Genomic DNA, 55,322 nt, shown 5'->3' with positions numbered 1-55,322 from the left:
CTTTCTCTGTATGGCTTATTTCACTTAGCATCACACTCTCCAGTTCCATACACGTTGCTACAAAGAGCCATATTCCATTCTTTCTCATTGCCACATAGTACTCCATTGTGTATATAAACCACAATTTCTTTATCCATTCATCAGTTGATGGACATTTAGGCTCTTTCCATAATTTGGCTATTGTTGAGAGTGCTGCTATAAACATTGGGTACAAGTACCCCTATGCATCAGTACTCCTGTATCCCTTGGGTAAATTCCTAGCAGTGCTATTGCTGGGTCATAGGGTAGGTCTATTTTTAATTTTCTGAGGAACTCCACACTGTTTTCCAGAGTGGCTACACCAATTTGCATTCCCACCAACAGTGCAAGAGGGTTCCCGTTTCTCCACATCCTCTCCAGCATCTATAGTCTCCTGATTTGTTCATTTTGGCCACTCTGACTGGCGTGAGGTGATATCTGAGTGTGGTTTTGATTTGTATTTCCCTGATAAGGAGCGACGTTGAACATCTTTTCATGTGCCTGTTGGCCATCCAGATGTCTTCTTTAGAGAAGTGTCTATTCATGTTTTCTGCCCATTTTAGAGAAGAATTATTCTAATGAGCAGGTACAAGGACAAGTACATAACTAGAATGATCAGTTCATTTCTTGCAAACTACTTTCTAGAGGTCAAGATTCATTGCTTAATGACCATTTTCACAATTTTGACCAATTGTATGCACTTTATACTCTTGTCTTCATGCAGTTTCACTGACTGCCATAGAATCAAGAGCTGAGCAGGAAGGCAACATCCACCTAGAAGCATGTGCCCACCTACCTGGGTACACTCCCAGGTGCAGGGTCCTTCACTCCCGCCACGGACCACAAGTCTGTCCCAGTTGTACCCTACAACTCTCCCTCCCCTCAAAGTTGTGGGAAACCAAAAGGAAAATTAGTTCACGTGAACAACTTTCCCTCATTCTTCTTCCATTTCCATTCAATAAAAATCAACTTTAAATAATCTTTCTGAGGGGCGCCTTGGTGGCTCAGTCAGTTAAGCATCCAACTCTTGATCCTCAGCTCAGGTCTTGATCTCAGGGTCATGAGTTCAAGCCCCACATGGGGCTCTGCACTGGGCATGAAGCCTACTTAAAAAAAAATCCAGGGCACCTGAGTGGCTCAGTTGGGTAAGTGACCCACTCTTGATTCTGGCTCAGGTCATGATCTCATGGTTCCTGAGTTCAAGCCCCACATCAGGCTCTGTGCTGGCAGTGCAGACCCTGCTTGGGATTCTCTACCTCTCTCTCTGTCTCTCTGCCCCCCCACCACTTGTTCTCTCACTCTCTCTCTTGCAAAATAAATAAACTAAAAAAATAAAAATAAAAAGATCTTTTTAAAAAATCTATCTTAAAGTGGATTTAACTTTAAAAGAACAGAAAGGCAAAATAGCTGTAGCCTCCTCTGGACGTCCACAATGCAGTGATCATTTTCCAGGTTACTGTATGTCACTTGACAGGCCTGTCGCCCTACTGGGGCATGGACCCTTCTCTTCACCTTTTTTCCCCCAGCACCACACAAGGGTCAGATTCTGAATATGCTTGGTGAACCCATGTGCAGTAAAGGAAAGAAGTGCCTGCAGGACCAGTGTACCCTCAGTCTGAGAACATTCTTTAATCAGGCTGCGTCACTGAAAAGCCTGACTACCCTAGGCACCATCTGAAATGCATCCCTGTCACTGATGCTCATATCCTTTTGCATCACTTAACTGATGGTGAGTGATATCCACAGCCCTGCATTTGGGGATTACGGTTGCCATGGAAAACTGTTTTCTTAACATCACAATGGCACATGACTACACTAACTGCATACCCTGAGCTGAGGGCTTTTCATCTCACTGCTTGTGGAGATGCTGCGATGAACACTTTTTGGTAATTTTAACCTAATGCCTAGAAATACAAAAAAAAAATTTTAACAATTTATAATGACTTTGTTAAACTTTTTTTAAGTTTATTTATTTATTTTGAGAGAGAGAGAGAGAGAGAGAGAGGGAGGGAGGGAGAGAGAGAGAATCCCAAGCAGGCTCTGCCCTATGCGGGTCTCGAACTCACAAACAGTGAGATCAAGACCTGAGCTGAAACCAAGAGTCAGATGCTTAACTGACTGAGCCACCCAGGTACCCCAACTTTGTTAAACTTTGATCAGGTTCATTATCAGGGAGAGGAAAAAAAACAGAGACTAAAAGAAATACAAAGGAACGTTCATAGGAAATATCAAAACTACATATCCTTGCTTGAGTATGGAAGATAATTTTAAAGTTCATTTGTAAAATAAATCTATTTCTTTTCATCTTCAGGGCATGCTCAAATTCTTGCACTAAATGAGAAAACTCCCTGAAGTCCCTGACTGATTAAAAGAATGTTAACAAAGCAATAACCTGTTTCATGGTCCATAGGGACTGGCGTAGAATAAGGCAGGACAGGATCCAATTGACTGAATCCAGGAAGGGAAAGTGTTAACCTCAGCCTCAGAACCTCCCTGTGCTACTGAGAACATCAGAGATAATCAAATAGTCACCTGAGAAAATAACCCTGCCAGGAAAATAAAGTCTTCTGATGCATCCACTGACATGGACAGTGCTTCATTCAGAAATCAAGTAAATAAAATTCCTCGAAGATATAAATCAAAAAAGGGCCTGAAATTAAAGGTTCATTCAGGAAAGGCTAATTGGGCCATCTTTTCAGTTGAAGATACGTGGGTTATTTTACTTTATGATCTGTTGAGCAGTACTATATTAAAAAAAAAAAGTGTGCTACCACATTTAACTGTCTCCTCTAACAGGAAAAGACTGAATAGGGAATAGCAATGGTCAAATGAACTGTATGAAGTTATTCTTTATTGACTACAGACTTCCCTTAATTTAAATACACTTTCAGGTTTTCTTATTCCAATAACCCCCTTGTTCTGGCAAGACCATGCGGGCCTTATGTTCAGTCCTGAACAAGTGTACAAAGACCAGCAGGTCAGGGAGTGGCAGACCCCTAATATTTGCCCCACCATCTCAGTGGCCAGGCTATGGATGGAGCTACAAATCAGTAAAAAAAAATGGCTCTCTTCCATTCTATTCAGCCTGCCTCTGTCAATTTCAGAAGAACCAGTTCAAACAAGAATCTTCACCTAAATATTTAGTCACATTAAGCACTTTGATCAAATAGATTGTGCTTCTTCCTCATTTTATGCCTGATGGATAAGCTTACCAAAAACATCTTATAAATAGACTCATGTTTTTTTTTTAATTTCCCTTTCATTGCCAACTTTCTGTCCTCCCCAGACAGAAAATGCTGAGCCCTCTGACTTAAAACTGCTCATTTTTCCCAAACTACCAACATGACTTTGGATGGCCACACGTCATCCCCCACCTTCCAGACCCAACCCCTCCTTTGCTCTTACAAGGTCAAAACTTTGAGGGAATTAGGTGTTTGAAAATATTTGATGCCTGAGTCCTGCCCCTATAGAGGGGGTAGGGATGGACACTTGGGTTTTTTAATATCCTCCCCTGCCCCAGCCCCACAATCACAGACACACCCCCCAGTGACTCCAACGTTCTGCAGGTGTTGGGAGCCATTGCCTCTGTGTACTCCAGCCCAGCTCCCCTCTGGGTTATTTTTCTTTCTCCTGAGTGCTTCTTGCCACCCAGGCTGCTGTGCCACAGTTTTGAATGATAGTAATAATCCTGGAGATGTGGTGTTCCTCTAACTCCCAGATCCTCCCACCCACCAGCAATGGTCTTTGATCCTCTCCCCCACGGATTATCCAGCAAACCACTGCCTCTTCCTTGCCGACCACCCAGGGACACATGTGTGGAAATTAGCCTCAGGTAGACTGCCCCAGAGACCACAAAACCTCCCCTCCAAAAGTGATATCAGGGGCATCCAGGGAGGGCAAGCAAATTAAAAAAAAAAAAAAAAAGCCAGCATTTCCAACCACACCTGAAATCCTCTGCCTTGCTTCCTGGTCAGAGTTTAGTAATTGAAAGTGATTTAATTCCTCCACCAAAACGGAGGTGAGCAGAAGAGGAGAGGACTTGGGTTAAGTGCAGAATCACCACTTCACAGGGTGTAGAATTATTTATAGCACTTTACACAAAAGCATATCTGAGAACCATAAATGGTGGCATACCTCTGCCTTCTTGGGGTTCTGCCACCAGAAAAGCAAGCACCTGAGCATTTCAAAAACTGTGCAGCGAGGTTCCTAAGAAAGTGCAACAGTGTGTGTGTTTGTGTGTGTGTGTGTGTGTGTGCATGCGCGCGCACCTACGCGTGAGAGACACAGAAAGAGAATAACCAATTTGAAATCCAGGTATAAATGGGATTATAGCTCCTTGATATTCATTTGATTAAAACGAGTCTTACTAAGTTTCCTCTTTTATATAAACTACACAAGACTCAACCTTGGAATGTTTTCACATGAAGTTTACAGTGTTTTTTCATCACCTAATAAAACTCTTCTATTTCTTCCTGCCGCAGACAGTTTTACAAGCATTCATTTCACATGGTGTTCTCAGTGTGCTTTTTAATTTTTATTTTAGGTTCACTTTTATCACTCCATCTCCTGTCTCCTGCTCTGAGTAAGCAATCTACGTTTTTGTGCAGCCTCTGGCCACAGGCTGGCTCATGGAGGTGTGTCTGCTGGCAGAGGCTCCCAGGAGCTCAGTGCTCCTCAGGTGAGGTGATGTGTGGTCCCGCGGGTTGTTAGGGAAGTTCAGCGATCTGAACTTAGATTCGCGGAGCAAAATATTTTACCTCCTCGTGGTTTGCCTTTCCATATCTTGCCCCTCACGGCAAATTTGCTAAGCACACTACAAAGTGGCTTTAAAAAGCTGTCTCTGAAAAGCAATGAGAAGCTGCAAAGCTCTTAAAAAGTCTCTGAATTTGGGATATGTAATCCCAATTCAGTAGCTATAAACTAAGCAGCCATGACTATCCCCAAACATTTCGTCTAGTCCGTCCCACTCAAAGTAGGTCCACGCACAACAGCAACATGGGAGCTTTTCAGAAATGGAGCTGCTCAGCCCCTCCCTCCATTTATCCAATTAGAACCTGTGCTTCACCACTCCCCAGGTGATTTCCATGCACGTTCAAATTTGAAAAGCGTTGGCCCAGGTAGCATCCTTAATGACTTGGTGGCATCCTTGATGACTTGGAAGAAATATTTCACAAAATATTCTTCATGGCCGCTTGTATTTGAATCTTGCCTCCATCCACCAAAAGACAATGTCATACTTGGTTAAGCTCTCGAGGGAGGATCATGGAGACAGCAGGAAGGAGCCAACAAACACTCAGCTGGTCTTGAGGGCAGTGGCCAGCAGAAGTCCAGGACTGTGTAGAATATCAGTGGGCTTTGGGGCGCCCGGGTGGCTCAGTCGGTTAAGCCTCCAACTTCAGCTCAGGTCATGATCTCACAGTTCATGAGTTCAATTCCCTCCTCAGGCTCTCTGCTGTCAACACTGCTTCAGATCCTCTGTCCCCCTCACACTCTGCCCTCCCCCACTTGTGCTGTCTCTCTCAAAAATAAACATTAAAAAATATTTTTAAAAAAAGAATATCAGCTTTGAAGAAGGTCCAGAATATTGACACTGACCCAGGAGTCCTGGCAGGGACTCAGAAGAGTATGCAAGGTTTGATATCATGTGTCTAGAATGTTCCACTAACCTCTGGAGTCTCTGCCAAACTTATGCCTCACAGAAAAGCAGCATTAAGGTGTAAAGGTTCTGTTATGGGCTGTTTGTGTCCCTCCTAAATTCATATATTGAAGCCCTAACTTCCGGTAGCATAGTGTTAGGAGGCGGGGCCTTTAGGTAATAATTAGGTATAGATGATGTCATGAGGGTAGAATCTCTATGATTAAACCAGTGTCTTTAGAAGGAGAGGATGAGACTAGGGCCTTCCTCTGTCTCTCTGCCATGGGAGGATACAGGAAGAATGCAGCTGTCTGCAAGACAGGGAGAGGGTTCTCATCAGAACGAGACCATGCTGGCATCCTGATCTCACACTTGCAGCCTCTAAAACTGTGAGAAAGAAATTGCTGTGTAAGTCACACAGTCTGCAGTATTTTGTTACAACCACCTGAACTAAGAAAGGTACAAAGGTAAACTCTAGAGAATCAGGAATATATTCTGATCAGCTCCAAAATGAGAAGAACACAGTAAGAATTATTAATAGAAGTGCTAATAACTTGGTTGCTGTAAAGGGGACTATCAACTTTGAAAGGAACGTAAGTAATTTTATTTAGCCCTGTTCTTGCAAAAGAAAGATAGTACATAACCTCTGATACCATCTTAAACCCTCAATTTATGCAGAACATAAACACCTTACTGAACTCTTCATGTTTTATCTCATTCTTTTGTTTTATTATGTACATATAGGAGAATATTCAGCTGGCACACTGGTACCATACCAGTTATTAAAATAGGGAAATACTTCCATACTGGTTGGTAAATAGGGGGTGTCCTGAGACCTCCAGGAGCCCCCTCTCCCAACTCATGACATAACCACCCTCAGGACCCTCATAAGATGCAATAACTTGAGGGTCAATATTTGGCATGGCAGAGACCTTCAGTTCTCCATCCATCCATTCCAGTGCAGTCTGATCTGAAAGGTAAGTGACCATGGACTCCCAGGTATGAAATTCAGTTCTACACCAATGAACATGAATATAAAATGAGAGCACTTGACCATAATAGTAGACTCATAGCCATGTAATTTTTAATATTGGATTAAAAACTTTTAAAATTATCTGTGCTACCCCTGAAAGCTAATTATTAGTAGGAATTGAAAATGTGCCTTGACACTCAAGGATAAAGCAATAGCTGATGAGTCAAAAGGAGGTAGGGGAGTCTCTGCCAACAACAGCTTTGCCCACCTTAGACCTTGGGACAGTGGTCCTGAAGTTTACAAATCTCCTGCCCCAGAGATTCTTAGTCAATAGGTCTGGGCTGGAGCCCAAGACCATTTTTCATAAGCTTTGGATGTCGTTCTATTGTAAGTGCAGGGTTCATACTTTCAGAAATGTATGAAATTCTTGTTATTCAAGCCCCTACCTTAAGAAGTTTCCCTTTGTGAATTCTTCCTTGAAACACTCTGGTCCCACATCCTTCTACCAAAAGAAGAGTCTATCTTTCTTCCACCTTTATTAACCATGCATCCATCAGGTATTTATCATACTGTGTTGGCATTATTTGTTTGCAAGCCTGACTCTGCCTGGATATCTTGGTATCTCTGGCATCTAACTCAGCATATGGCAAACACTAATTGATACACTGGTTGATTAGAAAGTAGGGGTAGGACTAATTGATACACTGGTTGATTAGAAAGTAGGGGTAGGGGCTGATGCTGGGCAATATTTACTGAGCATCTCAACCAATTATATAAAATGTTTCCTTAAGGGGTGCTATAGCACACCCTTTATGATATCTTCCTCAGTATCAGACTTTGTTGTCTCACCCTCAGGCTCCTGTGGCACCTAGAAGTTCCCACTTTCATGTAGAGAAACTTGTTGGCCTGAACCTCTAGGAGAAAGCTTAGAGTCTTCTTAAACCTTTGAGTAAAGTTTTAAAGGTTTGTGTTACCAGTAACATCTAAGACTCCACCCTCAGTGTAGGTTATTGAGGTAATTTACCATTTGATTACCTTCTCAATAAATATCTTATACCTAATAAAAATCAGAACATGTACTATAAACATTCATTTCTTAAAGCATATATTTAAGATCCATTATTCATAAAACTACAACTATAACTTTTTAAATATGCTTTAACACATTAGCACACAGAGACACTTGAATACTTTTTTTAAAAAAAGATTTTATTATTTTTAAGTAATCTCTACAAGCAACGTGGGGCTCGAACTTAACAACCCTGATCAAGAATGGTACACTGTACTGACTGAGCCAGCCAAGTGCCCCCAAGAGACACTTAATGAATACTTTTGATGCTAGAAATGAAAAAAAGTTAGATATTGTTATTGCCACATTTTACTTCATTATGATTATGGAACTTAATTTTGCCACAAGACAAGAGTAAGCAGTAGCTATTTCCTTTGACATGTCTGATTGAACTTCTTTGTATATCACCTAACTCAACATTAAAATAGGTGTTACATAAATGCCTTTGCATTTTACAACTGAAGCCTTCGCAATATTTCTAATGGTGATTAAGTAGCGGGTCTAATTATACATCACATCCATTACTCTAATGTTCCTTTAGCTCTAAAGCTCTATGATGCCACAGAATCGAGAACAAAGCTTGGCACAGTTAAAGAGCACACTCTGAAGCTTCACATGCTGGCAAGAGACTGCTTCTCAGGTGCTTTTCCAAGTAGCTTCACTCTCAGCATCTATTTTCTGTTGTGATGATGATTTAGCAATAGCCAGTGTCTTTATGGCAGATCATGGAAAAAAAAGTAATGTGTGTTCGGTTTGTGCTGTTTATTTAGGTCTCCAATTCTCCAATTCTCTCCCAAAGCAGGTGAGGGCTTTGCTTCAACCACAGTAGTCATGGTCAACATGGAAGGAGTTCTCTTGGGGATTTTATCAACAAACTTTCCAATTTGCCTTACGAACAAGGAGAAGGCAGTGTGATGGGAGTAGTGCCCCAGTTCTACTGTGTCTTCTTAAGCACTGCTCCGAGGTAGTAACAAGGGATGTGGGGGATGGGTTTGTAAGACAAGCCCCTCCAGTTCCCTTTCAAATTCATGGTCTCAGGCAGCTTTGGTAGTGAACCTCCCTCCCTGTTTAAATAGGGACCTTCATTTACTGATTCATATAAGAACGATATTCTTATTCTCAAAGGCAAGAGATTGCTATTTCAATAAACAAAGGCAAAACAAAGCAAAAAAAAAAAGGCAGGTTTTTTTTTGTTGTGGAAATCAGTTATCTATTAGCCATGATGGCTAATGGCAGGATGGAAAGGAATCTGAAAGACCACCTTAGATTTTACATCACAGATTTAAATTATATTTTAGAAAGAAATTAATGGAACGAGTTTGCCTCACAATCCAGTGGGCTGGATACATAACTGTTTTGTATTCCCAGTCACACAATTCACCACACACACACAAAAAGACAATATTCTAAGTGTTCCAAATAAGACAACAAAATAGAAAACTTACTAAATCATAAAATCCATTTTGAATTTGGCGAGACCTTAAAGAGCATTGTGGTATGTGTTATGGATACCTAACTCACAATGAGAGACAGGAAGTCATGAAGGGAGAGCTGTCACACACACCCTACTCATTGCAGCTTACATAGTCCAGCAGGAAGAAGGAAGATTTCCTCTCAACCTGGCAACTGCCCTCACCTGCAGCCAATAAGAGGCCACCTCCACTTGTAAACTTTCTCCTCTCTATAAAAGGACACTCTCCTCCTGTGTTCTCTGTACTTACAATGAACTTGGAAAAACCACTCTCCAAACTGGAAATGAATCTCTCTCTGTCCTGATTGATATTGGCGCTACACTTTAGATGTTCAACCTCACTACCATTATTTTTTTCATGTTCTTTTATTTATTTTTATTTATATTTTATTTATTTTTTTTAATTTTTTTTTAACCTTTATTTATTTTTGAGACAGAGACAGAGCATGAACGGGGGAGGGTCAGAGAGAGAGGGAGACACAGAATCAGAAGCAGGCTCCAGGCTCTGAGCCATCAGCCCAGAGCCCGACGCGGGGCTCGAACTCACGGACCACGAGATCGTGACCTGAGCTGAAGTCAGACGCTTAACCGTCTGAGCCACCCAGGTGCCCCATATTTTTATTTATATTTTAGTTAGTTAATATACAGGGCAATATTGGCTTCAGAAGTAAAATTCGGTGATTCACAACCTCACCACTATTAAACAGCCCCTACCTCAGAGTACTAAAACAGTTCAAATAGTGAAGGTCTCCAATAAACCTCAACAGGTTTCCTTTTGCTTAGACCCTCAAAGATATACCACCTTTTCTCCTTAGTTCCTCCACCATATTGATTTATTTGGGCCAAGATTTTTTTAAAAATATATCATGCTAGAAGTTCTTTCTCCTGAAAAGGAGAAATAGTTCTAGAATTTTGGAGCAGCAACCAAAATAGCCAACTAGGTAAATCCCATGACCCTCAGTATCTTTTATTTGCTCTGACCCTGATGGCCCTTAGAACTAATTCCAAGAACAGTAACCATTTGTCCCCTTTGGATGAGCTACCACCCTCCTTATGGGTAAATCCTCAGCTGATATTGACAGAATCCAGTGTACCTCCTACTAAGATCCAAATAGATCCCTCAAAAGCTCTCCCCATAATTCATTAATAAAGAGGCCTATAAATAAAGAGGCCCCTCAAGACATTAAGCAATAATAAAAGACCATAAGGGTCAGAGCCCCATTATCCCCTGTACCTATCCCTGCAACACTTGTATTTTACCTGTGAAGAAACCAAAGGGCCATAGATAGAGGCTTGTCCAGGGCTTCCAAGCTATAAACATTATTATAATCCCTCACCATTCTATTGTCCCCAACTCTCACACTTTATTAACCCCCAACCCTACTGAGAGCAATTTTTTTTTTCATGACTGATTTATGTAGTGCTTTCTTTAGTGTTGCAGTAGATAAAGCTAGTCAATATCTTCTTGCTTTTACTTGGGAAGGATAGCAAAGCTACTGAGCAGTAATGCCAGGGTTTCACAGAAAGCCCTTCTTATTTCTCACAAACATTAAAGGCTGATATCAAGTTCCCTGGAGGCTCCACTTTAATACAATATGTGGATGACTTCTCTGCTTCTCTTTCCAAGCCTCCTCACAAGAAGATAGCATCTATGTGCTAAAACTCCTAGCCAAAAAGGGATATAACATCTCTAAGGAGACATTACAATTTGTTCAAACTCAAGTTCAATATTTAGGACATCTAATCTCAGAACAAGGACTTCATTTGGATCCAGACAATTTTCATGGCATCCTGAACTTCCCAAAGCCTCAAACCAAATGTCAACTGTGAGGTTTTCTTGAATTGACAGATTATTATTGCAACTGTATCCCAAACTTCTCCTTATGGCCCAACATTTATACACCTGACCCTATCATCTAGGAAGATCCAGATGACATAACTTTCCAATGTCAAAAGAAAGTTTAATAAAGCCCCTTGCTCTTGAACATCCAAATTATCAGCTCTCTTTCTTCCTTTTTGCATACAAAAAAGAAAGGAATGCCTGAAGCCTGGGCATATGCCCTCCCCATGCCTCCCAGCTTCACCTGCTACTTACTGTCTTTTTTTGTGAAGGCCACCGAGAAAACAGTCTTTGCATCCCCTTTAACCACTTCTGTGCTGTGAAAGCTCTCCTTACCTTTCGTCACACTCAGTTTCTTTCTATAGGCTATCTCACTTCCTATGAAATTCTACTGTGTACCGCCCCTTATGTTACTTTTGCTCACTGTAATAACCTTAACCCTGACACTCTTCTCACCTCCTCTACCAATTAAACCACCTACAACTGCTTAATACTGACAGATCACCTTCTTGCCCATATGATGACTTACAGGAAACTTCTTTGGATAACAGTTGACTTTTCATTGTTCACTGATGGTTCTTAGTTAAAAGATGAAAATGGCAAATACTGTGTTGGATATGCAACATCAACTCCTTCTGAAGTAACTGAAGCAGCACCCTTGCCTTTGGCTACTTCAGCCTAACAAGGAACTACAAGCACACACATGGGTCTATGTTCCAGCCAAAGGCAAAAGTGCCAGCATTTACACCAACAGTATATATGCCTTTGGAGTGGCTCCCAATTTTGGAATGTTATGGAAACAATGTGGCTTCTTTACTTCCAGGAAGATAAAATTAAAAGCAGCCCTTACATTCAGGAATTACTGGATGTCATACTCTTACCTGCTGCTTCGGCTATTATTAAAATCCTGGAGCATTATAAACTTGACTTTCTGGAAGCTAAAGGAAAACATCTCACTGACATTTCCATTTAAAAATGCTATCCTCAAAGGGTCTAGAAGTCAAATCTCTGTCATGGTGCAAAGGAACTCACCTCCAGAGGATAATCTGGAGAAACTGACTAGAGACACCCAACAGTAAAACAAGATTTGCAATCAAATGGTTGTTAGTATGATAAGAAGAGAAACTTCTGGTTTGGACCAAGTACAAACCTGGCCCTACCAGAAATTCTAAAGTTCCCACTATTGACCAACATGCATTGAACCACTGGTCTAAAGATAAAATGATGTTCATAAGTTAATAGTTGTAGGGAAATACCAACAAGACTACAAAAAGTACCTACTTTGCTTTCCCCACCTGCCAAAAATACAATCCAGGGAAACCTGTCGACACTATTCCTAGGCACTTTAAATTGCCTAATGGGTCATTTGAATTTTGGCAAATGGACTTTATTCAGCTACCCCCACCTCATGGATACAAATATGTCTTGGTAATGATTTGTATGTCTTCCCACTGGCCAAAGCCCTTCCATGTAGACTAGCTACTATTTTTCTTCGGTAGCTAAAATCCTATTAGAATACAACCATCCCTACCTGGGGAATGCCTCTTGAGCTCCATAGCAACTGAAGAACCCATTCTATTGGTCAAATATTATGGCAAGTCTGTGCCGTTTGGCCAGTTCTATAGCCTTTTCACTGTGTTTACCATCCTCAGTCTTCAAGGCTAGTCAAAGGAACCAAAATAAATTAAAAATTTTATGGAAACCCTCCAAATACCTTGGCCAAAAATGTTGCCATTGGGCCTTCTAAATCTCAGATCCACTCCCTTTAACTCATAAACTCTCACCCTTTGAGACAAATACTGGGTTCCTGATGCATCTAGCTTCTCCCTTTTCTGATCTGCACGTAATAAAGGAGACATATGTTACTGTTGCAAAGCTCTAATTACATCCCTTAAAAATAATCATACTCTAGTAGGGCAATCTTTTCACAGCGCACTCCCAGGAGACAAAGACATCAAACACCACACTCTGCAACCTAGGAATTTTGCTTATAGGAAGAGACATCTCAAAAAACCTCTTTTCAAGCACACTGGAAAGGCCCTTACCAAGTGTTACTAACCAATCCTCATGCCACCAAACTGCAAGGAGTTGACTCTTGGATCAATGTTCTTCATCTAAAGAAAGCCCCTGACTAGAACTACACATTCTCCTATGCCTTGCTTTGACCTCTCCCCATTATAACTCCCAATGCAACTAACTGTACCTATTCCACCCATACAGTTTCCCATTCTCCCTAATACCTCAGGTCTGTGTACGGTAGCAAAAGAACTTCCCTCTGTACAGCCATCAAGAATAAAGTCCACATAACAGAAGGGTTTCTCCTTAATTATTCCCCAAACACCACTGACCCTTGACTTGGAAGAACCAATCAAGTAATTCCAAGTAATGGCACTATTAGTAATCAGCCCCCAATATGAAATTTTATGTGCACCACCTGGTTTAACCGTTGTGTGTGGTGAATTGGCCTCTAAATGGGCCTGTGAATGTACTGGAAGATTTGATTCTAACTGTTCCTGTGGCCATCCACAATAAATTGGAAGCCTCCCATGGTCCTCCATTGGTCTTTTCCATTAAGCTTTTATCACCACCTCAAATGGGAATTCATAGGACATATACATGACTCTGTATTTGCCTCCTTTGGAAGGGCACTTATCCCTTCTGTGCATGTTCACGCCAATGAACAAATAATTAGAAATCTCTCTCTGGAATTGGGAAAACTTACTTATTCTACCACTATGGCAATAACAGGCCAACAATGATCACTTAGCTCATAAGTCAAAGTAGTTTTAAACAATTGCATAGCACTTGATTACCTACTTGCTGAACAGGGAGGCATTTGTGTGATAACAAACATGGCCTGTTGCACATGGATAAATTCCTTCAATTACATAATATTAGAGGAACAAGCACATTGGCCACAAAAAATTCCACCTGATGATCTATGGTGCTTTGATCTCTTTAGCTGGCTTGGGCTTCTGGTTTAGGACTATAATACAAGCTGGGGTCACTACTCTGCTCCTCATCTTATTTTGTGTAAACGTTGTTAAAGCTTTGTACCTGTTGCCTATTGAACCTTTGTAGTAACAAAGTACCCAATACGGTGATGCTGACTCAGTGCTTCCAGATGATCCCCAACACTTACAACTTTGATAAGATGTAGACCTTGGATGAGAAATGCCAGAAAGCTCTCCCTCCCCACCCTTGCTTGTTTTCCAAATATGGCCTCAGTGTCTTCCAGTCTATGTACTTTCCTTCCAGCATGGGATGTGACATCTGGAAAAGGTCCTTCCTGGCACCAAGGGACAAAAACGATTCCAATAAGGAATAGATGATCCAGAGAAAGATCTTTATCAAAAGGGGGAAATATGAAAATGTGTTAAGGAAAACCTAACTCAAAATTGGAGCCAGGAAGCCTGTAAGGGGGTAGTTCTCATGCTCATGGCACTTGTCACAGCTTGCAAAATCCAGCAAGATGAAGACTTCCTCTCCGCTGGCAATAGCAAGCTGCCCTCACCTCCAGCCAATGAAGGGTCACCACTTCAATTGCCTGCAACCAATGAAAAGTTGCCACTACTTTAAACTCATCTTTCTCCAATGAACTTTTGTTCAAAACAACCCCTTCCTAACTTCCTCCTTTCCTCTATGAAGAGACACTTTTCTCCTTTGTTCTCTGGACTTGTCTATGGTTTGCCAGTTTGCTTGTCCTGAATTGCAATTCTTCTGCTTTTCCCAAATAAACTAGATTTTCCTGGCTGAATCCTTTACCTTTCTCTTTTAAAAGATTGACAGCATGTAGCCCAGTCAGCTCAACTAGAGATGAGAAATGAGATTCTACCCAATTTCACCTAATTATAGGAGATTTTAATAACGTTAAAATGTTTCTGCTAAAAGGAAAAGTTGTTGATATTACTGGTGATTTTTTTTCCACAATACCTTCATCCTTAAAAATGTAGAGGTGGCTCAGTTGGCTAAGCGAGTCTGACTTTGGCTCTGTTCATGATCTCGCAGTTCGTGAGTTCAAACCCTGTGTCAGGCTCTGTGCTGGCAGCTGGGAGCCTGGAAACTGCTTCAGATTCTGCATCTTCTGCCCTCTCTGCCCCTCCCCCACTCGTGCTCTGTCTCTCGCTCTCTCTCTCTCTCTCTCTCTCCAAAATAAACATTAAAAAAAATTGGGCGGGGGTGGGGGGAACCCCTGAGTGGCTCAGTCAGTTAAGCGTCCGACTTCGGCCCAGGTCACGATCTCATGGTTCATGAGTCCAAACCTTGTGATGTGTTCTGTGCTGACAGTTCGAGCCTGGAGCCTGCTTTGGATTCTGTGTCCCCTCTCTCTTTCCTTCCCCCACTCATGCTCTGTCTTTCAAAAATGAATAAACCTTAAAAAAATTAAAATTTTTTTAAATGTAAAAGGACATTGTGGCACACAGTCTCAGTCTTTATTTTTTCTCATTAAAAATCTACCACCACCAGTAAATTTTTTGAATGTACACATAGTCTCAGCATTTCATTTGTTGTTGCATACCAGTTTTCTATGATGTTTAAAAGTAGTAGGCAACTATAGATTATGTTAGGTATTGGCATAAGCATTAATCTATGTTTTCTTATTGGACTGCTATCATGAGAAGTACATAGTTAGGTCAAGTAAGTTTTAAAGTGACTACTTTTGTCTGGAGGAAAAAAATCCCTGTCAAATAAGACATAATGATGGATGGGATTAAGAAAACTCTTCAGCCTTAGACTAGACATCCCCTGAGAATAGGGAGCGGCCATTCTTTACTTTCCTTGGCTTGTGAAGAGTCCCTCTTGGAATTCTGTGTGAGGGGAGAGGTGAGCACTATCATGCACACCATATATTTCCATAGGAAGCAAAAAACAATTGCAGACTTGCTCTTCTGCCTTCCTGGAGACTGTAGGCTAGACTACACCCAGATAACAATAAATAAATAAATGCCTATGATGAGGTGACAGCTGGTCTCTATGGCAGAAATGCATAATCAGTGTTGGAAAGTTCAAGTGTGGGTATTCCAAGAACAGGATTAAAGTCTGTTTTCAGTTAGGAACCTCATAAAAAAGTGTGCTCCATCTGTGTTTACTACATGCAGCTGCACCTCTTTCCAAGGGCGTAATGAACTTTTTCTTCTTTGTGAACACTGACTTACACTCAAATGTAACAACCTTAATTATCACTAGCAAAATACTTGTGTGAGACAACATAGACCAAAACATGTGTGCTCTTCCCCCATTTATTGAAAGGTATTGCATACTTCATATTCATGCGCCCAGCTATTTAATCAGATTCCAGAAAATAAATCTAAACTGTGAAATGAGAAACTGCTAAAAGAAAAAAAAATAGAAGTAACTTTTTCCAACTATTCTGATCATATCTCATTATGTTCATGTATTAAAATTTAGGCAATATTCTAAATATACTTGAATTTCACATTTAATGAGATCAGTTCAATTTGGCACTTAACAATCACTATAAAAATTTTCATTTTGATTTAGTTCGGTTACAAGCAATATAGTTTTCAAACTGACCTCATTACTGGTGGAATACATTTACACAAATATATAATATACCAGCAAAATCGGTCAACTCTGAACATGAAAAGTTCTTCACATGCTATTACTTTGCTGTTGTTCATTTTCTGTTCACTCCCACAAAATTACTCATATTGGCACCAATTTCTCCTATCTAACAGAGAAGTAGTGTTATTTAAAAATAAGTAAGTTCCAGGTAGATGTTATAATAGCATTAAGTACATTTTATGAATTTTACTTATAGAATCACCTCAAAATTTTCTCTACTAAAAGTTGTTACAATAAATGTCAGTCAGATTCAGTTTTTCCTTTGAATTTTAAAGAGAATTAACCAGAGGAGAATTACAACTCTATGAAAATCTACATTCTATAAAATGGAGACTCACCTGCAAAAAATCCTCAGTTCAAAATCCTAAAATGTGTATTTTTTTCAAGTGGTTAAATAACTAAGACTAGTTTATTATATAATAATGAAATAATTTTAATTAAATAGCATACCATTCATATACAGTTCATAATCATCCATATTTTTATTAAATATTGTTTCCATCAATAGTGATTTAACCAAATTAATGTCTGCAGAGTATACATAGCCTTTCCCCCAGATGATCTAATATCTTTATTAAAACTTAAAAATAGGAATTGTGATAGAATTAATCCTACCCTAATATCTAAATAATGTTTTATTTTTATAATTAACAATGTTAAAATAAGTTCCCTTCCTAAATTCAAGTTCTAATCAAACAACACCGGCTCCAAACTAGAACCTGAAAAAGTTGAGTGAATATATAAACATACTTGTGCTTAGAAATAATAGAAGTGTATGCTTACAATTGATATTGCTGAATGAAAACTCCATTTTTAAAATTTTGCCTTTAAGCATTATATTTTGCTACATTCTCCTTCAATGATTTTATGGATCATTTTTCAGACAATATGAAAGAGTTGACTTCTACTTATCATTTAACTTCAAAAACTTGCCATATAATGTAGGCTTCATTGTCATAAATTTTGGCTATGGGGAAAAAAAAAATCATGGCTCACCCTTCCATTTCCTCTGCTAACACAACAGAAGCAATTATCCAATCTCAAAAAGTATCCTTGCTTTGACTTAAGCCATTAGTCTCATTAGCCTTAGGGAGCTCAGGGGTAAATTGGCTACTCCTCACCCACTTAGGGATTCTGGCAGCTCTCAGCTTCTCACAGGGGTTGTTGTTTTGTTTATGCCCAGGACTATATGTTCCAGTCCACTTAATCTTTTGGCTTGTTACTTTGTACTCCAACTCATAACCGCAAGTTCTGATTTCCTCCCCACATGGTTCCCTCAGCGCTGCAGTCTTTATATTATAGGAAGGCCTGGGTTCACCTTCTGGCTTCTACACCTCTGTATACTTTCCTGCATAGCACATAACCTTGAAAACACTATCTGGTTTCTTTCTAAATGAGCAACTCTCATATGGCACTTTTAAAAATATCTTAAAACTTTAATATCTCTTGGTAAGCCATGTATCTATCAGGTTTCTGATGGTTCCTGTTCTCTTAGAAGAAAGATCCTTTGGTTTCTTCAGCTTAGACCTACTCCCATTAACCGTACTTATTATTTATGCATAATCAGAAACTGATATCTGTGTGACATTTTTTCCCACTTTGGCCATCATAACACTCTTACCAGTCTTTTCATCTACCGGTATATTTGACATCTAAAATAAAAGCTGCCCTAAGGAATAGCAGAGAGGTCCAGGCAGCCTAGCAGTTCTTACTTTACCCCAAGCCTATGGATCCACAGCCCACTTGAAACAGAGGTAAATTACACACTTGTAAGTCATGGGAACAAGGTTCAAAACTGAAACACATATTATAGGGCAGTGACCCTCTATGCTAGCTGCATAATAGAATTACCTGGAGAGTCTTTGAAAAATAGCAATACTGGTTTCTCATGCCAGACTAATTGTATCCAAAACTCTGGAGGGAGGCCCACACTTTGGTATTTTCTAAAGGCTTACAGTTGTCCGATTTAGCAAATGAAAACATAGGTGCCCAGTTAAATTTAAATTTCAGATAAAAAACAAATACTTTTTTTAGTATAAGTATGACCCATACAATATTCTTATACTAGAAAAAATCATTATTTATCTGAAATTCTATTTTAACTTGTACCTTGTGTATTTTCTCTGGCAACCTATGTGACTGCAATGAGCAGTCAAGAGTTGGGAACAATTGTCCTAGGGTTAGCTTGCTAGGGTGCTATCCCTCTAATTTGCCATGTTTGTCTTGGTGGAAAGTGAATTCTGTTGCCCCATTCAAGACTCATCTTTCAGATTTGGTTAACTATGGTTTAATTTACCACACTTTAGTAGTATGTGTTGCAGACATGCTAGGATTTGACAACAGAGAAATAAACAAGATACTGTCCTTGTCCTCAAAAGACCATTCCAGAGGTGAAATCAAACCTTCCATACTTGAACCTATATTTGATTAAAATAAGAAATAATTTTTTAAAAATTTTTACCTAAATAGTAATTGATTGTGTTGACATTTCTGTTTATAAGAAAAGCCCATTTGGAGCAAGACTTACAGGAAAACGATTCTTTAGAGTTATCAAAAGTACATTCTTAAAAATGAACTTTTAAACACTGGTTTAAAGTTTCCCTCATCTATAGGTTTTCTGGCACTGATAGCCAATTCCAGTGTTAAATGATGCCTCCCTTCTCCAGGCTGCTTTCAGCTTTGGTGCTGTTACAAGCTCTCAAGCCATGCAGTTCCTTAGAAGATTTGAAGCACACTTTTTAGTATTTTTTAAAATTGGTGTTTAAAATGTTGAACAGGATGAGATCAAGAGACAAAGAGCCAAGTATTTTGTAATAGCATCACAGCTGGAATCTTACAGCATGACAAATAATTTGTTACCGACAATGTCCAAGGTATGGAAATCTGCAAGCCTTTTATTTTCCAAATCAGAGTGGTAAATTTATTCTCATATCTTGCACTAACTCATCTCCAGGTGTGTGTTCTTGAGTGGGACAGATAGGCTGGACTTGCGGCCAGTCTGCTGGACTATGCGTAACTGCACACAAGCATGTACACGGGTCTAAGACAGGACCCATCACCCTCCATGTGAGCCACAGCAGAGAACATGCTGAAAGCCACAGGTCTACATTGGTATCGATCTGTTCATTCACACATATGGAGTATTGTTTTGTAATTAACCACAACTTCAGCCAGCTCTTCTGTTACCCAGTTTACATGCCTCTGAATTTCCCACAAGACATGGCAAGAAACTCAATTGCAGAAATTTATCTATATCATGGCATTCCCACACCAGCTAGTAACTCAGGAGAAAAAGGAATAAAACGAGTTTAGCATGACATTTTCTTGATGAATGCAAGTTACAGATTTTCATTAGTGTTTTGATATGTTGGCAAACCCCTACCTTTACCCCCAGATGGTACTATATACCAAATATTCTTAACTACCAGTTACTCCCAAATGTTTCGTTCATTTCTCTTCCATATGTCTCAGTATAGATGAAATAAAATGAGAGGGAAGAGTCTCTTTTTATTTTCAAACTGTGTGTTAGTATGATGCGGGAGGAAAATTTTCTGGTTGTCATGCATGAGATTTTCTGGGGGGGGGGGGCGCTCAGCCCCATGGAATGAACATAATTGGGTATGAATAAACTTTAACAGGGTGGTATGCTCTGAGAATCTATGAGGTGAAAAAATGCATCTGAGACAGGCATTCAACATGTAACATTATCCACTAATTAAAAACAGTTTTTAAGTAATGCTTAAAGTTGAGTATCTTTGGTTTAAAAAAAAATAAGCAAATTTTAAGGTATTTAATTTTAAAGTAGGCTCTGAGGATTTTGTTACACAGAGCAAGATACTAACATACTTGTTTCTCACACTAACTAATGCTCTTCTGTCCGATCACAGTATCCTTGACAAAAGGTGCTTCTGTACCAATATAATTAATAAAAACAAAGATTATATATTATGAATGGGAATATGTATCAGAATACATATCAGAATTGGCCAGTATGAACTAAGTTTTTCTCATGTTTTTTTTAATTTCTTTCAAATGTTTATTTATTTTTGAGAGAAAGAGAAAGACAGAGAGTGAGTGGGCGAGGGGCAGAGAAAGAGGGAGACACAGAGTCCAAGGTAGGCTCTAGGCTCTGAGCTGTTAGCAGAGGGCCCAATGCAGGGCTCAAACTCACAACCCGCGAGATCATGACCTGAGCTGAAGTCAGATGCTTAACCAACTGAGCCACCCAGGCGCACCACATCTTTTCTTTTAAAGCAGAAGAGGGACTGCTGTTAACTGATTTATTTAAAGAAACCATCACCATATTCTCATCTAATACTCACCGTAATCTAAAACCATCAAGCACTGATATTACTCTCACTGTAACAACAGCTTCATCATGCTCTGGGCTCATATTCATCAGAGGCCACCTGAGCTGATGGATGACCTCTGTGGAGAGAAGTCTTAAGTCTCAGCTGGTCCCCTTTTGTCCATCAGTGGTGTTCACCTGCTGTGTTCATAAGTATCCATGTGCTCTCTCTGACACGTAGGTCTCATTGGTCTCAAGTTGGCAAATTCCAGAAGAGGGACCATTTATGCATAGGCTTGCATATTTGCAAATAGCCTGATGAGCTCCGCCCAGACCTGTGTGTCTACTTCAGGCCATTTAAAATCCAGTAGGAAGCCACCAGTTAGTCAAAGAATATCATCAGTGATAAAAAATTTCAAGTTATCTCTGACTTGAGCTAAGCAGAACAACAACAAAATCCTAGAATATTCATTAGTCTAGGATATTCATATTTTGAGAAGTTGATTTTAATGATCACGAAAATCATAAGCAATGGTTTCAAACTTAATTTAAGCAGAATTAACCAAACCTGATTTCTAAGGGTTTCGAGGAGTACTAAGTGGTACCCACTGAGGTGAAGAAGGCCCCCACTGAGGTATGCTTGTCTTCATGGAGTCAGATTTCTACTCCCTTAACACCAAGACTTTATGGCAAAAGGGCCAGATATAAGCTACTCTGCCACTGCTCAACAGAGTACCTTGCTTCAAGTCATAAACAGTCCTGAAGAAAGCAAGCTATTCAAATCCATGAAATTTTAACTCCTAGATGAGGTCATCTCCATCAAAATCGATTATTGATCTATAGCCAGGATGCTGGGTTCTAGTCCCATTTCTGCTCACCAACTGTGTGCCCTGAGGAAGGCATTTAATATCTCAAAGACCATGTTTCTCTCTGCCAAATGGGCTTACTTTCTACTTTCTAGATACAAAGATTACTGTGAGACTAAGATACAGTGACAAATGTGGAAGTGTTTTTGGAAAAAGAAAAGCAACGAAAACACTAACTCAATTTAGTCTTCCTCAGACAAGCATTTTCAAGTGTCTGCACAAACTGTGTTTGCTCTGAATCCTCTCTCTACTGCCAAAGGGGAAGTTTCTGTGTGTCTCTACACCTAGTCTGTCACCACTGCTGAAATAGAAGGAGTGTCCATGCATGACCCTGACACTTGGAAGAACACTCTTCCTTTTACATAAGAGTTCGTACAAAGCTGCCACTGGCATTATGTTAGAGAGGGGGAGTTCCCCACCCCAAGAGTCAGGACAAGCTTTAACTGTCAGGAATCCCCTGGGGAGGTCACCAAGGACCAGCACAGCCAGGTGGTGCAGGGTTTCCCAGCCAGTACCTTTTAAAGGTCGTATTCCATATTTAGGCCCAAGGATAGGCTGGCAAATGTGCCCTGAGCTACAACTCAATAGAGAACTTTGTGTGTCTTCAAAAGAAAAATAAGTCACTGCCACTCCCACCTGAACCCAGAATAAAGACTGATTTTTTTTTTTTTTTAGTGAAAAGTAATAAAAGCCAAAACCACCATGAGATACCACTCATCAGGATGGCTACTATCAAAAACAAAAAAGGACAAACAAAAACCAGTGTTGGTGAGAATGTGGAGAAATTGGAACCTTTGGGCCCTGTTGGTAGAAATGTAAAATGGTGCAGCTGTTGTGGAAAATGGTGTAGCAGTCTCTCAAAAAATAAACATAGAATTACCATATGATCCAGCAATTCCATTTCTGGGTATATACCAACATAATTAAAAGCAAAGACTCAAAGAGATATTTGTATATTCATGTTCTCAGCAGCATTATTCACAATAGCCAAAAGGTGGAAGCAATTCAAGGATCCATTTACAGATGAATAGATAAACAAAGCATGGGCTATACAGACAATGGGAATATTGTTCAGCCTTAAAAAGGAAGGAAATTCTGACAGAGGCTACAACATGGATGAACCTTGAAAACTTGCTCAGTGAAATAAGCCCATCACAAAAGGACAAATAGTGTATGGTTCCACATATACAAGGTACCTAGAAGAGTCAGATTCATAGAAACAGAAAATAGAAGGGTGGTTACTGGGAGCTGGAGGATGGGAAAATGGGGAGTTAGTGTTTCATGGGTTCAAAAGTTTCAGTTTTGCAAGATGAAAAAGTTCTGGAGGGGCGCCTGGGTGACTCAGTCAATTAAGCATCCGACTTCAGCTCAGGTCATGATCTCACGGTTCGTGAGTTCAAGCCCCGTGTCAGGCTCTGTGCTGACAGTTCGGAGCCTGGGGCCTGCTTCAGATTCTGTGTCTCCCTCTCTCTCTGCTCCTCCCCCAGTCATGCTCTGTCTGTCTCTCCTTCAAAAATAAATGAAAACATGAAAAAAAAATTTTTTTAAAGTTCTGGAGATGGATGGTGGTGATAGTGGCACAACAATGTAAATGTACTTAAAAGCCACAGAGCTGTACCCTTGAAAATGGTTAAGGTAGTATATTTTATATTTTACCATTATTTTTTTTAAATCATAAAAGCTAATATATGTTCTGCTGTTTGGGAATTTTCTGAAGAAAAAGTAGGGTAACCAGACAATTGTGGACAGACAAAAATGGCTGTTAAGGCTGTAAAGGCATGTTAAGGTGTCCTGGCTCCATTAGAGGTCTGAGCCCAGGAGAGTTTATCTGCTCAAGGAAAAGGAGTATATCCCTACTGGGCATCTGTCAAAGCTTTCTGCTGAGCTAGTCCTGCGTCAAGCTCCCAGTCTATAGTTAAGGATCAAGATCACAAATACATTGTTCTTCTCTGGTTCACCTTTGCAGAAATTCATGTTCTCTTTCCATTTCTGCAAGAGGTACATGTTTGCACCGTATGGAAAATGAAGGTGTTTTCCCTGCCAGAGAAGGAGATGTTTGCACAGTAGAAGAACTCAGAGCATGTGTGAAACTAAAGTTCCTTGGCAAATCCAAGATTTATGGAACCTTTACTAGCCAGGAGCTCATGGTTTGTAATGCACACCCACTGCCCAGGCTCCCACGACTCCTGCCGCCATGAATTTTAGAGACTTCACACTCCGCTCAAAGGTCTCAGTTCCCCAGCTCCATTTCTAAACAAACAAACAAACAAACAAAAACCCCTCTAGTAAATGCTTCTTTGTAAATGCAGAATAACAGAAATGAAAGGGTTCTAAGTAAGCACTGTTGATAAGTGGATTGCTTAAGCTAGATAATTATCTTTTTCCATATTTCTTTTCTTCTTTCCCAAAGGATTTGAGGTCATTACCACATAGTTAGAACATTTTAAAAGTTGGATTTGGTGTTATGGTCAATAATTTTAAATGACAACAGGTTTTTTTTTATTTTTTATTTATTATTTTTGAGAGAGTAAGCGGGGAAGGGGCAAAGGGAGGTTGGGGAAGAGAGGATCTGAAGCGGCTTCTGTGCTGACAGCAGACTGCCCTATGAGGGGCTCAAATTCATGAACTATGAGATCTTGACCTGGGCCAAAGCTAGATGCTCAATCCACTGAGCCACCCAGGTGCCCCAAATGACAACAGTTTTTATGGAAACTAAGTCTGTGGATGCCTTTTCAAGGCATCATAATCAAAATATCATGAATCACCTCTTCTTTGGTTTTTCTTTTTTTTTTTTTAAGTTGAAAATAGACTTGCACATACTAGCAAGGATGTGTTTAAGCATGATCCTTTTTGGATAAATCTTTAAAGCATTTGCATATATGCTGAAATGTGCATAAAAACTTCTAGAAGAAAGCACAAGAAATGACTAACAGTGTTAACTGCATAGAGAGAAACATGAATTGGGCCCACCCCAGAGTAATCTCTGTCCATTTTAGAGTTTTCTGTACGGTTTGAATTTGTTATCCCAAGCTAGCATGTGTATACATATATATTCATTCATTCAAGATAAAATGTTGGGTATGCTCAGAGGAATAAGACAGAGCCCCTGACAGAAAACTCTTTATAACCTAGTAAGGGACACTGATAATAAGTACATTATTAAATAATTATCATGTATGTGCTACAATTGTTTAAGAGCCTGGGCTCAGGGGTGCCTGAGTGGCTCAGTTGGTTAAGCAATCGACTTCGGCTCAAGTCACGATCTCACCGTCCGTGAGTTCAAGCCCCGCATCCGGCTCTGTGCTGACAGCTTGGAGCCTGGAGCGTGCTTCAGATTCTGTGTCTCCCTCTCTCTGTCCCCTCCCCCGTCCATACTCTGTCTCTCTCTGTCTCAAAAATAAAATAAAACATTTAAAAAAATTTAAAGAAAAAGAACCTGGGTTCAAATTCTGACTTGGCCATTTTCTAGCTATGTGATTTTGGGTAAACTACTTAATCTTTCTGTGCCTCAGTTTTCATCTGGAATAGGATAATAATAGTTGCTACTTCATCAAGTTTTTATGAGCATTAAATGAATGAGCATATGTAAAGCACTTAGGACAGTGCTAGGCTTATGGTAAGCTCTCAAGAAACTCCTAATATTATTATGGGAAAGATGCAAGATAGGCAATACACCAACCAGCACAGTGAAAAGAGGAACTTCTTCTGCCTGGGTCCTGGGTACCAAGGTTTTGAAGTGAAGATGCTGCTTAAATGAGGCCCTAAAAGATAAATAGGTTTTTGCCAGGGGAATAGGATGAAAAGAACATTTTGGGGAAAGAGAACAGTGTGAGAAAGGGCAGGGAGGTGTGGCTGCCTGGACAGCAGCCCAAAATAGGCAATTTGAACTCCTGAACTTTCCTTCCAGGAGTGTCTCAAGGAAATGAAAAAGAAAGGGCAACTTTGTTCGTTTTTAAAGTCCAGTACGTAATATGTGTAAAGTCTGACCCTTCATATGGCATTTCAGACTCACTTGTTAAATTGCTTTTTTATAGTCTTCTTGGTAGAAGTTCACACCTGATCAAACATCTGTAAATTAACTAGTATAAAAAATGAAAATCGTGAAATATAAAGCAGATACCTATGCAGACCTCCAGAGCACAGATATGCAGGATAGAGCGGGCCTCACACCTCTGCAATCCAATTTACACCTGCTTCTGGGGTCGAGTCATTTGAGACACACTGTTTGGTATTGGGAAACAGACCCCTGACAGGTCCACCTCAGCACCCACTAAGTGGTATTCAAGGCAGAGGTCCAGCATATAATACTCCCCCAGTTGTTCCCAAATCTGAGTTTGGACCATGACCTTGCACTCCTCAACTCAAAGTCACATTGACTGGACACCTACGTGTGCAAGACTCTGCACTAAGGGGTTTCTTAATATCTCAGTCAATCTTCACAAGGAGCCTCTGGGAAAACATTTCTGATTTCCTTCTTGGAGGGGAAAACTGAGCTTCTGAGAAGTTAAGCAATTTTCCCAAGTTCCTGGCCAATAGTTAGGATTTGTATCCATGCCTTCTTAATCTACATTCAGTGCTCTTTTTGCTATCTGCTGCCGCCTCAGAGAAATGCTCTAAGCTCAGCATGCCAAGATGTTATAGAATTAAAGAGAGTTAGAGATGGAAGAAATCCTGGACATCTAGCCCACACACTGAGAACTCCCTTGCTGCCCATAATTCCAGATGCACTCTCAGCATTGTCTACAGCCTGTGTCATAGATTGCCCAGGCAACATCCCTCTCCCATCTTCTAACAGAGACTTGTGCTCTTAGATAATGTGCTGCATTCTTCAACCTCCTTTGGGGTAGCCACTGAGATATAAGCATAAAAGAATAAAAATCTTGCAAGAAATTTTTTTGCCATTCCATTGTCCTTCTTTCCTCAAGCTTCAAGAAAAGCAGATATCATGTCAGGAGCTCCAGCAACCACTTTGGGACCATGAAGGAAAGGCCAGAGAATTTCAGAGATCTTGGCTATAAACCAACACATATGGGCTTCTTTATCATGAAGGTCTAAATCTATATGTGTTTAATCCACCATAGCTAGAGCTGTGTTTCTAAAAACTACATAAAATTCCTAAGTGATACAGTGGCTAAAAATTAGCATGAACTGAATGCGTGACTATTGTTCAAATGTTTGTTTATACTGGTGTGGTTGGTAAAATTCAGACTTACTTGAAAGAATCGCTGAATAAAAATAGCTTTCAGTCATGTATTTTCTCAACAGGAAATAACAGAAGTATAGTTGCTATTATGAGTCTGTGAACTTTTTTCTTTTACATTAATAAGGTTGGAAGTCACTAATCTCATTAGGCCTTAAAGTGACTTTGTAAGGCCACTTGGCATTCTCTTTGCACCATTCCACCAGCATCACTTTGGATTGGTATTGCAGACAGATCTTACTAGTAAGGAGTGAGCAAAAGTGGGAAGTTAATTTTGAGCAAAAGTCTTGGGGCTTCTTAGGGAAAGCCAGAACTCCTCACAAAGAAGACTCTTCAAAGGTCAGGAAGTGCAGCTAAATCTTGGGTTATATCCTAGAGTCACACCCATCCACATGGGAGAAAACACTCTAGTCAATTTTGTTCATAAAAATCAGCACACTGAATGTTCATTATTGAAGAATGAAAGAAGGGAGGGAGGGAGGAAGCAAAGAAAGGAGGAACAGGGGAAAGGAGAGAGGGTGGAAGGAAGAAAGAAAAGAAAGAATAGAGGGAGGAAAGAAAAGACCAATGGGTAGTATTAAAAAGAAATAAAAGAATACTCTGTGAACTGGAAGACTGAGGCACAATTTCCCCATCTTTTATAATAGTCCCTGAGAGTATGAAAAGAAGGCCACCGTTTCACAGGTAAAATTGTGAATTTGAAAGCAATTAAATATAGTAATTTTTCCCACCTAGCTACAGAATTGAATGTGCCAAATAATTAAGTATTAATTGACTGTGAAAATGCATGGCATTTTATAGCCCTTAAATTTCTTGCCTGTGTTTAGTGATTTATTAATTATAAATGACATGTTATATTTCACAGTTTGTCTTTCTGTTATTTTCATTAGAGTAAGTTCTTAACAATTCCAAGTTCAGGTACCTGGGAAGTCTATTAAAAAAAAGTATGAAATTTGTTTAAAAAGAAGTGCAAATTTAATCCAGTTCTTTTAATTCAGTAATACAAATTAATAGCTAATAAAGTATGGTTCAAGTACATGCATATCAGATTCACATCAACAAGCAGCATTTGTAATCAGAAGAACTAGTTTGTCTTTCCACATGTAAGTTCTAATAATATCTTTGAATATTTTCTCTCTTACCTAGGTTGCTAATCTACAATCTTGTTTACACTAATTTTTTAAATCAAATCCTCTCTCTGCCAAGTAGAACAAAAGCAAACTTTACCCAAGTCCATTATCACCAATTATTGGTTAGCAAAGTTTGACTACATGAGGTTTTACTGTGTAACTGACTATATGACAGTGCTGTCATATTTAATGAAAATTTGGGTTATTTTTGAACCAGTAACCCCTTATTAGAATAAGAAGTGAAATCACTGCTAATATACCTGAAAATATATCAATAGGACCTTTCCAGTTCAAAACTCACTTTTTCAACATACTCTTTCCTAAACTCCACACTCTGCTCCTTCCTTAAACTCCATTAAAATAACAGTAAAGGGATTTGTGAAATGACAAATACACAAACACACAGTAAAAAAAAAAAAAAAAAAAGATAACACTGATAGAATTTTGGAAGCTGGAGACATAAGCAGGAGAGCTGAATCTTAAGACAAAAGAGGAAAACATTGAGAAGTATCTTAAATTGTCCCACAAAATCCCATAATATCGCCTGGAATGCTTCACATATATTGATCTCTAAGTCCTATTCCCAAAGATTATGGTGTAATTGGTCTGGCATGTGGCCTAGATTTTGGAAGTTTTTCAGATTTCCTAGGTGATTCTAATATGCAGACAAGTTTTGGGATCCCTGCCCTAACATGAAAAACAGAGATTTAAAACTAATGAAACAAAGTAATTAGAGGAAACAGAGATTATGCAGAGAAAAAAACTTCCTAAAAAACTCACCAATATCCTCAGAGAAATAACAGAATGTATAAAATCTATGTAACAAGAACAGGATTCATAAAAAAGAAACACTCAGAATTAAAAAGAGTTCTTGGAAATTAAGACCATACAGGAGACAAGAAAATTTTTAAAAAGTTTCCACAATAAGGAAGTAATGTTGAAAGCAGAGCAGCCAGATATATAAAATAAAAATGAAAGGAAAAGATGAGAAATTTAGAAGCCTAGACTAGGAGATCCAACATTCAAATAATAGGATCTCCAGAACAAGAACAAAGAAACATGAAATTGTCCAAGAAAGTTTCCAGGATTGAAAGAGGTAAGAGTCCAGCAAATATCCTGCACAGTGGATGAATAACGTGTACAAGGTCTATCATTATGAAATTTCTGAATATTAGGGACAAATAGAGGGTCTCACAGGTGCTAGAGAGAACAATATATGCCTCATACAAAATATCAGAATTCTGAACTTACTTGGACATTTCCATAGAAATATGAAAGCTAGAAGACAACCTACAATGCCTTCCAAATCCTGAAAAGAAATTATTTCTAATCTAGAATTATATGCCAGATAAACTATTATCCAAGTATGCCTTATTATGTAAAATAAGGCATTTTCAGACATGTAAGATCTCAAAAATATTACATCCCTCCATCACTTCTCAGGAAACTACTAGAAGATGTGTTCTATCTAAACAAAGTCATAAAACAAGAAAGAAAAACAAAGCATAACTACCAGATGATACCCAATATAAGAGACAGGATCTCTCTACACTGATGGGGAGTAGAAATCCTAGGATATCAACTGTTCTTCAGGTTTAGAGGGCAACCAGTGTAGAATGGATTAAAGTTCAGATTGATCAGAAGTCTCTGGGAGAAATTCCTTTAAGAAGATAAAATTGATAGGATAACTAATATATATGAAGATTTGTAGAAAAGGTTTAGAAATTTAAGTTTGGTTTTGATACATAATACATTTTTTTAAATAAGCAAATTTTTAAATCAAGGCAACCAATAACTCCAGGAAAAAGAAAAGGCTGAGCAAGAAATGAAAATACACAATGAAGCTCTGCATTTCTCTGTCATGAATAGAATTTTCAAAATCACAATAATTGAAACACTGAAATTTTATTTAACCAAAAATTATAATTATATTGGGAGAAAAGGTGCGTGTGTGTGTGTGTGTGTGTGTTGTGTGTGTGTGTGTTGGAAGTGGAAGACGAAAGAGACTTAATCCTTGTCTTTCTACAGCATTCAATGAAAGAAGTCTAACTATGAAATGAAAAAATAACATATACATGTTATTTAGACATATGAAAGTAAGTAACAAAAGAATCAACTAAAACAAATGAAAATGCTTACCTCTGATGAGGAGGAAATGGGGACAATAATGGTAAGGACTGCTGTTTCTCACCAAAAACATTATATAACTTTATGACTTATGGGAATGTATAATAAATATTTTAAAATATATGAAAAATATGAAGATTTTATGTAAAAATATTCTATGTATCTTATATATAAAACATTTTAACTCTGAGTGAGCCACCCCAGTTTTAGCATGACAACTTGACACCCTGTTATATAACCTTAATAATTCACTTTTACATTTAATAATTCACATTTTTTTCAATGATATACCAACTCCTATTTTTACTTCTCTAATTAAAAAAATAAGTTATGTGATATCTGATAATTCTTAAGATGGCAAAGTAAAGTTTTAAATGTAAGCTTTCTCATCTCTGTGGAGCATCAAAAAGAGCATATATTAAAGCTTGAAGTGAATTTGCTCAAGCAATTCAGCATTCAAATATTTGGAAGTACAAAAGATGCAAAGATCTCAATAAAATTGGATGACTGCCCTCATCCTGGGCTATCTTGAGGTTTTCTTTCTCACTGGCACTCTACAGTTTGCATTTTTTTTTTTAGAATCAATTTTCCATAGTTCTTCATTCATGGCTTAGTCAAAACACCTCATAAAGTGTGGAATTTTTGCATCCTCAAGAAGAGCTCAGATAGACGTGGTTGGGCTATGGGTGACTCTGGCTCCAGGCATATCTGGCTAGACAGACACCTTTCGTTAAGTTGTTAGCATTCAGGGGAACCTGGCTATTTCTGGGCCCTTCTACACAGTTAATTTTGACATTCCTGATATTCTTTACACTGGCTCTCTGCTCATTTTAAAGATGACTTTATCCTACTTTAGTCTCCCTGTAGCCAAGAATGATGCTTCTCCTTCTCACCTAACACCTGTGCTGGTGAGCTAGACACATAAGGGACCAAACCCCCGGATCCTGATGTTCCTGCTCCTAAGGGTCCAGTGGGGGGTTGTTTTCTGTTAGGATTATGTTAAGGAAAAACAACAGAAATCCCAGAAGGTTTGGATTTATAGGAGCTATGAAGGGGTGCTCTGGCTTTGAACCAGCTGAGAAGAAACCAAGCAGAAATCCTTAGTCACCCTGTGCTGAGGAACAAAAGTGTGAAGGATCACTGAGAGCCATAAGGGAAATTATGGAGGAAAGAATAAAGTTTTTTTTTTTTCTTTTGCCAAGTAAACTCACACGACAGAAATCCATCCTTTAGACCTTTATGGTCAGTTGCTAATTAATACAAGACATTTTAACCCACTCCACAGTTGATAATTTTCTGGAGATCTGGAAGGAATCCATTTCATGGAGTGAACACATATAGAACAATCTGGTCTGCCTAACTTTCTAAGTACTGTATGTAGCACAGCACCAGAGAAATGAAAAATTCGTTAATATCTTGATGATGATAAAGACTAACAGGGAAATATCCTCATGGAGAATCCTCATATTCTATTAAGAAACATAATTTTTCAAGTTAAAGTTCATGACACAACTCAAGCTTACTAAAACTATATATAAAATTTTAAATATACTGTGTAGCTAAGTGGGATATTGGACTTAACATCTTTTGAATTAAATCTTGATATGCAAAGTACTTTTAAAAATAATCTCATGTGTACTGGGGGAATATAAATCAGAATTCAACATATCTCAGGATTCAATATTTTAAAAAAGCAAAGAGTTTTATACTTTGTGACTGTGTCTCATTCAAACCCTTTTTATAATATCACTGACAAATGTTTGTACAGCTACAGGTTCATGATTTCATGATCATGTTGCAGGATGGAATGACCTCAGTGTTTGGAAGGTCTACTCTTACATACCATGGCCAACATTTCTGGTCTCATCTTCAAGACACTGACATAGAGTTTACCAAGTAGCAAACAATGGCCATGGGTGCTGGGCTGCCTTCTTTTGGCTGACTTCTTATCCTTATTGGTTGCACATACTACCAAATGTTTCAAAGAGTTAAGGGGCACTAAAGCATTTCTAAACAGACTAGGAAAAAAATCAGCATCTCCAGTGTATTTAGGAAACGTATCTTTTAAAAGTCCAAAAATGGTACTGAGGCTCTACAACTATAGAATTGCAGAAAAGTACAATGTTTCAAGTTACAGACAGCTGTAATAAAAAGCAGAGAAGATGTAGGAGGTGAGAGGAAGGAAGGAGCTCTGGGCACACAAAGCTATAGCCATTTGCCAGGAAATAGTTGCAAGTGTTTGAAGACTGTAGGTGAGTGGTTTTCGTGAAACCAGATCTCAGTGTTAGGTGTCTGCTTAAGTAAATTCCATCCTCAGTGCACTCTCCTAGCCACTGAGAAAATACTTGCTCCAACTTAGAGGACACAAAAGCCCTATGCAGAATTGTAAGGATATTACAACAGATGAGAAAGCACATTGAAAAGTAGGAGTGAGTGGCTCAAAGGAACCCGAGACCAAAGTAGACCTCACACCCCTCACTTTTCTTTACTATATAATTAACCAAATGATAACTCAAGCGAAAACAAAATTCTATGTAAATATCTTAAAACTGGATTATTACCTTACAGCAGGAAAGACCAATTTTGTGGTATATGATACTTGGGAATTATAAATATGTGTCCGATTCTGTTACCTGAAATGTGGCTCTAGTAAAGTCCACTGTGTGGTTTCAGAGAGCACAGATGCAGGCAGATGGGTGGAACCCCAAGGACATGAAGAATTTGGCAATCTTTATTAATCTTAAAGAACTGGCCCCATTAACTAAATCAAAGGCAATTGCTGCTACTCTTTAAAACAAAATACAGTAGATCCAGTGTTCTGCCTCAAACACAAAAACTTTGTATTCTACTACTCCCAAGAGTCTAGACACAAAGAAGGAGCAAGACACCGGGAAGCCCTTTTGGGGTAAAAATGTAAATTGAGAAGAGTGGGGAGCACATCAGGGAAAGAGGCTGCCCTAGAGCTCGTGGCAAGGAGGCACTAGAAAGTTCCTCTTCTCCTTCAGAGTCTCAGGGACACAACCTACACTATAAGTAGGTGGGAAGCCCCCCAAGGACAGGCATTTTTTCATAGAAAACAAAAGTCAGTGTTTCTAAAAGTTTAGAATACCTAAGAATCACTAGATTCTTAAACATAAGGATCAGAAATTTTGATTTCAGGTTTCTGGGATAGAGCTCAGAAATTAAAAAAAAAAAAAGTGACCTGGTTGCTTCTTATCTTCTTCTCCTTTTTTTTCCTTGTTGTTGTTGTTGCTATTATTATCCAGCATTTACTGAGGACTCAACAATGGCCTGACACTGCCCTTGTTCAAGCCACCTCAACCTTTTAAATGTTCATTTTTCTTCCACTCCACACACAAGTAAACTGAGGCACAGAAAAGTTAAGTCATGACTCCAAGGCAACTTGGGTAGTAATTAGCAGAGCTGATACCTCTATTTTTAAAAGTTACCCAACAGGGCGCCTGGGTGGCTCAGTCGGTTAAGCGTCCAACTTCAGCTCAGGTCATGATCTCACGGTCTGTGAGTTCGAGCCCCACATCCGGCTCTGTGCTGACAGCTCAGAGCCTGGAGCCTGCTTCAGATTCTGTGCCTCCCTCTCTCTCTGACCCTCCCCCGTTCATTCTCTGTCTCAAAAATAAATAAACATTAAAAAAAAAAAAGTTACCCAAATGCCACAGTTCAAAACACAAAGTCCTAGCAAGTGGCATCAGACAGTGGGGGGCAAATCCTGCTGCAACATGCTTTGTTTCTTCCTATTTGTTTCAAGGTTGTTTTTCGTAGGTAAGACACAGGTGGTGCAATGAAATCTTACTCTTTTCTGTACAGTGGGAGGTTTGTACCTTTCCCCTCTCACACCTGTATTTTCTTGATCTTCAATTAGTCAAGCCCCCACCTTCCAATCAGTAGACTCTCTGGCTTCCTCCACCCATACACACCCAGTTCCAATGAGAGAGAAATGGAGAACATTCGCAGTGCACATAGTTGCAGATTACTGCCCCTCTGCCTTCTGTAGCTGCCTCCCCATTGGGCTAGTACAGTGCCCAGCATGACAATCAAGTCATTGCTGGTCCCCCATTGGTGCCTTCGAGCAATGGGTCCTCGGTGCCCCCACACCTTCCTGTGGTCCAGTCCACCAACTGCCCTCACACCTGGGTTCTCCAGGCTCCAGGGCCTTCTGTTCACAGCCACAGTCACAAAGCACATCATGTGTAGCCTTACTTATGGGCCACACCCCATGACTGTGCAAATAAAAGTACAGGAAGCCCAGAGGAATTTGAATTTCAGATAAGCAATGAGTAACTTTGGGGTATAAGTATGTCTCAAATATCGCATGAACATACTTATACTAAAAATGATGCATTGTTTATCTGAAATTCAAATTTCACTGGGGGCCTGAACTTTATTTGGCAACCCTACCCCAGCCTCTGCCTACAGCAGTGGGCCAGACCCCCTCAAGGAGAGGTTCTCTTTCGGCCTCCTTGGATAATTTCCAGACTGGAGATTTCAGGTCATCAGATGTGTTTCAATAACTTTGGGGAGAAAAGCAAAGGTCTCATTTTGTTTCTTTCTAGGAGGCTCCTCCTCAGAGGCATTTTTCAGCATTTACCCACCAAGACCATTGGGAGAGAAGTTTTTGACCGACTACAAAGGAACCCGTCGAAACCTATCCTACAGGCAGTGGTTTCTGTTATTTTTTTTTTATTATTTACATAACCCAGAAGGGGTTACTCAAGCAATTCTCCCAGCAGGACCACTGGGCCCAAGACAACTTTTTACCTCCATCCAGATGGAGATGCATTTGGCAAATGCTAACTTTTCTTCTCCCTAAAGCATTGCCTTACCAGGAAACCCACTAAGCTTTTGCAAATGCATGATTTAGATTCTCAAGAATGAACTCTTAGCAGTTCAACAAGAATGAGTGGACAGCAGACTAAGAACAGGTTCTACATTCCAGCAAGACATCCACGTTCAGTGAGTGGTTCACACACCGAGCAAAGTTGCCCTTCGAGGAGGCAAATGGACTGAAAGCCAGTGTGTTCCCATGGCTGAGCCTAAGGAAGAGATGCCTTTTTCTTCTCTCATAAGTGAGGTCACATGACCAAGATGTCAGCTCAAGGGGCACATAGAAGAATGTTCCTGCAAATCTGCCCTAGAGGGAACACTTGTTAAAATTTTGCACACAGGTACTTTTCCAGCTTGGAGTGACTGCCTGTTTGAGGAGAATTGCCCAGCATAGGGGAAGAAAGAATGAGAAAACATGGATAGGAGGCAAGTCTCAAAAACCCAGTTTTGCTTAGTTGCAACATTGAATAAAGGACTCCAAATAGCCACAGGAGCAAGTCCTTATGTGGTTAAAGGCTCTGGTGTTTGCTTAAGAGCCTAATTTTCAGTCCACATTCTCTTACTCAGCACTTTTAATCAAAATAATCAGTCCAGTGTCTGAGGAGGAGCAGGGAATGAATAGGGCAGTGTAAGAATCCCTTGTTGCTAATGAAATATTTAAAAATCCAGGACAGGGATGGCCTGTACTATTTAAGACAGAGGAGACTCTTACCATGCCCCTCCATACCCTGTTTTTTTTATTTGCAAGAGGAAAAAAATAGAATTTATGCACCTTAAAAAAATATGAAGTGAAAAATTATCCATTAGCACAGCAAAGACCTATTTCCAGGAAACAGGTTTTAAAAGAAAATTCTTGACGTCCTGAGGTTAAAACCAGGAGGTGTCATGACTTTGAAAGTGAACGATGAAAGAGCCACTGTGTCCAGGTGCAGTGCAGGCTTGCCTCGTTTCATCTGTTAAGGGAGGCTGGTTAAATCCCTGGTTGTGGTCCAAAAATATCCTGGCAGTTAGCATCTTACATTAAAATTTATAAACCACGAAAGACCTTTTCTTAAAGAAAAGTTAATTCAGACTGGATAGCCTGGAAAAAAAAAAGCATTTAAAAGGGGTAGTCATCAGAAGTGGTTATATGGAAAACTAGAGGTAAGTAATGCTTTTTACTCCTCTAAAACATACTAAAAATATAGCAATAGTAATTTCAGAAGGAAGGGAAATGGCACCAAGTATAATTTCATTTCTAAGAAGTCCCAGGAATGAGCCCTGGAACTGCCAGATTTAACTTTTAGGGGTGACAAAATAATGGTAGGGATATTAGCAGGAAATCAGACTTGTCAAATGGATGGAAACAGGCTACCCTCTGGTATCTCCACTCAAGCCAGCTAAGAGGTTCTACTCTAAGATCTTGGTTAGGCAGGTCTGGAAGGGCACTCAGCCTTTCCCCTCCAACTCTTTCTGCTATGCCTCCTTCTTTAATTCACCTTTATTGACCACCTCCTGTGTGCTGCCCTGCTCTATGTATGCTTGCTCATCCTACAGGTGCAAACTGAAAAGCACCACACGCTCAAAGAGACCTTCATGAATTACCTACAGATTAGGTAAAATCCCCCATCTGTGCTTCTCTCCACCCTCAGCACTCTTTTTAATGGCCTGATTTCCCTGTGAGATTGTGGGAGTGGAGGGGAGACTTTCTTTTACTCACCATATAGCTACACTCTCCATCACCCGCCCAACACCCACCCATTGAGGTGCCCAGTGAAGAATAAACTGGCAAAATGAATAAACTCCAAGCTCTGTGATTCCAGTTTCATAGGCCTATTTTATCTGTTTTCATTCCAAAAGGACTTGGAGATTCAGCTCCTGAGTTTGAGTTTTAAGGGGGATTGGTAAAGTAGAGAAAGTGACAGCAAGGGGAGGGTAATCATAACAATACATGGCCATGACATGGTCCCTTCTACGTGGTAGTGAGCTTGTCAACAGGGAATCTGACCCATGGCCTGTGGGTGACTCCATCTCTGCATAAACCCAAGTGAGGGGAGAGAAAGCCCTAAACAACAGCCCCCTGCAGGTTCATCCAGCAAGAGGTCAGCCTGGACCAGCCTGCTGGCTCCACTTGGAGAATTACAGTCCCCAAGCACCATGCATGAATTTCCCAATCTTGTTTTCTTCCTGATTCATGTAATCAGACATTTCAACCCCGACTAAATGATCAGCTTCTATAGTAACAGTAACAACAACATTAACATTAGCTACCACTTAGTGAGTACTCACATATCAGGCATAGTGCTAAGTGTTTCATACACAGTCCCTACATATTCTGCATAGCAGCCAGCATGAGAGCAATATTATTAACCCCATATTTCAAATACCTACTCAGCAAGCTACAGGAATTGATAGAGGTCCAACAGCTAATCATGATGGGTACTGTAAATCCCATTTCTTTGGCCTCCTCTATAGATCCTAGCAGGTATCTGGGCACTTGGGAAGCATTTCATAAATCTTTTCCAGTTGGCCTGAGCAGAACGGTACATTTCCTTACATTTCTGGTGACAGTAGTTCCCACGTGGGCCCATACACAGCCAGAATCCGTCTGAGCTGGACTCTGGTCTTGACAGAGTTTATTGGACAGCTCCACAGTGACCCTAGGAATGCTGTTCTGTGCCAGGCCATGTGGAGTGAACCCTGAAGCTGCTGGAGCCTTGGGAAGAGGTGGAATCAACATTCTGGGAGGTGGGTGGAACCTTTATTGCTAATGCCTTAAAACTGAAAATCTAGAGGGTTTTGCAGGAATGGCCAAAGGGACTGCACTGGTGCTTTATTTCTGCTGAGAGTGACCTCACACTGAAGAAGGTTTGAGCTTCACTCCACCTGACCTTGGCTGTTCCTCCCAAACATTCTTTCACATGCAACCTTCCTTGACCCTCTGTCCCCAACTGCTCTCTTGATCTATTTGTGGATATGTTTAGGGCTAATAACCCTGGGGTTGAATTTCATTCAGTGTCTCAAGTACATTCAAAGAAGGCTTGCTTTATTATAATTATTTAGACAGGGACAGGTCCCTCTACCAGCTTGCACATCATGCAAAACGATTCTCAATTCTTCTTTAAACCTTTTATTATATCTTTCTTCTTTTCACATTATTTTTAATCTGTTCATTTTATCCTGAATGAATCCTCTTTTGCTACTTTAACTGCCTATTGCATCTTCTACCAAACTGTGAAGAAGCCAGACTTCTCTCTTCTCTCACTGGATATGAGAGAACCAAATTTTTAATCCTACAAAACATTTTTTATCTTAGTCTTGATGTGACTAATATAAAGACATAAGAGTTATGGTGGAATGGTAATACATATGTAAATTATATATATATATTTTCCATGAATTCATAATCCCCAGAGACCAAGATACCTGAGAGACTTAACAAGCAACAGAGGGGTCAAGAAACTCAATAATATCAGCTGACATTTATGTAACATTGATTCAGAGCAAAAATCAACTGTATGTATAATTTCCAGCTTATTCTATGGAAATGGAAACTCAAGTGGTCACAACACTAACTTAAGAGGTAGGGATGATGAGTACTCAAGCTAGATATTTCTTTTTTTATTTCATCTTTAGATAGAGTGAGCATGAGTTGGGGGGAGGGGCAGAAGAAGAGAGAGAGAGAATCTTAAGCAGGCTCCACACTCAGCATGGAGCCCAATGCAGGGCTCAATCCCACAACCCTGGGATCATGACCAGAGTGAAAATCAAGAGTCAGATGTTCAACCCACTGAGCCACCCAGGCATCTCTAGATATTTCAAAGTTTAATATTTTTTTATGGTCTAACCAACCCGCAGCAATGACACAACATCACCTTCTTTGTTGCCACTTGGCATTTCCTGATATAAACGAATTTAGGAATTGAAGAAGGGAAGTGAGCTGGATATTAATCAAATGGCTTCCCTAGAACAGTGCTAACCACACTTCTTACAAGAATCCCCTGGAGGGTTATTAGAAACACAGATTCCCAAGCTCCACTCATGGAGATTCTGGCCCAATAGTTTTAGGGGGGCTAGGCATCTGTCCATTCACCAAGAATCCTAGGTGATTCCCAGGTGATTCCCATCTTCAAAAGAGTTAGAGAAATGCTGCCTTCAAACAGTGGTTGTCATCCCAGATAAACAAATATCAGAGAGTTACATAACGTGCTCAGAGTCAAGGTCACTTATCTAACGTGAGTGGCAAAGCCCAGATGGACCGACAAACTCCAGATACCAATGACCTTTTCACTTGACCCTGAGAGCTTCTGAACCGTAAGCTATCCTAAAACTGGCAACAGCAGAAGGGGATGGATCCAGTCACTCCACACCACACGTGCTCATGGTTACGTGCTAGAAAGCACCTGCAGAAGTAACTCAGTTATCAGATAGATTCTCACGGATTAGTCCTTTACTCAGCACATATGTGGCTTTCAATTATACTGCCTGCTGCTGTGCAGACAAGAGCAGACTAAGGAATTTCCATGACGCAGAGTCTCATCAGAGGGCTACAACCTCTCAAATGGGCAAGGAACTTGATGTCCACACCCGTCTCTGAGAGGACCAATGTGACCTTCACAGGGAAGGCAGACCATGCCTGGCACTTCACATGCTCTCTCACACAGCTAATCTCACTGGACAGAGTGCAAGTTTTGTGTTTTGTCTGCCTGGGAAATCAAATGGAAAGAACTATTATTAGACATATTTATTTTATCAAGGAAAATATGCTCTTAAGATGTTCAGGAAAGGATATTGCCTGGTTCTCAAGAAACAGCCGGAGAGACCCCTTGGAGGATACACACATATACACATGTGTCCTGAATAGATATGCATGTATGCATATGTAACATACATATCTGCTACCTAGGTAAACATATACTCATAAGTGCAATAGTAAATGTTTATTTCAGCAATTTTTTACAGTAAACTTTAATTAACCCTTCATTTTTCAATTGCAGGAGGTAACGAATATTCTAGTGCTTCTCAAACTTTGATGTGTATGTGCATGTGCATCCAGAGACCTTAGTAAAATGGAGATTCCTATTCAATAGGTGCAAGTTGGCCCTAACAGTCTGCATCCTAACAAGTTCTCTGGAGATGCTGATGAGTCATGGATCACATTTTAGGTAGTAAGATTCTGGTTTGTGGTGAATGACTATCTTCATCATACATAAAATAGCACAACTGTCAAAGGTTAGAATATATAAAATAAATGAAAACAATAAAAATAAAAACTATATTCATGGTCGCCTAGGTGGCTCAGTCGGTTAAGTCAGGTCATAATCTCACGGTTCGTGGGTTTGAGCCCTGAGTCTGGCTCTGTGCTGACAGTTCAGAGCATGGAGCCTGCTTTGGTTTCTGTGTCTCCCTCTCTCACTTCCCCTCCTCTATTCTTGCTCTGTCTCTCTCTGCCTCTCAAAAATAAATAAACGTTAAAAAATATTTTTTAATTTATTTAAAAAACTATATTCAAATTAACTTTTTTGGATAATTAATTCCAAAATGGGCTTCAGAATCTATGAAATGTCCCTTGGATATAATTATACACAATTTTCACCCAATTTTATTAGACCAATTTCAGAGTACAAGTTGATAGACACTTGCAACTTGAGAGAAAGAGGTGGCAGATAGCCTTCTTCTCCAGAAGGAGGCAGCAAGCACCAGAACTCCTGGTATTCTCTTATCTCAGGCATTCTTATCTGTGGGTAATGAAGAATGCTGCAGTACATCAGATCATGCTGACCTCTCAAAATTGGTTCTGCCAGTCTAGAAATGATTAAAATTCCATTCAAACACATCCTCTTAGATCTTTTTGAGAAAATGTCCAACACCAATATTATTCCAAATATTCTCCAATTTGGAGGTTGACTCTACTCACTACTTTGTTTAAATATTTGAAATAAGGATATTAATAATTATCTTCACTTCTAAGGCTTAAAATATGAAATTGTTCCTAAAAATGTGTTGGTAATAACTAGAGCACAAATGAAAATGGACGTGCATCGCACAGTTGCTATGAAGGATACAAAGAAATCTAAGGAATGATCCCCACAGGCAAGGAGCCCCAGCTTTTTTACAAGCAGAGGCCCAACCTATGAAATAATTATTGCCAGAAAAGACACCAAAAATATCCACACAAATGGCACAGGTTGTGATGTAGTCAGTGCATACTCAGTGGGGGTGGGGAGGAGGCAAGATGTCAGATAAGAATCAATTGTGGGAGGATTTGAATTTAACCTTGAAGGGCACGAAGGATTTCAAAAGGCATAGAAGAGAAAGAATGAGGCAAGGTGTGGTGAAAATAAAGAAGTGGGAACAGATATTAAATATGGAGGCCACATCTCTGTGCCAGGCACCAAACCATTTGCTAACAGATTAGCTAATTTAATCCTCCCAATTATTCTGCAAGGTTGGCATTCTGACCCATTTTGATGAACCAAGGACAGAGATTCAGGTTAAATAACTAAGGTCACACAGCTGGTAAGGGGTCCCACAGGGATTTGAATTGGGGTCTATTTGATACCAGAGTCAATAATGAATCGTCTCTAAACCAGTATTCCCCAAGGTACATCTTAGGGCACCCTAAAACGTGAACGTGAGTCAGGAAACAGAAGAGTTCAGTGGTCAGATCAATTTTGAAAGCTCTTAGGATAAATTAGAATGCTAATGTTTCAGATATGACCTAACATTTATTGAATGCGTCCCATGTGCCTGGTTAAAATGGTTTTGTTGTTTTAACAAGGGACTGCTCAGAGCCTTTAATACTGTAGGTGCATCGAGAATTTCCAACATTATGTGTTGGGGAATAATACTAATAAGCCCACAGAAGATGATATGATCGTGCAAACACAGTATTAAAATAGAATGATTGGAAATAGATTGATAGGCTTCAATTAGAAGTCATTACCTTCTGGTGCACAAGATTAAGAGTTAGATATTGTTCCTGGTGACTTTCCATTCTTCCCTTTATCCCCCCAATAACTTCACTGTAATATACAGCTCTGTTTGTAAACTGTGTGGCCTTCTGAGCTTGGGACCAGGGATGGTCTCAGGGTTGAAGACTGGACAGGTGGAGAATGCAGCTTGCCCTGTGGTATCGGACAGCTAGGTAAGACAGTTATAGTAACTCACCATTTGAAGTATCAAGAGACAAGGGTGCTGGACAGCACACCAGTAGAGTCTCTCCTGCCCCTTTTGTCATAGGGGTGATAGTACTTGTTGTAATTTGAGAGTTTGTAAATCTTTGTAAATTGTATCTGTGTCAGGCTTGACGGAGTCACACATTGCCTGTCTCCTGTGGCATACTGAGTAACGTGTCCAATCAAATAAATGGGCTCTGTCTTCTCTCATGTCCTAGTAAGCCCATGTTACTAAATCCTTCTGTGTGTCAACTACAGTTGACCCTAGAACAATGTGGGGTTGGGGCTGCTGATGCCCTGACAACTGAAAATCAACATATAACTTTTAACTCTACAAAAAATTAACTACCAATATACTACAGTTGACCAGAAGCCTTACCAATAATATAAACAGCCAATTAACACATATTTGTATATTATGTACTATATTCTTACAATAAAGTAAGCTAATTTAGTTTATGATTTTCCAACCTTACTATATGTTTGAGAGAATAATACTTCCAATGTATTCTCTCTCCCAGCTTCCACTGTGTTCATGAACCAACGCCTGACAATGGCTGACTGCAGCCACAAGACAGTTTCTTCTGATCATAGGATCAGAAGGATTAGCCTCAAGTGCTGTTAACGTCACTGCACTGCCGCAGTGACTTTTGCAACTTCTCTCCACTGGAGGCCACTGTTACATCACAGTTCCAGAAAAAAAGCCTGACTCATGCAAAAGAAAGTGGATAGTTTTTTATCCATCAAGTCTGTGTTTGCCTAAATAGAACAAACAAACAAAACAGTCATCAAATGTGAACTAAATTTCAGATAATGTGAGGATAATACAAACTGCCCTTAGAAAATTCATCAGAGACCATTTGTTTTCAAATGATTCATGTTTAATTTTTTAAAAATTAATTCCAGTTAAATTTTCTATAAATATAATTTTCCTTTTCATATTATTGGGAAATCCACGGGATATCATGGTATATAGTTGCATAACTTTGGGCAAGTACCTGACGTCATTAAGCCTCAATTTACTTTTCTCTAAAACAGAGGTAACAATTATACTAAATCCATTGGACCATTGAGATTTAACTGAGATGCTCTATGACAAGTGCTTAACACAGTGCCTGGGACACAATAAACATAACATAAATGGTAGCACTCATTATTATTATCCATACAGCCAAACAGGGTAGTGCCTACAAGCCTTAAATGAGTCCTTATTTATTTGTAAACAGCTTAGAACAGGGTCTGGCACACATGTAAGGGCCACTTACATGCTTGTTAAATAAAATAAGTAAGTAAATAAATAGACCCAAGTTAAAGTATAAATCCTAAATTGGCAAATGCAAACACAGCCTTAAGAATGGAGAAACTAGGGGCGCCTGGGTGGCTTGGTCTGTTAAGCATCCGGTTTCAACTCAGGTCATGATTTTGCAGTGCATGAGTTCAAGCCCCACATCGGGCTCTGTGCTGACAGCTCAGAGCCTGGATCCTGCCTTGGATTCTGTGCCTCCCTCTATCTCTGCCTCTCCCCCACTCACACTCCTCAAAAACAAATAGACATTTAAAAATATTTTTAAAAAGAATGGAGAAACTTACCTATGTTATCATATTAATTCAACATACCTATTCTAGAAGGTTGGGAAGAAAGTAAGACCTAACACAGGTCACCATTCATGTTTATTTTCCAAATAGCTAGAGATTTCCAAGTGGTCTAAGGAAGATCCTAACATTTCTAATATGTGGAGTTCAGACTGAACAGAAAAGAGCCCTTTGCAACCTAAATGCATATCTTATGAATGATCTTGTTTCATCAGTTTCTGCCTCTTTTTGATACCATCAACCATCAGTAAGTGAAACTATGTGTGTCTTTGAGTTTCAGGTATCTGCCCTCCAAACCAGAATCATATCCTGCAATGATTTGGGGACAGTCCCCACAGAATCAACAGGGTGTCTTCATGCAGTAGAAACTCAGCGATTCTTTATTGAGTAAAGTAAAACAGTATATACGCACGAAGATCTAAATGACTTTGATACAGGCTGATTAAATACATTTACATTCCTGTTTCATCAAGTACATTTTTAAGGAAGACTGGCTCTTTACAAAACAAAACAAAAAATTCAAGTGTCTGGTGGTGAAAAATGCTATGATTACTATGACACTTTGGTGCCACTGCCTTATTTTGTGCTGAGGTGCTAGCAGTTTTACCCACCACAGCCTTTTCATCATCAGTGCAAATGTCAATGCAGTGAAAAAGGCACAAATATTCAAATTATTATGAAAATACTTTTGAACTTGCAGACCTCTGAAAGAGTCTTAGGGACCCTAGGGAGGCCCAGGAATTTCACTTTGAGAACTGCTGGCCTAGTGGATGATGTTCCAGTGAAAGACAGTGCCAAACAGTGTAGATTTATCATGTGTTCCCCCTTGCCTGTTCCATCCCCTTGCTTCTCTTCCTTGGGCACCATGGCTTCTAGGACCTTCTTTAGGGGAGAGGCTGGAATGGGGGGATGAGCACTTTCTGAAGCCACACCTGCAACATTTTCTAAAGCCCTCTCCAGAGAACTGAAGGGACTTGAGTGATTCAGGGACATGCAAAGGCCTCTGGCAGACTCTAGGAGACTCAGAAACTCCAAATAAAATATTCAGCTCTTATTTCCTCCTCTCTCCTTGTGTCTAAGGGAGCTCAAAATCCCTTTCAGAATCTGGAACCATCCTGTAGACCAAATATATGCTAGAGACAAAGATATCCAACCCGGAAGTGGGCCCCAAGAATGACAGATGCTCTGGAATTGAGAAGACAGCAACTCTTGCCAGAAGTTGCTTATTATGGCCCACATATAAGAACTCTGCAGTTAAAAATTCCAGTGGTATACCTGCAGGCTGGCACTCCAAAAACAGCAGAGCAAAACTCAACTTAGAATTGAATGGCTGGATGTGGGAAATACTATTATAACCCTTGTATATTGCACAGAAGGTAGAGTCATTTTTTTTTTAATTTTTTTTTACATTTATTTATTTTTGAGAGACAGAGTGAGACAGAGCATGAGCAGAGGAGGGGCTGAGAGAGGAGACACAGAATCTGAAGTAGGCTCCAGGCTCTGAACAAGCATTCAGCACAAAGCCCGATGTGGGGCTTAAACTCACAAACCATGAGATCATGACCTGAGCCGAAGTTGGATGCTTAGCTGACTGAGCCACCCAGGCGCCCCAAGGTAGAGTCATTTCTTAAGGACACAAGAAAAAAACACTTAGAAATTAAAATCTTGTCTCTATAATTCATCTTGGTACTCACCCCTCACCCCAATTAGGTTCAGATAAGCCCTAAACCTTATATAAAGTGGAACAACAGGAAAAGTTTACAACCCTGTTCACTGCTTACACTTAGAATTCCCAATTCTAGAAGCTAGAGGTCTAGTAGACAAATCAGAGGTTGGGCTCACACACCACTCATTCTAGCTTGCTCACTGCCTTGTTTTAGAATTTCCTGACACCTGGCCACTGACAGGAGCATTAAACCTGCTCTGTCACAACCTGAATCTTCTTTATTATTATTATTATTATTATTTTCACATTTATTCCTTTTTGAGAGACAGAGCATGAGCGGGAGTGGGGCAGAGAGAGGGAGACACAGAATCCAAAGTAGGCTCCAGGCTCTGAGCTGTCAGCACAAAGCCCTACATGGGGCTCAAACCCACGAACCCTGAAATCATGACCTGAGCCAAAGTCCAATGCTTAACTGAGCCGCCTAGGTGCCCCACAACCTGAGTCTTCTAATTGGGCTCCTTGCTGCTCAGATTCCTGGCTCCTGAGCTGAAGCTTTGGGAGAATTGTTCATAGAGGGAGAGCCTGAGGCACTGGAAAATTAAGAAGCAGGATGCTCCTGCCTAGAAAGAGGTGGCGCCAAGACAAGATGCCAGCAGGCCTGGCTGATGGCCAGCCATCCTTCGAGGCAGGCCTGCAGGACTCAACACGCTGCCTTGCTCTGGGCCGGCTGACCCGGGTAGCTGCTGTGCTGTGTCCACGTTGGAAATAGCCAACAGGGAACCTTAGCAGCAACCATGCAAAGTGCAGCCCACCCTCTCTGAAAAAAAGCTGGCTCAAATAAAACAAAATGTGTAAAGAGCAGCATGGAAAACACAGTTGGAAGGTAATTCTGGTTTTAAGAAAGAATTGGCCCTCCACGTACTGAATCTTGGTCAAGTCCATTTTACCTCTCTTAGACTTTGAGTCCCCCCTTCAAAGAAGGATTTGGATGAGCTGACTGCCGAGATCCCTTAAGAACTATGTTTCTAGGTCCCGAATCTTTGAGACACTGACTCCATACTAGAGCACAGGTCTTTAGTGTCCCGTTCATTATGGAAATACCACAATAACCTGCACTCATTAGGACCCTCAAGTAGGCAGAGCCAGGATTGTGCTGGTAACCAAATGAGCACGAATCACGTCCACGCAATCAATGGACTAGCAAATCAGACACTTTTCCTGAAGTCAAAGTTGTAAGTGAGGTTGAAGCATTGTGTGGGATGTCCCCTGAGAACCAACAATCACCTACGTGCGTGCAACTGAAAGTGCTAGGATTTTAGTCACCCCATGTGACAGCTCTTGACCAGTGGGGATGGCCCAGTGCATCAATGCTCCCCATGCCCCAGTCCTACTGGTGGGCAGCTCTGAGGTCATCCAGCCCGTCAGTGGTCAGCTTGTCAATGTGAACTTGTTAGGTCTTCTTTCCTTATCTATTTCACACTCTCCAGGCCCCTACACTTAGTTGCTGAAGTCAATTCCAAAAATAAACCATCTATCTACATGCTCTTGTCTTAGCTCTGCTTTCTGATGGGATCTCAAGACTGACAATGTGGAGAACATGGGTCCAAGCACAGAAAAAATGCTACATAAACTTTACCTATTACCAATCCTCTGTGTATCCACTATCTAGAGGAAAGACTTTGGATTTCTCTTCTCTCCATGCTGTCCACTCATTACCAGTTTCCCTGGTCTTTGTTATTGTTACTGCATGCTGGGCAGAAAATGACAAATAGAGTAGAAAGTACAAAGTGGCACAGGGAAAAGATGTGGAAATAGCTTCTTGAGTCCAGGTGTCCAGAGACTGACTTGGGATCATGTCATTGCTAGGGATTTGGGGTGATTTAAGGTTGTAAACAAACCATTTTTTAAAGTTTATCTGTGTGCATTATTGTATATCTGAATATCTAAACCATAATTTCACTCTAAAATTTTTGCTAAACATTTTAAATGATTTGATATTGTGAACATATTAATTGATAGGGGTTAAAGTAGTATGTAGATATGGCAAAACCCATGAAGGTGTATGTGAAAAACTGAAGTCCAGGAAACACTAATAGATAAATATGCTTTTTACAACTATAGTGTTTTAGATAAATGGATAAGGACATATTCTGATCAATTATATTTAGGAATTTCTCTATCAATATGTTACGCATTTTCTTACTTAGGAACACAGACTTGATTTGCAATATTTATATTTTTTACTATATTGCTATAACTTTTAGAGAAAATAAGATTTTTTCTCATATTACACCAAATAACATAAAACTATCATAATTTTAATTATTCTGAGAACCTGAAATGACACAAACAATATGAATCATCTGTGTGTTTGGTCCAGGACACCCAGAATTTTACATGGGCAAGTATCTGTACCTAATGTGTTGGAAAAAAAACTTTCAACTGTTTTATGTTCTGAATGGAGACAGAGTACATTAACATCACAAATAGGATTCTCTGATGCCCCTATAAAAGGCAGTTCCTAGAACTTCTGTGTTTGTAGAAATTTCTAAGACAATAGGTTGTCCACATTTCTAAATAACCATTAGCAATGCAGAAAAAAAGTAAGAGGATATATTATAAAATCTGACTTAAAAGACATTTTCTTTACAGTTCAAAAGTTACAAAAACTTTGAAATACATACCCATAACACTCCCAATTAGCCCATATATCTTATTGACCTTGTCATTGGGAAATACTACAAGGGCTACTTTCTCAGAGCTTGGGTGAATAACTCATTCTTTTCCATATTGAAGATGAAAGCCCTCATGGTATTTCCCATAGGAATCTGTTAAGCAGCCAAAAATGAGTAATGCTTGGACAACAGTGACCAAGTCTGAAAACGCAAACCTAACAGTGCTATTAGGTCAGAACTAAAGAGACTTATAATGTTTTATGATGTCTTACTTTAAAAAAAAAAAAGTCTATTCCTGTCTATCCATCTTTCTCCCATCTCTTTTACCTTGTCCTCAACTAAGATAGATCAGATAATAAACCATTCCAAGGTTTGGCAATTCCTCTGAAAGTGAACTTAATGGTCCCCAAAATACTTACTGTGTCAGGGTCCCACGGAAAAAGGCTCAGGGCCATTATGAAAGCCTGACACCTGGTGCTCTGCATCCTCCAACCCCACAGGGTACTGAGTTGGTGGTTTCTTATTGAATAAATAAGTATAAAGAAGGCATTTGCATACAGGTATACGGATATATTGCCCAACTCCCCTGGAGACATTTTTTTTAACTATAAATCATGCGATCTTAATGAGGGAGTAAAAATTGGTTGTTTAGGTAGGGTGAAAAAAAAAACGTATTCTTTTTATGTATAAAACAGGTTGACCTATAATATGTAAACAGGTAACAGTGTACCCGTGTGGTTCAGATTTCATGGGAAGGGTTCCACCAGGGGGAGAAAAGTCTGAAATCTCTGCAAAAGGAGTAGATGGTAATGAAACAAAGCTGAGAGACGCCACTATAAGTCCCCTTCCTATGATTCAGGCTGGTTTCTACATTATCTTCCAAACTGTTTTACACTGAATTGAAAATAACGTATCTTATGCTAATTGACAGAAGAATTACATCCGTGGAAAAAGCTGTTTCCCCAGATACAGATACCCTCTCTTGGGAAGTGCTAAACTCCTTAGAATCTGAATTATTTCTCTTCTTTCAGAATTGTACTATTCTCCTGGCTGAATTCCATTCCTGGAATAGCTGCGGCATCACGTGAAAGGAATTATCGGGCAACAGTTCAAAAGAAAGAGCATATAGACTGTGCTAGCTAGCTCTCCCAGGGGAGGTGGTCACTCTTCAGATGCTGGTTTTGCCATAGACATGATGAGGGGGATGGAAGTTTTGCTTTTGTGTTATTTTATTTTCGTTATTAAGTCATATAATAGTAGGGTAATGAAGAGATGTTGACATTATTCAGCTCTCAAAACAAAAATAGATCACCAACTTTAATATGCGCCAGGAACGGCTGCTTTGAGGTTCCCCGAAAGTTGGGGCAAGTGTTTGGAATGTTGAAATGTGCCACATGCCACTATTATTATCCCAACCCCTCCTAAGGCAGTAGTAGTCTCAGGCAAGGATTAAGACGGGACATGCATTCCGTCTCCTCTGGCAAGCACCACTCCCTGGTTGGAAATAGAACAGTAAATAGAACAGCAAAATGAATCTGTCGTAGTTAAAAGTGATGTTACTACCTGTGAGTCCTCAAGAGCAGGAGACTGTCTGTGACCTCCCCGTGTCATCATGGACCGGAACACACGCCAGAGTAGGGAAGATGAGATAAGGCACACACTACCTACAATCCAGATGTCTTTTCTTCTAAGTGCTAAGTCCATTCTCTGGGAGCAGCTATAGAAGTCACTTGGCTTATATGTTCCTTCCCTCCCCTGATCTAGCATAAGCACGTTTCCAAGCACATGCTTATTACATGCTCTGTTCTGAGGAGTAGGCGTTGCCGAATTGCAGAAGGTTCTTGCAGGGTCCTGCGATATGTGTTTCCAGTTACGTGATCAACAGATAATCTGCCTCTTTAAAAGGAAAAATATGATGACCTGTGTGACAGATCTGAAACAGGTGCAGGGGCAGAGAGAGACCCGCTGGTGACAGTTGACACCAACTCGAATTCTCTTGTCCCCAGTTCAAGGACGATTAGCACCACAGAAACTGGCATCTGCCTTGATGGCTGGGCCACTGCCAAGGAGCTTTCTCCTGCCCTTACGGGCGAGGAGCAAAGAGATGGGGGTGGGGAAATGCAACCTTAAAAATCACAAAACCTCCACCCTCAGCTATGTTATTTTGATATCTAAATAATTCATTATGAACACTAATGATGGTACAATTTCACAGTGGTTAGTCAGGAAATGCCACCTGCTATTTAGCACACCAACTGCAATCAAAATAGGGAGATCCACACTTTGCTCCCACCCACTCTATCCTATTCACATCCTGTCAATAAACATTTTATTTTGTTTGCTCTTTGGAGCATTTGCACCAGGCATTTAAACATTCTGCCTCTGCTAGGGTTATCCTTATTTTCTACCCCCACATCTTTGCCTTCCTCTCCTGGTAGGGACAAAGCCTTTCAGATGGAGGATTGGAACCAGGGTTATTCAGGAGGGTAGGGGCAAACCAAAGGACAAGGATGTGAGCATAGATGATCTCAGGCATAAAAGTAGGTATGTGTAAAATAAATAGGGGCAGGCAAAGGGAGACAGACAGAACCAAATGGAAAAGTGGAACTCTGCTTGGTGGGCCCTTTTGTCTTTTATTAAACAAATAAAGTGTGTGTGTGTGTGTGTGTGTGTGTGTGTGTGCGCGCGCGCGCATGCGCGTGCACACACACACACTGAACAGTAAATTATATCTTAGGGAAATATAGCATGGGCTATTTATATGGGTAACAGAGAACTCACAAAAGAAGAAAACTTGAATTTGAGTACATATAATCAAATTATATGTAATCAAATTTGATTACAAATAATCAAATTACTAATAATACTAATTAGAGTTATGGGAGTCATTTATCATTCATGAGTTCATGTTATATACACAGTAGCTAGTAAGCTCATCACTCATTTTTTTGTTTTACTTAATTTCAACACCGTATTATATAGGCTTAGAACAGACTTATTATGGCATATCTGCTAAAAGTTTTTAAAATTCAGGGGCGTCTGGGTGGCTCAGTCAGTTGAGCGTCCAACTTCAGCTCAGGTCATGATCTCACAGCTCGTGAGTTTGAGCCCCACGTCGGGTTCTGTGCTGACAGCTCAGAGCCTGGAGCCTGCTTCAGATTCTGTGTCTCCCTCTCTCTCTGCCCCTAACCCACTCACATTCTGTCTCTGTCTCTCTCAAAAATAAATAAACATTAAAAAATTTTAAATAAACAAATAAAAGGTTTTAAAATTCTACATTATCTAAGTGATTTTGAACACCCTCTAGAATATAATACAACGAGAAAAGTCATTAGAAAACAGAATAAGAAGGGAAGTAGAAAAATAAAGTGAACAAAACATAGTAGAAAAGTAGAAGATGTGGTACTTAACAACTTCAACAAAAAATAGAGGAAAAGAAAGAAGATAGTCAAAATTAATCTAGTGGAGGAAAAATAGGTGAAATAGAAAAACCTGGTTACGTGCAGGAAAAGAGAATGAACCTGAGCTTAACCAACCTAGACTAAGGAGTAAAGACTCTTCTAGAAAGAAATTGCACCTCAAGCCTTTAAAACAAAGCTCCCACTTCACTAGAGTATCTGAAATTCAGAGTGAATTCTTTTTAATGCACCACAGTGAAGTTTTCTACGATGATCAGCAATGCTAAGCTTCTCAAAAAGAGAAAGGATAAAAGAAAATAGGTCTTCTCCACTTATGGCAAATTACGACAGGCATTTTTTATACAGTACCTGGAGAGAAAAGACTGCTATTGCGAAGATTTACTGAGGCTGCAGCAGAAGATGGAGACATGTCAATCTAGCTCTGTCTACATACCTGCAGTCATCTGAGCTGCTCGAATGCCCTTCTCCACTCACCCACTGCCAAAACCTGCTTCTGACCCTGGCACCCACTGACTGGGCAAGCCAGAGCCCTCCAACACTGCAGCCTTGGCAGCCACAGAAAGAAAAAGAGCTCTGTGTCTCCCATTCGTGTCCCATCCCTCCTCCACAAGGCAAGAGAGAGAGGCAGGCAAATTTATTGCTGACATCTCTGGGCTCTCAGCCATTTACAAAGAAGAAACTGAATGGGACATAGGGAGCAACCAGTCATTCCTTTCCACCTTCTGAACAGCATCCACTGCAGAAGCGAAGCCAGGAGGCCCACATCACATGGGATATCAGAATAGGTGCGAAGGATGTTCTTTTAGGGTTTCTGAAGAGCAACATTCTCAGTCTTGTCCTCAAAAATATCCTAAAATATTTAATTTTCAAATCATGTGATATCTAATATTCTGGAGCAGTTTATCATGAAAACAATTCTTCCTAACAATGTTTCTGTTCCAGCTTAGCACCTTCTCACTCTTTAAAGATATTTCCTACCTGTAAAAATTATAGCACAGAACCCAGAGAAAAACAGTACTAGAAAAAATAATCAACTTCTTATAAACTATTACCGGTAGTTAGTTATTTCAAAGTTATCCAAGAAGATTGTTTTGTCTTCTTTGTCCTACCAAAATTAATGAACAGAAAAAAGAATGCTTCTGTTTAATTATTTGTGTTTTAACAGCCCTAAGGAGGAAGTTCTTCATATGCACTTCAATTTTGTCTGCGGAAATTTCTTTTTGGTGTATACTGAACAAGATATTAACTCATAGGGAAATGGAGACCTCAGAAAACCTAAGCTTCAACCCAACTCATTTCTTCTCTCTGGCACATTCTATCATTCCATATTCACTGACAATGAAAAGACTTGTCTGCCCTGTATACCTAACAGCCCTATTCATTGTCCATGGCACAGTTAGAAATGTCCTTCCTACCCGAACAGTGCTTTTCAGAACAGTAGCTGAACAAAGAAGGATGTTTCCCAATCCTGCCTAATAAGAATCACCTGCTCTGGTTTTTAAAAATAATCATTCCTAGCCTTCAATCAGAATGCAGAATTCACCTCTATAGATCTGTTCATTCTACAGACATTTTGGGGACCTATTCTGTGCCAGTTACCAGGACAGTAACTAAGAGTCCAAGTATGAGTGATTCAAGGTCTTGACCTTGAAGAGTGGTGTCTAGAGAAAAGTGACAGAAGTTCAGAACAATTGCATGTACTAGAATAAGACGCAGACAACATGCTGAGAGGGCAATGCTGGGCCAGGAACTGCACTTCCATGGACCCATGAGTGGCAATTACTGAGTCAAGGTAGAGAGCAGATTGTTGCTGGAATGCATTTCTAGAATGCTTACCATGGTGACAGATACTGTGCTACATGCTTTATATACATTATCACACGTAACTTCCTCAACAGACATCATCCCATTACTCTGATGAGGCAGCCTCTTCTTGATCACCAAAGATCAAGCAGCCCGAATCAGGCTCAGAGCCTCATTGTGCACAAATGAGGACACAGGCATAACCTTCAGGGAAGGCTTGTTTGTCCCCATCTCTGACTGTCACTGTCAATAGCTATGTCACCTATACTGTGAGGAGCTCATGGTCTTAAGGAAATTAGAAACTTCTTCTGCAGAGTGATTGTGCCCCTCATAATGCTTCTCTGAATTTCATGCCCAAATCCATCCTTTTAAATGATCCTTTTCAAGAAAGATGTGTTTCCACAAGTTCAATTTCAAAATATCAAAGCCACTAACCACAGCGAGGAGTATCCAGCTAGTAGAGATGCATATTCAAAGGCCTCTCAACTATTTACCAAACTCGGTCATATAATCTACAACACATTATCTTCAGTGAAACAAAATGAAAATTTCTTACCCATAAATGTTCCTTAATTCTTCACACAAGTAACAAAAATAAAATTTGTTACTGATTCATGTAAGAATAGATAAAGTAGCACCGATACTTTTTACAAGACGAAATTAGCACGTAATTACCTCATTCTTTCCAGATCTTGAATCCTGTTCACTAGAACTTTCTTCCAGAAAACATTTCACTTTCTCAACCTTTTCCATGCAGTGGAAAAAGGCCATTTTCTCCAGTTTGTTACTGTTATAACATGTGTTGATTTCTTCCAGCCTCTTCACTTTTAACATCTTGGTGGTGAGACCGATTAAGTTACTGTCTGGAGTGTGGTTTTCATCTCCCTCTGTCTCTGATTTGTAAATTAAGACGCAATCATGAGCGTTGAGCGTGCCTTCCTCTTGACTGTAGAAAGAAAGAAAGAAAGAAAGAAAGAAAGAAAGAAAGAAAGAAAAAGAAAGAAAGAAAGAAAGAAAGAAAGACAGAAAAGAAAGAAAGAAAGAGAAAGAAAGAAAGAAAAGAAACAAAAGTTCTCATCAGTTATTCACATATTTGACTTTTGGGGAAAATGACCAGTGAGAATTTTGAAGTCCCTTCTATTTAAACTGGAGAGGAGATCAAAAATTAGGAACAGAAATGCTAATGTTAATATCAAATTTCAAATGCTAGGACTTAGAAAGAAAAAAGGATTTTCCCCCACCTTTTCCTATAGAAGCAAACAGTAAGAAGCAAACTTCATTTTCACTGGGTGACTAAATATTCCCCTCATTGCATAAAATAAGATTTATATCAAGTGACCAGGTTAAATATAGAATATAAAGTTTCACTGAGGTTAATTGGTATTGCAGCCCACCCCCTGAGAGGGAAGAGCTTCTTCCTGTGGGAGGATTCTCTCGTGTTCCCTGGGAATTTTGTCCCCCTCTGGGGAGTGATCTCCACCAAATGAGCCATTTCCAGAGCTGTTCTCTGCCTACACCAGAAATGTTTGGTGTTTATTTTAAAAAAGAAATTTCCTGGGCACCTGGTTGGCTCAGTTGGTTAAGCGTTGAAGTCCAACTCTTGATTTCGGCTCAGGTCATGGTCTCACAGTTCATGAGATGGAGCCCCCTCCTGGCATGGTGACAGCAAGGAGCCTGTTGGGATTCTCTTTCTCTCTCCCTCTCTCTCCGCTCCTCCCCCTGCCCCTAAATACATAAATACATAAATACATAAATACATAAATAAATAAATAAATAAATAAATAAATATTAAAAAAAATAAATTTCCTTGCAGCCCTCTCACGCAGATCACATAGATAGATATCCAGATAGCTTTCTTTGCATTGTCATTAACTGCTAGTTATCAAGAAGTTCAAATCCTTGTGCTTTCCTTGAAATACTTTCATTACAAATTAAGTAGTTCACCTAGTACTGCTCTGATACTA

The 55,322-nt window shown here is 39.8% G+C and overlaps 1 long non-coding RNA gene across 1 annotated transcript; it reads left to right on the top strand.

Moving 5' to 3' along the window:
* The first annotated feature begins 1,828 nt into the window (after positions 1-1,828).
* LOC122238571 lies at positions 1,829-22,463 on the top strand. Its single transcript, XR_006217528.1, has 3 exons — positions 1,829-1,904; positions 4,562-4,696; positions 22,422-22,463. It is a non-coding gene; the product is annotated as an uncharacterized LOC122238571 (long non-coding RNA).
* Positions 22,464-55,322: the final 32,859 nt, after the last annotated feature.

Source organism: Panthera tigris, chromosome B2 (genome assembly GCF_018350195.1).
Source record: "Panthera tigris isolate Pti1 chromosome B2, P.tigris_Pti1_mat1.1, whole genome shotgun sequence".
NCBI lineage: Eukaryota > Metazoa > Chordata > Mammalia > Carnivora > Felidae > Panthera > Panthera tigris.
This window is presented reverse-complemented; position numbering and strand designations above follow the sequence as displayed.